This window comes from Pteropus medius, unplaced genomic scaffold (genome assembly GCF_902729225.1).
Source record: "Pteropus medius unplaced genomic scaffold, Ma_sr-lr_union100, whole genome shotgun sequence".
Taxonomy (NCBI): domain Eukaryota; kingdom Metazoa; phylum Chordata; class Mammalia; order Chiroptera; family Pteropodidae; genus Pteropus; species Pteropus medius.
In genome coordinates this window covers 8257638-8329726 of record NW_024349225.1, presented here as the reverse complement: position 1 = coordinate 8329726, position 72089 = coordinate 8257638, and the positions used below count along the sequence as shown (strand labels likewise).

General features: G+C 37.0%; 1 protein-coding gene and 1 pseudogene across 1 annotated transcript; one reads left to right on the top strand and one right to left on the bottom strand.

Moving 5' to 3' along the window:
• The first annotated feature begins 12792 nt into the window (after positions 1 to 12792).
• SOAT1 (sterol O-acyltransferase 1) lies at positions 12793 to 69828 on the top strand. The gene is made up of 16 exons (XM_039881369.1): positions 12793 to 12974; positions 23735 to 23857; positions 42070 to 42128; positions 55695 to 55843; positions 56941 to 57000; positions 58779 to 58886; positions 59786 to 60068; positions 60804 to 60882; positions 61424 to 61505; positions 61803 to 61848; positions 62539 to 62668; positions 64335 to 64432; positions 65656 to 65754; positions 66873 to 67008; positions 67604 to 67749; positions 68759 to 69828. The coding sequence occupies exons 2-16, from the start codon at positions 23743 to 23745 to the stop codon at positions 68813 to 68815; spliced, it is 1647 nt and encodes a 548-aa protein (XP_039737303.1). The 5' UTR covers positions 12793 to 12974; positions 23735 to 23742; the 3' UTR covers positions 68816 to 69828.
• LOC120617802 (uncharacterized) lies at positions 35683 to 35798 on the bottom strand (annotated as a pseudogene).
• Positions 69829 to 72089: the final 2261 nt, after the last annotated feature.

The window sequence follows — 72089 nt, the reverse complement described above, 5'->3', positions numbered from 1 at the left end:
CAATGAGGTTTGTTATAGGTGCCTCTGACTCCTCTTACTTCACCTCCTCCTACTTCCTAATATTGCATTTGACCTGACCCCAGGTGACCCACTTTCATAATACTCTGAAGCTGTTCCATGCCCACCTGTCTTCCTAACCATCTCATACCATCCCTTTAAGTTCACATGTGACACAGTGCCTCATTATTAGAACTTTTTCTTAGCCATAAAAATCATTGCCCATTTTTAAAGCTCTCGATTTAGCACCTACGATGAGGTTAACGATCTGATTGAAAGAGTTCACATTAAGTTGTGAATCAATCTGCAACTTGTTCCAGTAAAGTGTAATTGGCAGAATTTCAGACTCAGCAGCAAAGTCAAAGAATTTTTGAGATTAGAGGTAAGTTTGGGACAGTACAAGGGGCAGAAAGAGCCTTTCTGCTTTCCAGGCTTGTTACTCAAAAGTATGGTCCTCGGACCAGCAGCAATGGATTCACATGGGAGCTTGTTAGAAATGCAGAATCTCGGGCCTTCCCAGTCCTAGCAGTCCAAATCTGTATTCTTAATGAGACATGGGAAGGTGGTGGTACTTTGTACGCACATTAAAGTTTGAGAAGCACTGGTTTCCAGTATTCCACTTAGGTGAATACCTTCCCCGCTTCCTAGTTTAATATTTGCTAAATTATTACAATGTCAGGAACTGTTGCTTATGAGATTCTGTATTCAAATGAAGGTGCGTTTTATATTTCTAAGCGGCCTTCCTTCTAATTGTTGACCCAAGGATGTAATAAAGACTCCATAATTTAATATATTTAGAGAAGAGGAAGCATTAAGAAAAATTTTGATTTAACACAGCATCGAAGGGAAGTGCGGCAACTGGGAATTAGAAAACTATGTAGGATATGCAGCTCTATTAGTGAAGGCAGAAGCCAGTGGTTGAATAAAAGATACTAATCCACGACAATAGAAAAGAAGTACTCACAAGAATGGAATCACTACAAAATTGCCAGGATTGCTACTGGTCGGAGTGGGGCAGGAGGTTAAATTGTATATATGTTATAGGTATTAATTAATGAAGGTAGCTAATCCAATCCAGCTAACGCTACGAGGTCCTTCTCAACTCCCATCTCCTATCTTCCATGAGGCCTTTTCCGATTCTTCCTATACCCTTGCCTTTATCAAAGTGACCAACTGTCCTGTGTCCTGTTGGCCCAGGACTATCCCGGTTTTCTCACTGAGGATTCTGCGTCCCAGGAAGTTCCTCAGTCCCTGGCAAAGGACAGGTGGTCACTCTGCCCCTATACCATGCGGGAAGTACTACTTCCTCTTTTGAGCTTCCTTAGCTCTCTGAACTCTAACCCTTTATTTGGCGCTTGCCATGTTTTTGCTTTACATGGTAATTTTTCGTATACTGGAAATGTTTCTCAGATTTGCTTGTGAATTACTTGAGGGTAGAATTTGTCTTTCATGATTTCTTCTACGCCACACAACATGAAAGCAGTGTCAGGCACATATGAACCACTTAATAGTTTGAATGAAAGAACCTTATTTAAAAAAAATAACAATTGTCAATTGGAAGTATGTCTACCATGGAATTTTAATCTTTTGAATCACAAAAGTGACGATTTTGAAATCTAAATAATCCTATTGTTGCATTTAAGACTATTTAAATGTGACCTCAACTTAACTTTTCAATTTCATCTTTATTCTTTCACTGTGTTCTTTAAAACGTGATCAATGTAAAAATGTCCAGAGGGGTAAAAGAAGTCACGGAATGAACACAGTACGTTTTCCCAGAGACTAGTGTTTATTTAAAGATTTATTTTTTTTAAGTGGGGGTGGGTTTGGGAGTGTGAACTTCTGCACAAATGTGCTCTGTCAGATTTTTCATTTCAGGCATTATGGCAGATTAGATATCCAAAGAAGTCCTCCTGGTATAGAGCACCCCAAAATGCACACACACACACAAATGTATGTGTACATATCCTTAAAATGTATGGCTGAATTAGTAGGAAAACTTGACATCTACAATGCAATCTGATGGTGGTGTTTGCTCTGGGGGCATTTGTCTATATGTGGATGGTCTAAAGCTTGAGTTTCAGTGGGCTCCTATGTGGACCTGGGAATCCCTCAAAAGATACTTTACTTCAGCATATAAACTAAGAAAAGAAAAATACCACACAAAAGTATTTGTCAGTGAATCCTGTCTGTCTCAACCACCTAAACTTTGGAGGAAAAATATGACTTTTTAAAAATTTCCCAACAAAAAAGAAAATAAGCAAAAGACTCTAGCTAAAAATGTAGTTTAAAGTGGTCTTGGATTGGTACTGCTTCACTCGACAGAAGCACCTGGCAGAACAAATACTCCCTAGAAGAATGAACTTAAAACCTGGGCCTCAGAGACTTTTCAAGGAGTATAAGCATACAGATGGTAACTCTAAATTTGGGTTATTGAGTAACTGCCAAACTGTTTTCCAGAGGGGCTACACCATTTTACATTCCTAGCAACGATGTAGGAGAGTTCCAGTTTCTCTACATTCTCACCAACAGTTGTTATGTCTTTTTTATTATAGATATCATAGTGGGTGCGAAATAGTATATCATTGTGATTTAGATTTGCATTTCTATAATGACTAGTGATGTTGAGCATCTTTTCATGGGCTATTTTGCCTTTGGAGAAATGTGTATTCGATGTCAAATCCTTTGCCCATTTTTAAATTGAGTTATGTGTCTTTTTATTTTTGAATGAAGAGTTCTTTATATATTCTGAATACTATTACCTTTTGATAAAGTATTACTTATCTATTTATTCTATTGTCGCTTGTGCTCTTAGTGTCGTATCTAAGAAACTATTGCCTGATGTAAGGTCACAGAGATTTAGGTCTAGGTTTTTTTCTAAGAGTTTTATAGATTTAGCTTTTTATTTAGATTATGAACCATTATGAGTTGTTTTTTATACATGATGTGAAGTAGATAGATGTTCAACTTCATTCTTTTGCATGTAGTTGTCTAGTCGTCTCCACATCATTTGTTGAAAAAAGCTATTCTTTCCCCATTTAAGTGACTTGACACCTTTTTTGAAACCAATTGACCATAAATGTAGAGTTTACTTCTGGACTCTTAATTCTCTTCTATTGATCTACATGTCTAAACTTATGTTAGAATATCTTTTATGACCTGATCAAATGACATGTCATCACTTCTGTCATGTTCTGTTGATTACACAGATCATCTCTGGTATAATATGGGAGGAACTACATAGGGTATGAATACCAGGCAGTGAGAACCATTTGGAGCCATCCTGGTGGCTAGGATACCACATAACAACAACCGAAAAAAATATGCTCTTAGTAATTTAGTAATACAAGAGGACTTCTAAATCTGATAAAGGCTAGTTTCAAAATACTTACCCTAAATGTCATGTTTAATGGTGAAACATTAAAAGTATTCCTTTTAAAACTAGAAACAAGACAGAAATATTCACTTTCCGTAGTCTTACCATTGTATTATAAGCGTTAGCCAGTGTAATAAGGCAAGGCGAGGAATGAAATACATAAGAATTTGAAAGCAAAATATGACTCTGCAATTCTTTGGAGATAACATAATTTTCTATGTGAAAAACTGAAAAATAATCTGTGAACTAGTTAATAAGAATAATTAGCAAGATTTCTAAATATAAGATTATACCAGCTACAAATAAAAAAATTATTTTAAAACGATAGCCTATTGTAGTAACAAAATGTGCAAAATTTTTAGGCTACATCTGGCAAAAATGTACAAGGTCTCGGTGGAGAAATTTATAAAAGTTTATTGAAAGACATTAAGGAAGCTAAATTAGTAGGGAGATACAGCCTATACATGAATAGGAAAAATCAGGTAAGACAGTCAGTCCCTCCTAGATAAAGAAAATCTTATCATTCAATTGCAATAATTGAAACAATGTGGCATTGACAGTGAGACTGACAAACCAGTGGAAATGACAAGGAAGTACAGAAACAGATCCTGCTATGGCAACTCGATATACCACAGAGCTTCCAGTTGAGAAAGATGCGCGATTAGACCTATTTTAAAAAATTTACCTCATATCAAATAAAAATAAATTCCAAGCGGATGATTAAAGACTAAAAAGTGAAAAATAAAACTTATGAAACTTCTAAAATAAATTGCAGAATAATATAGGATATTATTATAATATAGAATAATATACATTTTACATATATTATGGGATATAATATATAATAAATATATAACATATAATATATAATATAAAATATAAAATAAATAGGAGACCTTATCCTCTGTGATTTCATGGTGAAAGAATTTAAGATAGAAGAAGCTCAAACCATAAAGGAAAATATCGCCACTCTCCATTCATCAAAATAAACTATAAAAAAAGTGAAAAGGGCAAGAAACAACTTAGAAGAGATACTCGTAATGCACATAGCTGACAAGGTATTAGTATTTATAACATTTTAAAATCCTATAAAGAAAATGGAAGCCTCGATGTTGTGAAAGAAAAAACACAAACGGTCACTAAATATCTGAAAATGCTCCAAAGTCTCTGCTAATCAGAGAAATTCAACATAAAGCCATAATCATATTTCATATTACATGTACCAGACAGGGAAAAACTAAAGGGGTGGCAGGGGGAAGATGTGGAACAACAGGCACTCCCGTTCACTACCTGGCACAACCACTTCAGGAGAGAATTTTAATATTTTTCTGGTATTTGTTGCATACAAACCATCCCAAGCTTAGAGACTTCAAAGAACATTCTGCGGTTTCTACGGGTCAGCAAATTGGAAAGGTCTTGGCTGGGCAGTTCTGACATCAATCCTTCGGTTACAGCTGGACATCTGGGGGCTGGGTCCTGGGAACTGACTGGGATGTCTCTTCTTGTTGTCTCATGGCTGTCCCCATAATCTTGCCAGGTGGGTGGCTAGATTGAGCTCACAGCTCGGTGGCCTCAGGCCTAAAAGGTGGTCAGAATACTTATAAGGAAGCTAAAGTCTTTTATGAGCAAATTTTTGAGCTAACAAAGTAGAAGATTCACATGGGAAACAAGCATGGCTTTTCATGAACCAGCCTTGAAAGTCACATAGAGTAACTTCTGCCGTATTTTATTTGCTGAAACAGTTACAAAAGCCCACCCACTAACAAAGAAAGGGGACATGGACTCTACCTCTCAATGAGAGGTGTGTCAAAGTCACATTGTAAAAAGAGCATGTGGATGGAAGATGGTTTTGTGGTCATCTTTAGAAATTACTATCTGCCACAGGCAGTATTTATTAAAGTTGAAGATGCATTTGCCTTATGACTCACAATTTCTCTCCTGGATATTTACCCTAGGGAAATTGTTTCCCATGTGAATCTAGAGACACAACACTTCGTAATTACAAAAAAGCTGAAAGCAATCAAATGCCCAGCGACACTGGAATGGATAAAAATAAAAATTTATTCTCTGTTAGTGAATAATGGACTTCGGCCACACACGTTGATATGGATGAATCACAAAAACAATGTGGAACTGAAAAAGCGAAGTGTAGAATTCATATATTATTTATATCAAGGTCTGAAAAAGCAAAGTGATTTACGCTACTTTATGTTATTTAGGAATATTTACATTTGTGGTAAACTAGTAAATTATAGAGAAAAACAAAGAAATGATTAATATAAAATTAGGATAGTGGTTTTGAGAAGGGAGAACCAGCAGAAGGAGAGCAATCTGGGAGGGGTACACTGGGGGCTTTAAGGTTCCGAGATGTTTCTTAAGTTGAATGATAGTTACTTAGTGTTCAGTTTAGTACTGATCTTCAAAATATATGCATATATTGCAAGTACTTATAATTCTCACAAAATTTGAAAAATATGCATTTATTTAAAAAGTTTTGTCATATGTATGATGGAGTAAAACCAGCAGGAATCTATTTTTCCGAGAAAGTCCATTAGCCAAGGATAGAAACAGGAAACTTGTTTTCTCCTCTGATAGTAGATCTTTAAAACAATATCTTTACATGATACCATTGATAGGATAGACTGGTATGCAAATTTTGCATTCATTTTAAAGAGAACGTGAGATTTCAAAGACATCGGATGGGGATATGGGACAAATGCCTAACTTGGCAAGTGAGACATTCAAGTTTTTTATTTCCTGTAAGGAGACACTTTGGCAGAAAGGTTTGAGAAGCACTGGGTCTTCTAGCCAACTTGATTACTCATTACTTTCTGAACATGACCTGTGTCTTCTGACTTCCATGTTTTTGCTGCTGCCATTGTCTCCAATACAAATCTTTCCAGTCACAAAATTTATTCGGTAAGATGGAAGAGATGACAAGCCAACTTGTTCTTGCCCAGAACCAGCATGTTTTCATCTACATTCTGTCTGTGTTCCCACAGAAGGGAGACAATCCTCTAATGTTTGTGCAAGTCTGTCTTATTACCTGAAATTTGAAGACCAGGGTTCATTGTTTCATATTAACCATGCAACAGTATGAACTTAGCCAGTAAAGATGGCTTTCTAGTTTGATAGCTGTTGGGTGCAATTACTTGTTGCGTAATGTTATTTTGTTATGTAAAATTTATTCATCCCTGAAAATCTATTAGAGAATCTTAGTCAAACTCCTAATAGATGGCTATTCATTATATTGCTAAAACCACCACAATTATTTAAATTTTTACTAGTAATTTCTACATGTTAGAGTATAGTCAAAATAAAAGGTAGACTGTTAGAATATTGCATAGAGGACACTGTACAGTTCTAGAAAGTGGCTTTTTATCCTGAGTATGAAGTTTAGTCTCTTCCTACCTCACCTTCTAAAACAATATACCAAGAAGACATATGTTTCATTACCCCGCATTGGCCCACCCAACTCTGAGTCAATGAACCTCTCACTTACATAAACTATTTGTGCCAAAGGATGCACATTAGTGAGGCAGATTGGGTAAGCGTGTTCTCTATTGCTTATGCTTTGTATGTCCCAAAGGCAAAAGATTTGACTCTTCATACCCGTCATACTTGCCTGTTATGAGATTTCTTAAATTCACCACATCTAGAGAAATCTCTTCAGGTGTACCTCCCACTTCCTATATCTGTGATCCAATTAAATTTAAAACCTAGTTTTTGGTGCCTGCAATCAGTGTGATAGACACTACACAGGGAATCAAGGGTGGGTAAGACCATCTCTTTTCTACTGAAGCGATACAGAATTTCATGTATGATATGTGTGTGTGTTTGCGTGTGTGTGCGCATGGGAATAGGTGATCAAATAGTATATAGATAACTGTAAACAAGGCAGCACACATATGCTGTGTCTAGGCACACCAGCAATATTTATGTGATTGAGGACAAAAAAAGTTTGAGGCCACATTCCTTATGTTTAAGTCTTTAAAAGTTATGTCAACACAGGCTATCAAATCAAGTATCTCCTCCTACCTCAACAGATAAACCTTTGTCACGACCAAATGGGGAAATATATGTAAAGTTATAGTTTTTATATGACCGAAAGAGAACCGAAATGTCAAAAATGACAATTTAAACATTATTGCATGTATCTAGGTTTTTGGCTGATGAGCAAATGATGTTGGATGAAGAATAAAATTAAAACACGTAATTCATATATCATCATATATTTATACATAACTTTCATCTTGCCAACATTTCAACAAAATCATTATATTTTCATGAAGATTTTCATTTATTTGTATTCTATCTATAGTAGTGATCTAAAGTATTAGTACACAAAAATGGAGAATTTAAATTGTATGAAAATCATGTTGAATATATTTTCATTAAGAAAGTAAATGTAAAAAACATAAAATAAAAATTATTTTAATGTTTTTAAAAAGTTACTTTACTTATAAATATTATCTATTAGTATTAAATGGAAAAGTTAAAACATAATTAGTGACTATCAACATTTTAAGTCAAAATTATTTAAATAGAGCTGGCATTTAAAAATGTTTTTCTTTTTATCTGAGGTATGACACATAGTAAAGTACACAAATCTTAAATTTATAGTTTAAAGAACTTTTACATTTGTTTCCACTCATTTATTCACCAGATCAAGACAGCGAGAGCAGGCTCCCTCATCCTTCTCTCAATTGATAACTTGGCAAGAGATGACCACCATTCAGACTTTATATTAGTTTTGCCTGTCTTTCGAAGTAACTTTTTTGAGATATAATTCACATACCATACAATTCACCCACTTAAATGTACAATTCAGTGATTTTTAGTATATTCACAGAGTTGTGCAACCATCACCACCATTAATTTTATGACACTTCCATCGTTCTCAAAAAGAAACTCTGTAACTATCAGCAATCACTCCCAATTTTACTCCGATTCTTACAGCTCTAGGCAAACCACTAATCATATGAATGAAATTGTATAACGTGGTCTTTTGTGACAGCCTTTTTTCTCCCTTATCAGAATGTTTTCAAACTTCATATATGTTGTAGCATTCAGCGGTACTTCATTTCTTTTTACGGCTGAACAATATTCCATTATATGGATATACCACACTTTATTCATCAACTCATTAGTTGATGAGCATTTAGGTTGTTTCCCCTTTTTGGCTATTATAAATAATGCTGCTATGAATACGCTCATGAAAGTTTTTGTGTAGATATGTTTTCATTTATGTTGAGTAGATACCTAGCAGTAGAATTGCCAGGTCATGTGGCAACTCTACGTTTAATGGCCAAACTGTTTTGCAAAGTGGTTTGCAAACATATTTAAACATTTTTGACTTAAAGTCTATTTTGTCTGATATGAATATCACATTCCAGCTTTCTTATGGTTGCGTTTTGTATATCTTTTACCATTCTTTTAATTTCAACCTATGTGTATCTTAGAATCTAAAGTGTGTCTCCTGTAGACAGCACATAGCTGGATCTTAATGTAGTCTGACAATCTCTATCTTTTAATTGGATTGTTTAGTTTTCATACTTAATATTATTATTGATATAGTTGGATTTATGTCTGCCATTAAAATTGTTTTTCGATGTCTCATGTCTTTTTTGTTCTTCTGTTCCTCCTCTACTGCCTTTTTTCCCCCATTAAGTGAATATTTTCTAGTGTAAATTTAAATTTCTTTAAAGATTTTTTTTTTACTATACATTTTTGAGTTATTAGTGGTTTTCTAAGACATACCATATCATCTTAACTGATAAGACTCTTCTTTGGATTTATGACAACTTAATTCCAGTGAGATTTTTTAAAAAATCTATGGTGATTCAAGAACTCTAGAGGGTGCTTCTTCACGTCTGTATACCCCTTAAACTGTTACTACATCTATGGCAGTGCCTAAAGTGTACTTTGCTACTTAGAGCTAGAATCTATGGAACCAATTGGGCAGCCTACTTAACTGGGATAGATTGCTTTCTTCCTCATATGTAAAGAATTCTGTTTGTCAAAAAACAAGTGATGACATAGCTTGTGAGATAACTGAATCAATAAAACAAGGAATGAGGTCTTGATTTCTATTTTGTTTGGAATCCACCCTCAAATATACCTTCAGTTGGTTTCATCAACTCGTTCAGTACATTTATCAGGTGGCTCATAATAGTGTGCTGGGTGCTGCCAAAATACATACACAAGACAGGCTTCCAGCGCTCCAAGAGTTTTCAGGGACATGCCAATTAAGGTTGTCCTGATTTACAACTCTTGTTTCATTGTCTTAGTCCCAAAACCTTAACTGATTTACAACTCTTGTTTCATTATCTTAGTCCCAAAACCTTAACTCCAGATGAGTCTATGTTTTCACTAAGCCTGAGTGCCAATGAAGAAATTGCCCATACTTGGGATAAAATAAAGATTTATTGCTTGTTTAGTATCATTAATGGAGATGTGACCCTTTCAAAAACGGAGGTGTTTGCATTTTAAAACCTGGCTCCCTGTAGAATCCTGTCTTTTCCTGGAAAAGTCATGGGGCTCAGGCCACTGTTCTTCTCCTTTCCCGCACCAAAATTTAGCTGCATCTCTGGGTGGTAGGACATTAGATGGCTTTTATCTTTGCGCTTTGCTGTATTTCATTTTCTTTTCTGCAATAAGTACATGTTATCGGCATAATCAGAAAAAAAAAACCCAACATTAAAGCTATTTTATTGTAAAGCCAAAACAAAACTTTATTGCTTCTTCAGTTCCTTTAGGTCTCAGGAGGAAGTAGACTAGTTCAGCTTAAATATTAACTCAAGTGAAGCTTTTTCTTGCTCCTTACCTCTTTTTCTTACCTCAAATGCATGTCCTTACCTCAGTTTCTATTAATCCATCCACTTGGCCTGCTAAGCCAGAAATCCTGGATATATCCTTAACCCTGACGTCCAAACATCTCATCCTATCAACTGTCTCTAACTATCTCTCCAATATGCCCTCTTCTTTCCATCCCACTTGCTACTCCTGCCTTAGTTGAGTCTTTTATCATCTCTCACCTATATTACTGTAATGTCTTTCTATGTGTCTCCTCCCTTGGCTATCAACTAAACTCCTCCTCCTACTGGTTCAGAAAGCTAGAGTCAATTAGCCTTTCAACCTTTCAGCCTTTCCTCTCCTAGAGTACTAGGCTGTGATAATCATTCCTTCTGGTCTCACTGTATCCAGAAGAGAATAACATCAACAGTAATGATAAACTTCAATGTAGAAAAGCATAAAATAACTTAATATTTATTAAGCACTTCTATATGCCAATGTCTGTATTAGGTATTATTAGCAATGACCCTGGTAGGTATCTCTTTTTTTATTATAACATTTATTGTCTCAAAATGGCTTAGTTATTATTTATCTCCCCAGTAGACAGTTGTAATTAATTTTTGTATCCCTACAACTCGTACAAGTTCTGTACGTGTATTTTTTGGAATATGATGAAGCCAACGTTCAAATTTAACAAAACCTTGATTCCAAGGATGTGAGATTTCGAGGCCAGTGGCGGGAGAGGCTTGGAGTTTGGGCTGAGGCTTTCAGGATTCCTCCAGTCACATTAAATGGTCTTCCACCTTGAAGGAAATGGCATTGCCATCCTCCTATTCACTTAAGAAAACAACCTGGGAGTCATCTTGTTTTCTACTTTTCTTCATACTTACACCTCAGGAAATGTCCTAAAATCCTTCAACTTTTATTCCCATAGCAACCACCCCAATCCAGCACCATCATCTAGCCCACGGACTTACCCTGTAGCTTCCTCCCATTGACTTCTCCCTGTTCCATTGCTGCTCCCCTCTAAGTCATTCTCCACAAAATAGGTTGACTTAAAAAGTAAGACAAAACAATAAAAGCATCCAAATGACATGATTCAGCTCCTGCCGTCCAACCTCGATCTTCTACCCTCCCCATGGTGCTGAAGCCTCCTGGCACGTTCCTCAAGCCAAACATTCGCCATCAGCACCTTCACATCCATCGTCCTGTGTCTAGAATGCTCTTCTTCCCGTAGTTATCATAGCTGGTTCCTTCTCCTCATTTAAGTCTTAGCCTGGATCACCTCCTCGAAAAGTCCTTTCCCAACCACGCTTTTTTGTTTTCTTCTCAATACTTAATCACTACCTGTAATTATCTTATTGTTTCATTATTCGTCTTCTCCACTAGAAACATAAGCTTCTCTAAGTGCAGGGGCTGCTTCTTCTGTTGTATCCACTGCTGTATCTCTGGCACCAAGAACAAAATACAATCGATATTTTTTTAATGAATAAATAAAATGAAGGAAAAGACAACAGTCTTCTTGGTGTATATGTAAGGTGGCCAGCAGAGTCGCAACGAAAATGAGTCCCTTGTTCACATTGCTCTTAACTACTGGAAGGGGAGAGGTAAAGCACAGAAGCCATTGGGATCTACCAGGTCCTACTGTGATCCAGTTGGCAAAAGCGGCAATCACAGTTCTAAGAACAGGTGGACTGGGTGGGCTGCCAGTGACCGCCAGTGCTGAATTCCAGTGACTTCGCGGGGGTGGCCAGGACACTTGTTCATCCTCTTTGTTAAAAGGTCCACAGGGAGTAGTCAGTTCAGGTAAACCTGATTTATTTGTTCAGGGCAGCCAAGAGGGTGATGGGTGGCCTTCTCAGCCTGCCATCCTCCGTCTGGAGTGGGGTCCTGGTGGTTAGGCTGGGTCAGCTTGTACGGGTTTGCAGGCTGTGAACGTGAACCTTCAGTCTCTGTTGCCCTCATTTCTTTTTCACCTATCTGTGCTCTAAATCCACCTACACCGTGGCCTTCGTAAAACCCAAGTGATTAACTGTTCTAGCTTATCTATGTCCGAAATCTCTCTGCATCATTTTCTTTGATCATGAAGTTCTCTTTTTAATTAATTCCTCCATTATTTGCCGTATCTTACTGTGTCTCCTTATCTAGTTCTCACGTGCTGAGACACAGTCAAGTGCAGTTGCAAAGCTCTGAAGTATCCCACGACAAACGCTTCTGACTAGTGCTTCTACTTGTTCCCAAAGGGTCAGTTCAAACTGCAATCATCCTCGGTTTTAGAAGCGGCTTTTGCAAGTCTCTAGAAAAGGCCCCAGACTCGCCAGTCCCGTGCTACCCGCAGGGCGCCGTTTCGGACTTGCAGGAAGTTGTCCCGGTCCCATTTCTGCCCACAACGGACCGCTGGGGCAGAAATGGAAAGGAAGCTGCTGTCAGTGGTGTCACGATCTGCTGCTGCGAAGCGTCCCTCGTCCGGCCGCGCCGCCAGGTGGGGGCTCGGGTACAGCGCACCCGCCCGCCCGGGGAGGCGCGGGGCGGGGCGGGGCGGGGCGGCCGTGGGCTGTGGGCGGAGCCCGGTGGCCTCCAGGGCCACCAATGAAAGCGGAGCCGGCGCGGGGCGTGCGCGTGACGCTGCGTAGCGGGCCGCGAGGCTGGGGGCGGAGGGGCCGGGCAGTCCGGCGCTTTATCTTCGTCTGCCGGCCGTGGGCCCCTGCGGTGCCTTCGGGAGCTGACCTTCCTGCCGGCCTCACGGCGACGCCTTCCCAGCTGTGCCCTCCCTGCCGAGGTCCCCGCTGCCGGGCTCGGGCCCCAGGTAATACCCATGCTGCCGATCCCCTCCTCACTTCCCATCTGGTCCAGCCGCCTCAGCCGGAGAGAAGGGGATAGAGGTGGCGGTTGCGACTCCGGCCTGGCGGGTCTGGCCTTGTCCTGAGCTGGGGGACGGAGGCAGCAATACCCAGGGAGCAGAAGAGGAGGCTCTGCGGGTCCCGGGGAGTTTGGGGGCTGGAGAGGGCGGGAAAGTTACCATCGGGCGCCGGGATGGATGGCAACCTTTTAAACCTCGGTTGGAGGTTGGTTTGGTGTCCCTCAAATCCTGTGGCATCAGGTAGTGAAGAAAGTTATGAATTAGAAGACTTTTATTCCTTAAAAAGCAAAACCAAAAACTCACTCAGGAAGTCAGCTTCTAATTAATTTGGGGAAAAACGTGTGCGAAGGGAAGGATGGCGCTTCAAGACGTTGAAATCTGCGTGCCTGGGCACCAGAGCCTTTAATCAAGCTCCTATTTTATTTTCAAATATTAGGATGGAATTAAGTTTCTGTTGTTCCGAAGTGTCAATAGCCATGCAGTTTAAATGACATGTATATTTAGAAGTTATTTGTAAGGGAGGAACAACTATAAACTCTAGTCTCCATACTTATATATAGATTAAATTCATTGGTCACGTCTTAATATTTAAGTGGTTGCCAACTGTTTAAACTTTTTTTTTCAGAGTACTTGCCTTTTTCTTGACGTAGAAGTGTTTTTTAAGTTGAACGGTATGGATGTAGCACTTGTTTGTGTGTTGTGTAGGCGTGGGAATGGATTTTGGAAGGCTCTCTGATGCATTCAAGGGTAATCATTTGAAAACGTCCGTATCTCAAAGGATCATGGGCTTAAAACTCTCAAAGATTCACCTTCTGGTAGGATAAAGACCAAAGTACTGCAGCCACTCTTCCTTTCTCCAGTTCATTTTGGGCCACTTTCCTCCTGGCTTTCTGGGCTCAAGCCACACTGGTTTTATTTTTGTTTTAGGAAAGCCTTTTTTGTTGTTGTTGTCGTTGTTTGTTTTTTACTATCTCTTGGTCTTTAGGGGTCTCCTCCACCTCTTAGGCGCTAGTCTCTCCCTGCAACTCCTACGCATTCCTCAGTCTTCAGCCCACATGTCACTTCTTCAGGAAGCCCATCCTATCCGAGTTAAACCCTCCTAGAACTCTTTTCCTCAGCAGTAATCATCCATTGGAAGGAGTTGTTCTAATTCCTTCTGTTTTAATTGTTTCCTCTATTGGCATGTAGATTTCATGAAGGCTGAGCTAGTCCATTTTAATTTGTCTTAATTCTCAAGAGTCTGGCCCAGTGCCTGGCACAACGAAAGAATGAATGAAAGGACAGAAGAAGGGACTTTCGACTGGGAAATATTAACTAGAGAAGAGTACTGATTTCCTTTGGGAAGGAAATGGAAAAGTTTTAAGTTTATTTTTAGAATTTATCACATAGGATAAATGAGTAGAGTGGCCCCACAGATGTAAACTGAGAATGTTTATTTTTGCTAATTGACTCAATGACCTAATTCTTTGGTATGTAAATATTGTAGGTTGTATTAGGGCACCCCTTTAGAAGGAAGAGGGACTAATTTTGTTTTGGATTGTAAATTTATTTGCAGTTGTTAATTTCTCCCCTGCTGAACCTGTGAATGATATAGCAAAGTTCACTGAGAGTAGGCACTCAGTATTTATTTGTTTTATAGATTTGTAGTTTTTTTTGGGGGAAAAAAAATTTATTATAGGTGGGCTAAAGTTGACACTTCTTTCAACTTGGTCCATTTATTTCTCAAACCAATTCTTATTGTTTTGGTTTTGTTAAACACAAAACCACAGGCCCCAAATGGCACAACCACAGGCCCAAAATGGCACGGTTTGTGGTGAAAGCCCAAACCTATACTTAATGCTTGATCTAATTGCAGTTTCAACCTCTCTCAGATACATAATTTTAATCAATCTGCCTGATAAGATCCCCCCTGGCTTCCCCTAAGGGAAGGTGACCTTGCCTGAAATAATCTACTCTTTTAACTTCTTAGTCCCACCCTCTTTCTGCCTATAAAAACCTTCTATGGAGGCGCCCTTCTACTTGCTAAGGTGAGATGCTGCCTGATTCATGAAATCACTTAATAAAAGCCAATTAGATCTTCAGATTGACTTGGTTGGATTTTGTCTTTTAACACTTTCTTAAGGCAAGTTAGATACTATTACACTGAACATTACAAAACCAATGCATAGCTTAGACTCTTAAGAAAGAATTGTTTAATCAGCGTGTTGGATTTTAAAAGTTACCTAGTCAGCTTTATGTCACATTGGGTGTAAATGTTTCCACTGCCACTTACTGGCTGTGACTTTGAACGAGTTTCATAGCATTTCTGAATCTTTTTCATCTTTTAAAACAGGAACATCAAATGAAATATGTGATGCGCCTCCCTTGGCACCCAGCCCCGACTTAGTAGACGGCGCTGCCTGCTCTCTTTGTGGCTGGGCTAGTCTTATGATAAGTGCTTTTGCTTCTTCAACTCATTTTGCAACCCAATCCAGTATATTTCTTTGCCCTTCTTCCCAAAGCTAACTATAGAAGTAAATCGTAGCTATTAATGTCTCCAAATTGTGAGATATGCCATGTCCCACCCTTCCTTTTCCTTTCCCTTATTTTTTTGTCCTACAAATTCTCTGTGATATTGACCATACATTACCTCTTGAATTCTCTAACTTGATTTCATATATTTCTTACTCCCGGTTCTCTTCTAATCTCTCCTAGGCCTTGCTTTTTATTGTTCTTTAATTGTCTTATAATGTTATAATCATTCTTTAATTGTCTTATAATGTTTTAACCACCTATAAAATGGGATAATAAGACTTATGTACTGCATAGGTGGTTGTGGGGATTAAATGAGCCATAGTAAGTGCTGGGTAAATGTTAGCTTTATTTCCTAGGTAACCACTCTTCTTGATTTGTGGTCTCTCCTTGGGAGAGAGTTCCTTCCTGTGCTTTGGCCTTAGCTGCTGCCTGGACGCTGATGAATTCCAGATCTCCATCTAAAGTCCAGACTTGTGTATCCATCTGCCTGTGGTCACCATCACTGGGCTGACCCACAAGCACATCGCATTGAGCTTATCTACTTTCTCTTTTCCTTTAGTTACTTAGCTTAATGGTACACTCATAACCTTAGCTGAGTTAGAAAACTCACCTGGGATCTATTTACAGTTGCCTTCTGGATGTAGCCAAGGTTTAAAACCTCTGTCAGCTTCTCCTTTGTGAGTTAAGTTCTAGAGTCCTTAGAACAGCCCCTAAGGGCCCTTGACCTTTTGTTCTTCCCTTTTCTTATACTGTGTGCTCAGCCTTATTCCTTCTCTTTAAAATCTAACTTAAGATTTCACCTTCTTCAGGAAACCCTTTCTGATTGCCCCTAAACTCAATTCGCCACCAGGCTTGTATTCCCTTCATACTCCATGACATCTCAACTACTGTTCTGCAATACCATTAGGTGTTATAATTAATGCTTTTATGTCTTTCACTCTCTAGATTTTTGCTTCCTGAGGGCACACTGTTGCAGTCACCTGTGCATCCCAGGGCCTGGCACACAGTAGACCTCAGTAAACTGTCTGCAGTAATGAATCCATCCACCATGGTCTGTCCGTGTGTGTGGCAAGCTCTTCCTCCCATCCTGTCTTGATGCCTAGAAGCTCCTACACCTTCTCTGAACTCTGTCTCCGATGTCGCCTCCTCCACAAGGACTTGTTTTACCTTTCTGAATTGTTAGTTATCCCTTCTCTTGACACACGGTGTGTGTGTGTGTGTGTGTGTGTGTGTGTGTGTAAAATGTAATGAAGTAGACCTCTGTGTTACTACACAATATTTATCTGACATTGTAGAAAAAAGTGCTTAATATCCATTTAATTGGCACATACCTTTTAAGTGTCAGAACTTAAAAAAAGGTTTTGCAGTTAGTGTTGCCTTGCCTTCTGTGTTTAAAGGACCATGGCCTTATTTAGAAGTGCCAAGGCCATCAAAGCATGAACTTGAGCTGAGGTCCGCTTTGATACAATGATGTATTGGGGAAACTCAAAAGAAACAACTCCTTTGATCTGACACTAAAATACTCATGCTCGCTCTTTTCTTAATGTCGAGTCCTACTTTTAAAGTTTTCTTTCTTTACTGTCATTTACAGTTATGCTTCCAGCAGTCACTACTTTTTTCTTTTTTAAAAGTGGGGGCCGGGTTACCCTGACATAAGGTTATTGTTAGCAGAGCATTAAAGGAGGTACCGTACACAAAGGTCTTATCAGAGAGTGTGGAAAATAGTATGTACCTACTAAGGGGACTTACTAACCATTCTAATAACGTTTGTTCTGATTATTTGAATTGTTTCCGGAGAACAGTCTCAAGCTTGAGAGGTTTGCCAGTGGAGTAAAGGTCATGGCGTTGGTCAGCAAATTGTTTTTCAGTCTCTCAGACAACCTGAGTTTAGAATTGGGTCCCAAATACCAGATGTTGATGAGAAGTCTTAGGCTCCAGAACAGATCGTTTTTATGTTATATACATACAGCTTAAATCCCAAGTTAGGTAAATGTCCTCATTAACTTTCAGGTTTATCTTTTAATGTTGCTGGGTAAGGTTAGAAAGAAAAGCACACATCAGCTCCAACTCTCACTCTAGCCCGTTAACGATTATGTTCACGAACATGTGAAGGACAGTTGTTTTATTTCCTTAATGTATGTGAAAATGCTCGGTGACTATTAATCCATTCAAAGCACGTATATTAAGCACAGACTGTATTCCAGGCACGGTTCTAGACACTCGGAGAAAATGGCGAACAAGACGAAATTCTACTTTTCATGGGGCTTACAGTCTCATCAGGTAGATAAACAATAAACATTATAATGAGTTAGGCAATAAGTGCTTTGAAGAAAAATAAAGCAGGGCAGGGAATAAGAATAAAAGGCGTGAGAGTGTTCATTTCAGTTTGGGTGGACGGGGGACGTTTGAGCAGAGAACTTGAACGAAGTGAAGGGAATCTGGGACGATGTTCCAGACGGAAGAACTAGCAAAGAACTTTAAGTGGGAATGAGTCGGCTTGTTCTAGAGCTAGCAAAAGGCCAAAGTAACTAGAGTACAAGCGAGAGGATTGTGGTCGGAAGTTGAAGGTGCCAGGGGGAGGGACGCTGCGCGTCCCTGTGTTTTGCCTGCATTTTCTGCAGTAACAGCCGTATACTTTTAGTTGACATGATGGTAAGAGGAGCTCGATTCAGACATCACCTTGTAATCTTAGGGTTTACATAGTCTGAGGATTTGGTCAAAATGGAGAGGAGCCATTTTAAGTAATAGTTATTCTTCCAGACATCTGCGTGTATGACAATAATAAAATCTGTCAACATTGGGACAGGGAGGGGAGCAGCAGATCTTAGAGGAGTTACTAGACAATGGTGAGGACTTAGAACAAAATCCAGTATTTGAAGGCTTTCGAGCAGGGGAGTGACTTACTCTGACTTACCTTTTAAAGAGATTACTGAGTTCCGTGTTAAAAAATAGACCTGAAGGGAGAAAACGAAGAGTCCAGTTAAAAGGCGAGTCCAGTCAGGGGACAGTGGCTTGCACTGCGGTAAAGGTGGAGGACGTGGCGAGAAGAGGTTAGAATGGGACATCTGTTTTGAAGGCGGATTACAGTGGACTTGCTGTTGAATCAGGTAAAGGAAAGTAAGGAATCAAGGATGACTCCTAGTTATTTTGAAAATCTGGGCAAAGAGTGACTGTCAGTCCCATTCACTGAAATGGGGAAGACAATGAGAGGAACGGAGCTGGAGAGGACATCGGTAGTTCGGTTTTGGTCATGTTAGGTTTGAGATGCACATAGACATCTACATAAAGGTGTCAAGTGGGCCCGTGGACGTGAGCCTGGAGCTCTGGGAAGTGTGGGCCTGGTGGGGAGAGGAGGGCATCAAAGGATTGGTGTGGCGCTATCAGAGCAAGTGAACTGGTAGTGTTCAGAGGGCTCGGTGCTAGAAATCAGAATTCTGGGCATGGCGCAGTTTTTGGTGATAGTGAATTCTAGGGAAAGGTGTAACTGGGACATACGGACAGCTTGCTGGAGACGGGAGAAGTCAAGGAGATCGGAGGCCAGTGAATCTTTTTACATAGACGTTGAAGCGAAAGGTGTTCACTCCCCAGCACAAAGGAGAGTGACCAGGAAGACAGTACTACTTGCAACGCATCAGTTGTGATAATCTGGCTTAGTGACCAGTGAGTAATAGGAAACAAATCCCCTTCCAGGTCCTGTTTAACCAGAAGGCTAGGAAATGCTGGCACACCTCACACATAAGGGCTGAGGTCCACGATAGCTCTTAGAGACACTTAGCATCAATCACAGTTTGAGTTTTTGACTTTGCAACAGCTAACGAAGTTTGCCTAGCTAGTGTCTAGATTGGTAAGGGGATAGATTCAATCGCTGGACGATTGTGGCCGGCCACTGACTGCTCCCTTGCCTGGACTCTTGCCCTCGTGGCGGTCTGCTCGCCACGCAGAGGCCAGAACGATCCACCTGTCTGGAGAAAGCAGTGGAGCTGCGTGTCTCTGTGTTTTGCTGCATTTTCTGCAGTAACAGCCGTATACTTTTAGTTGACATGATGGTAGGAGGAGCTCGATTCAGACATCACCTTGTAATCTTAGGGTTTACATAGTCTGAGGATTTGGTCAAAATTGAGGTGAGCCATTTTAAGTAATAGTTATTCTTCCAGACATCTGTGTGTATGACAATAATAAAATCTGTCAACATTGTCTTAGAAACCGCATGGTGTTTGAACTGTATTTGAGGAAGTATGGCACTTTATTTACCCTCATCTAGTACATAAAAGCCAACACAAATAGAGTTTGAGGGATGATGTGGCTTAATGTTTGACTATCATTTAGCATACAGTTATGTAGGTATTAGATCACTTAATTTTTAAAACTTGGTTGTTAATAAAATGCTGGCACTTTAGTGTATATTATCTCACTGTTTTTCTGACGATTAACTGCAGTTTTATTTATCTTCATTTTCTAGACGAAGAAACAGATTCAGAGAGATTGGAGGATTTATCCAAGGACATAGTGATATGACGGAGCCAGACGTGATACTAAATCCTGTGTTGATACTAAATCCTATGCTTATTTCCCATTGTAACCATTCTTACTTCCTGCTAATAGAGGAAATTGAGGCCAACGATAGTAGTATAGACTATGATATAAAAATTTAGTTATGAAGTTAGTGTTGTCTTCTTCGGCTTACTTCTGAAATAAGTAGATTAAATTACGGCAGTGTAATTATGCAAACTCAGTACCTGTGTTTTAGCTCTGAAAGTAAGGCTTTGTTGTCTAGACTAGCTTGATGGTCCCTAATCTCATCACCAGGGTCTCCTTTAATTTTTTCATTTCTCTGCAGAGTACCCAGGCTTAACATTTTTATTTTTTTGCTTATTAAACATTTTTACTCATCAAACTTGGTTTATTAAGTATTTTTTTACCTCTTAATTTAGCACTTTTAATCAAGAGGAGATCACTCATTTCTCACCGGGTTGATACAGTGTCGGCCAAAAGCAAAGTAACACCGTTTTTGTTAGCTTGTATTGTTTGCTTTATGTGATTAATATATAATTGTTTCTTTCAATTACTGAAATATTTGAAGTAGTTTTTGTAGGAACCTTAGGAGTCTCGGAGACAGATGATTGTTGCAGTTGTTGCAGATCTCGTCGTTGAGTAGGATGTATAAAGCTGTTAATAGCAAAGATGATGCTCATTGGCTTCCTCCCAGCATGTATTTTCTTGGTTCTCTAAGTTTAGAGCATTGTATCCTGTTACTTAGAATAATTGTTTGTGGTATTAACTGATACATCCACCGTCTCTACTAATGCATGCCTATCATGCTCCAGAGACATTACCCCTCCGCCCGCCCCCCGCCCCCACACTAGCTTTTGGGAATTCAAAGAGAAAAAACCATGTAGGCCCTGTCTTTGAGAAGATATGTGAGAGGCAGATAGTATTGCTCTCTGAGTATAGTAAGTATTGCTCTCTGAGTATAGTAGTAAGTGTGAAAGGATGCATCGGCTGCAGCGGGACTGCAGAGGAATGTGGGATGAGAGATGGGGGTCAAAGAAACCCTAGCAGAGGTCAGCGAGTCAGGCAGTCCGGGTAGTCAGGGTAGGCGGTGGAATCTGGTAGTTCTGGTTTTGAATCCCAGTTCAGCTGTTGGAGGATCATATGACTGGGGGCAAGTTAAATCACCTCCCTAAACTATATTTTTCTCATTTGTAAAATGAGGATAATACCTACCTCTTAAGTTTGTAAAGATTTAATAAGAAAATGTAAAGGATTTAGCAGCATAGTGCCTTGTATAATTACTTAATAGCTGCTCATTAAATCAAAGCTGCTGCTCTGACTCTGACTCTGAAGGGCGAGCAGGGTTACTAGATGAAGAAAGGGCTGGAGAGAACTGACTTTCTAGAGATAGGAAAGAGTCAATGGGAAGGAGTGGTGAGCAAAGACGATATTTGGGGAATAAACTAATAGTACTTACTTTAAAGATTATATTGAAATTAAAATACATAATACATAAAGCACACAAGCACTCAAAAGTAGAGTCCCTATTTTTAATCCACATTATCTCCTGTATAATTCCTTCTTTTTGAAACACGTTTTTTGTTTGTTTTTGCGTTTTTTGCATTTTTGTATCTTTCTTATTGTCTTCCTTGATTTCACTTCTCGACCTCTTCCTGTAAGGGCAGCCCTCAGAGTTCAGTTGTCAGGTTTCACTTCTCTAATAGTTTCTTTTGGAGAATTAGATGCTTTTCTGGCTTCCTCTGTCACTGTTACACAAATGACTTTAAATCTATCAGTTGCCCTAAGAAGAATCTTTTTTAGATTCTTCTTAATTGGATCTTATTGGTCTCCTAAAATTTCTACTTGATATATTTATCTACTCCTCGTAATTGTTTTATTTGTACAGTTTTGAAAAAAATTAGAAGGGAACGGATCTGTATTTTTGTCAGATTTTTACTTTGCCAACTAGTGATATTTAAGAAGACAATCAAACTCACCATGTACTATAGGAATTTTAACCTAAAAGTTTAGAAAGACCTTAATCTTAGAACTTAATAGTACGTAGCTTTAAAAATAATGTAGAGATTACTTCATTATTTTTCTTTTTGCTTCAGACTAATGAAAACGTCACACATAGTTAAACACTGCTTGGGAGTAAACCTTCGGAGTTCTGTCTTGACATTGATCTGCCCCAAATTTGACTTTGATCATATTTCTCAGTGCTTAAAACGGCTTGCTACTGCCTATCTGAAAAAAAAAAATACAAACAAACTAATTTCTTAGGACTTTTCAGTTTGACTCTAGCTCTCTTTTCTAGTTTTTTTCCCCCATCACATTTCTGTTACCAACTTAAAAAAAATTCAGATAGTTAGTAGCGTTTGTACTTTGGATCAGACCCAGGTCCGGATCTGTCCCTGTCATTAGCTGTGTGGTCTTGGGTGAGTTACTGTAACGGGAAGGCATCCTCCAGCTGAGCTGGTGTTCTTGGCAAGGCCCCGTGTTGTGTGAGCTAGCCTGACTTTTAGCAAACAACTAGGTCTTCTTAGCGTTCTTCTATTGAACACCGTTTGTTTCACCGGTCACCAGCACAAGACAAGGCCATTGTTTGGGCAGGATGGCCCAAGACAAAAACAAGACCCCGCCATAATCTGAACACAGACAAAACATGAACATTGTCCAAGCCACAGAGTTTCCAGCATCGCTCTCCCCAGGCTAATGAGAATGATGGTTGCTGTTTTACCAGTTCCAGCTCTAGCCTCCCCTCTCGTCAGCCTCCCTGTAGAGATTTGTTGATATACTGACCCAGTCATGGGCTTGTCCCTGCTTACTGATACCCCCTACACCAGAGGGAACCTCTACTGCTTTGGACTCTCCCCCAAAATCACCTAGCCAAGTCCCAAACCCCATGTAAGTCATTTCTAATTCTCTCTCACTGAGATACCCCGCAGTGTCTGTCATGTGTGTTCCAGATAAACCCAGTTTGTTCAGCTACCGGTCAGCTCCTGGAGTGTGGGTGGAGGGCACGGACAGCGACTACTCTGAGCCTTATTTTTTCTCATATGTGAACCAGGAGTAATAACACCTTTTTTGCACAGTTGTTATGAAGATTAGATACGAAAAACTGGAAGCACAGTCCTTGCACTTAATAGATGTTCAACAAAAGCTTGTTTCTTGTCCTCTCGTAAAGTAGTCTGATCAGTTATGGTCCCCTGACCAGGGCTTTTGAGGACCTTGTTTTAACCCTTTCTCACTCATGGGCTCTGTTCTCGTCCTTCAAGACTCTATCCAAATACTGTCTTTTTTTGTAAAACCTTTACATCTCTTAAGGCTCTCTTCATATATTTATTGTTTTTATCATTGACTTGATATTCATCACACCCTACCTTGTGGCATCTTTGTACATACCTTTTGTTATTGAATTCTTAATTTTTCATATACTTATGCCTTGTTTGTTCAACTAAATTGTCCTTTAAGAATGGGGCCTATGTTTAAATAAGGGTTTCGGAAACTAGCCGGTTACTTTATAGGGACCCATTTCTTCAAATTTGTTGTATCTTGTACTCAGAAAATGCTCGAACATGATTAAAGTAAAACAAAAGGAAGCGAATGTATCATCATTTTTCACCTCCCTTAAATATGGCGATGTTGTGAAACTTGCCTAAACCAGATTCTTAGGTCAAAACTTTTTACGTCTTTCCTAGATAACACAATGGTGGGTAAAGAGATATCTCTAAGAAATCGGCTGTCAAAGTCCAGCGAAAATCCTGGAGAGGAGGAAGATGAGGGAAGCCCTGCGAAGGAACCCCTGGAGACGCCTAGTGATGGTGAGGCTTTCCATTTTTGTGTGGTGAATTAATGAAATAGAGAGCAGATTCAGTATTGTGGAAGAGGGATTGCCATCTCTTTAGCTCGATTTTAATTGGATATGCTGGTAGGCATTGTAAAGACACAGAAGAGAAAACTATATCGATAAAGAGACTAGAAAAGAACACTTTGGTTTAAGGGTCAGCCACAGCCACCTTAGATACTACTGGTGACACTGGTGCTCATTTCATAGAGGTAAGCTATATGTGTAAGCAAAGTTTGCAATGTATATTTCAATTTAGGATTTTTATTACATAGTTTTACATATCTGGTAATGAAGAAATCAGAAAATAAGCCTTTTCTTGTTAATTCAGTGAACATTTGTTAGGTATCTACTATGTTTTAGACACCATTCATCCATGTAACCATTCCTTCAACCAGCTAACCTACCAATAATTATTGGCGCCCTGATAGGTCCCGAGGCTTCCAGCAGTGATCAGTACAGATGTGTTTGTCCCCATGGAGCGCCAGGCTAAGTGAATGAGAAATGCTCTCTCCTTAATTAAAATAATTAGATTACAAATCAGTGCTACTAATTACTCTCTTAGTAGATGTAATGAGCATAATAAGAGTAATAAGGAGTGTACCTAACCTAGTTCAGTACCAGGCTGTAAATCTTGGGGGAGAGAGAGGTTAGGGAGTTTTATACTTAAGCAAAGTCTTTACTGTGCAACTACAAAGGAGAGTATGACAGTACTGGTTATTAAGGTCAAGGTTTATGCTGAAAATTGATAGACCTGTAAACACTACTCTAGCTGATGTCATCTCTTGCATAAGGGTATTTATTTTTGCAGTGACATTTGTGTATGTTTCATTTCAATGAGGATTTGGTATTTGAGGCTCGTTTGGTTAACAAATAGGGGTGGAACTTTCCGAGTTGTCTGGCATCCGGAGACTTCTTAAAGAAACATTCTTCTGCTTTGCCTACTTAAATTGAATTGTAAATATCAGTAGCCGGATCCCACAAGGAATGTAAATGTTTCTATATAAGTTTATAGGATAGCTATTTATGAAACATTTATATCGCATATGGGCTAGTTTTAGTGTGATATAAAATGTGAAATTTGAGCCAACATTGGGTAGAAACATTTGCCTTCCATGATTTAGGGACTGTATGATAATCCATTTTGTTGGTCTTGGAGGCAGAAAAATTACTTTTTATTGAAACTTTTTGTCACCACATATGATTTTCTCTTTATGTCCCAGTTTTAAAAAAAGCATTTAAACTACTCTAATTTCTCTATATTTTCAGTATTCCATATTGTCTTGGTTCATTAAGTTTTAATCATTTCAGGATTTAGTGCAGCTATTTAAATTTGAATTTTTAAGCTTAAGTCAAGAAGTATGACCTCCTCCTTGATTTAAAGTTAGTAATGCTGAACTGAAAAGAGAATGTGTTTCTCCACTTACTTAAATATTTCTTCATTTTGGGGAATAAGCAGATGGGTAAAATGTGGCCTTTGAGCCATGACAGTTTGTGTGGCCCACCAGTGAGAACCAAGGACATTTGCACCTTGTGGTACTTTATTAGAAATGTTCCACCTTAAGTTTATTGAGTAAATGTCATTTTAATGACATTCCCAGGTGATTCATATGCAGATTAAAGTTTGAGACGCACATCTTAGTGGCAGTTTTCATTTGGGGTGTGTATTAGTCAGAGAAACAGAACCAGTAGGATACATGTAAATATATAGAAAGATTTATTATGAAGGCTTGGCCCAGATGGAGGCCGAGAAGCCCCACAATCTGCAAACTTGAGGCCTCGGGGGGCGGCCAGTGGCGTAGTTCCAGTCTAACCCTCAAGACCGAAATCCGGAGAATCAGGGCTGATGGTAAATCCCAGTCTGAAGGCCCGAGAAAAGAGAGCGTTGGTATCCCAGGGCAGTTCAAACAAGAGAGCTCATTTGCCCTTCCTCCGCTTTTGTTTTATTCTGGTCCTCCGGTATTGGAGAGAGTGGTCTTCACTCATTCTGCTGATTCAAATGCTTATCTCTCTAGAAACACTCTCACAGACGTGCCCAGAAATAATGTACCAGCTGTCTAGGCTTCCCCTAGCCCCGTCAAGTTGACACACAAAGTTAACCATCAAAGAGTATGCCTGAGAATCATGAAAAGAAAGAATCCAACAAACAAAAACAGCTCCTTGGACCCCATTATAGATCTATGAATCAGAATCTCAGGGGAAGGGTCCAGGATTGTTAAAAGTTTGGAAGAGCTTGCTGGACAATGTTGATTGGCATTGCCGGCTGGGAACCACTGCTACCAAGAACTCTGAGACTCAGCTGGAACTACCTTGCGATTTGTCACTTTGATACAGCGCCAGGGGCTTTTTCATTAAACTCTGTGTAATTCTTGAATTCTTATTCTGTGGTTGATAATTCCAGTAACCTATGGGTAGGATGAGTTTATGTCCTAATTTGCTCAGGTTAGTCTCAGTTTTTTCACCAGTATCCAGTGTAATTCTTTATAGTGTATTCCTGCGTTCTCACAAGTGTCCCAGTTTGTTTGATAAATTATGTGGTCACCTAACCTTTAGGTTATTGAATTAATTGTGACTATTATAGTGACTGTATAGTATTTAAACAAAAATATCTTTATTTTACCCAGTGCCTATTCAGTGAAATATGATTATTTAGCTTTATTATATTTTATGGCATGTGTTTGAAATAATATGAGTTCTGAAGATAACTTTTTGTCTAAATTGAAAATAATTTTTAAAAGTAGTATGAGCTAATAAAAGAAGTTTTTATTGTATGATATACATGCAGTAAAGTGTTCAATTAATTAAAAATATACAGAAGAGGATAAAAAAGCAGAAATGACTCAAAGTTCCGTCATTATGGAATAAGTATATGTCAGAGATATTTCAATCCAATGAATAAGTAACATTTTATATAAATAGAATATTTTACATGCTGTTTAGTAACTGGGGTCTTCAGCTTGTGTAGATATCATCCCATTGTCCAGTAACATGAGTGGCTACAAAGTATTGTATTTTATGTAAGTCACATAATTTATTTATTTTTCTGATAAATATTTAAGTTGTCTCTTTTTTTTCTGCTATAAAAAAAATGGGAATGAATATCTTTGCATAGTTGTCAGATGCCTAAAGGGGAATTACAGGATCAAAAGATGTTATTTTAGAATAATTATTTTGGTACATAGTACTTGATTGCAACATTTAACTTTACACTTTATAAACTTATCCTTTTGTGTTTTTGTTACTATGCCTGTTTAAATTTTGAAAATCTTATTTCTTCCTTACTACCTCTTTTTCAGGACAGTGTACCTTGTCATTTCTGCTTCTTCCTGATTTGCATCTTTTGTAATACGCACTGGCATGGTTCATTCTAGGAGTAAATAGAAATGAGGACCTTGCATAACTTACCAGGAAAAGCTAAGACCTAAGTCTTAGCTAGACCCGGTATTAGTTCTGCCATTGGCCAGTTCCGTCTTTACCCTAATGTAGAAATGTGATTTAAGTAGAGATTGATCTAAGTTCTTTTTCTATTTTTTTTCTCTCTTCTTGCTCCTTTTTTTCCTCTTCCCTTCTCCCCATTTGGCCTCTTCTCCCCTTTTCCTCATTTCTTTCTATTCCTCTTATTTTTTTGTTGATATTATTTACAAACCATAAGATTCACCATTTTAAGGCGTACAATTCAGTGGTTGTCAGTATTTTTACAATGTTTTGTAACCGCGTTAGGAAGATTTCCCGAGGTGTCCTAGAATCCTATTGCCTTGAGCCGGAAGAAAGAGGCCAACAACTCCAGAGCTAAACAAAGAGTTTATTAAGGGAAGCAGATCAGAAGCAGAGTCTTAGGCACCGATGGATCCCCATCCACTGCACCCAAAGGGGATAAGGGCTTCATATGTACGTAGCCTCCAGGAACACAGGTGGCTTGTAGCCAGGTGGCTGTGAAGAACTGTACATTCCAAGGCAGTAAACAACTTACTGGACCTACTTCGTGAGAACATTCCTTTCAGGTGACATAGGCTCACCCCTCCCTGTGTGAACTGGTGGTCACTGAGAGCAACTTGCTTAAGATGGTGCTGATCACTCCAAGAACCAGAAACCATTGTGCCTAACAAATTATCATTGTTGTTTAATTATGAGCATTATTAGTAGTTGCTCTGGCAACTACTAATCTTTACTCATTCATCCACTGATGGACTTTTAAGTTGCTTGCACTTCTTGGCTGTTGTGAATAATGCTGCTGCTATGAACATAGATTACAAATATCTCTTTGAGAGTCTGCTTTCTGTTCTTTTGGATAGTGTGATTGCTAGATTGTGTGATAGTTCTATTTTTAATTTTTTGAGGAACCAATTACTGTTTTCCACAGTGGCTGCACCATTTTACAGTCCCACCAATGGTGCATAAGGGTTCCAGTTTCACCATATCCTTACCAACACTTGTTATTTATTTACTTTTTTTAAACAATAGTAGCCATCCTAATGGGTGTGGGGTGATACTTCTTTGTGGTTTTGATTTGCATTTCTCCAATGATTAGTGTTATTGAACACCTTTTCATATACCTGTTGGCTATTCATATATCTTCTTTGGGGAAATGTCTTTTTTATGTTCTTTGGACATTTTTTAGTTGAGTTAATTGCTTGTTGTTGAGTTGTAGGAGCTTTTGAGTTGAGTTGTAGGGGTTATATTCTGGAAATTAACTCTTTATCAGATATATGATTTAAAAATATAATCTCCTGTTCTGTAGGTTGCTTTTTCACCTCATTGATTGTGTCCTTTGATACACAGGTGTTTTTAAGTTTGAAATGATCTCATTTGTCTATTTTTGTGTTTGTTGCCTGTGCTTTTGGTGTCCTATTCAGGAAATCAATGCCAAGCCCAATGTCATAAAGGTTTTCTCCTATTCTATTCTTCTTTTCTTCTAGGAGTTTTATAGTTTTGGCTCTTACATTTAGGTCAATAATCCATTTTGAGTTAATTTTTATATCTAGTCTAAGTTAAGGAAGGTTTCAACTCCAGTCTTTTGCATGTGGCTATCCACATCAGTGCCAGGAGTACTGCTGTCCATGGTAGGCTGGAAAATGCCCATTCCCTCAAAAGGTCCTAAAATTTAGAACCTGCAAATGCTTCTTTATATGGCAAGAGAAGGGGGTAGAGGAGGCTCTTTGCAGATATAATTAAGTAGGGTATCTTGAAATGAAAGTATCTTGAATATCCACGTGGGTCCTGAATGCAGTCACATATATAATGTCATAAGTAGGAGGCAGAGGGAGATTTGACCACACACAGATAAGAAGATGATGTGAAGATGGAGCAGAGAGAGATTTGTAGATATTGATCCTGAGGACTGGTGTGCTATGGCCACAAGTCAAGCAGTGCTGGCAGAGACCAGAAGCTGAAGAGCAAGGACCAGATCTACTTAGAACTTCCAGAGGGAGTATGGCCTTGCTGTGACACTTTGATTTCATCTCAGCCCCTAGAACTGTAAGAATAAATTTCTGTCTTAAGTCACCAAGTTTGTGGTGATTTATAGCCATGCGGTTATAGTAGCCATAAGACACTAATACACCATTTTAGCAATATCAAATCTATCAATCCATGAAAATGAGATGTCTTTCTATTTACTTAAGTCATCTTTAATTTTTTCAACAGCATTTTATAGTTTTCAGAATGTAAGTTTTACATTTTCTTTTTATGGATACCTGCAACCTTGCTAAACTTACTATTTAGCTCTAATAATTTTTAATGTGGGTTTTGTAGTGTTTTCTATGCACACAATCATGCCACCTGCAAATAACAGTTATGTTAGTTGTGGAGTTTTTGTAGATGCCCTTTTTTCAGGTTGAAGAAGTTTCTACCTTTCTACTGATTTACAGGTTATTCTTATACTTGACTGCATTTTATTTTGCTGCTTTGTTCATTTGGTAGCTAATTAATTAGGATAATAATAATACCAACCACTAACATACGTTTATCATGTGCCCAGCACTGTTTTACAAATATTAACTCAGTTAATCCACTGTAGTTCTATTCAATTGCAGTGTTGAGATATATACATAAATATCTGAACATGGAGAACAACATGCCTTCTGTAACAAATTTTGAAAGTCCCCTGGAAAAAATATGAAAAAAATTAATATCATTGTTATTCTGTAATCTTGCTCCTTCATCCGGTATATGCATATATAAAATCATAAAACTGGCTAGTCCACATAGAGCTTTGTTAACTGAATAGGTAGAGAGTACATTTTTTCCCCCCATAAGATGAAAGCAAAACATGTTTGTTTTAGAAACTGCAGATAAGCAAAAGTTCAAGTGTTTGTGATTTTTCCATGGATACATTCCCAGAAATTGTTTTTAGGTCAAAGGGAATGCATATTTGGATAGGTGTTGCCATATTGCCCTCTGGAAATATTGCATTGCCAGTAGCAATATGACAGTGCCTGTTACTTCAAACTTTTTTCAGTCATGGATGATATGATGTTTTTAGTAAACTATTTGGCATTTTGAGAGATGAAAAATTCCACTTGAAAAATGCTTTGTACAACGAGATATAACATAATTGCCAGCAGAAATAAAGTTATTGAATATTAATTAGTACTTTTTATAGCTTTTAAGGTCAAAAGAATGAGTTTGAGTGTCTTTGTTCATTACAGGATGATTAATCAAAAGAAATGAAAGATATTAGCTAATACTTCCTTTGACAGATTTTTAAACTTTTTTTTTTTTTTAAAAGAACCGTGCTAAAAAATTAGCCTTGAAAAAGTTATAGGTTCTAAGAGGGCCAACAAAATATTTTTTCTGGATGTAATGTATTCAAGGCAAATTTGTGTTTTAGGAGAATTGCTAAAAATCAATGAGTAGTTTTGCCCAGGCATAATGGTACATTCCTTTTTAAATAATGAGACATGAGGCATAACTTGACTATTCTGAAAGGAAAGGAAGTCGATTATATGTTTTGCTTCTAATGAGAGATATTCTTCCTGGTTTTATCTTTATATGTTGCTAAGCCCTTGTGCAGGAATATAATCATAGATTGTAATAATGTTCTAATGGGGAAAATATTATATAGTGTACTTTGTGACAATTTTTTAAAGGTGTAGTAAGAAATTGGTAGGGATAAAATGTTTGAGGAAAGAGTTTATGTTTCTAAATCTTTGTTTTATCAAGAACATTCTGAAATTTAAATCATTTTAATAACTTTATCAAAAGTTAAAGTTTGGAAGTCTAGGCCCTTAGAATAAGAACTGGTCTTAGTGGTTTCATCTACTAGTTCAGATGAATAAGATGCTAAAACAGAAAACAGTCCTATGTTATAAATAGGAGTTAAGTAAATTATAGTGACTAACCGGTATAGGAGAGCAATAAGGTAAGGGGTACCATGCTTTAGAATGGAAGGAGGTATCTCACAGAAGTAGAATTTGAGTTTGGTCTTTGACAAGGAAACCGGGAGAGGGCTTTCAAGTCAGAGGGAAGGTATGTTAGTTTGCAAAGGAATGGAGTTTAAGACAGTATAGTGTTCTGTGTATGGTGTTTTGTTTGCTTTTAGAGAGGATTGTTGGGGGAAGCAGTACAGATGCATTTGTGATTTGTTTTCACACATAGGAAGACCAGGAGGAAGTCAAAAGAAAGAACTTGAAGCCTTTATTGCAGATGTGTCATTCATTGACTGGCTGTTTACCTGTGTGGGTGACTTATAGCCTGTCAGTGCTTAGATTTCCTCTTGCAAAACCAAGGAGAGCAAATGTAAAAGCACTGTTTACAAGTCTATAGCACTAGATTCATTAAGGTATTTTATCTTCTCATTGATGGTGCTGGCAACTCTTCTGCCCCAGATCCTAAGGTAGCTTTACAGTTCCTTGCTATATAATGCATCAACTAAGAATTATAATCTCCATAAAATCTTCTGACATTTCTACCAGAAATTATCTCTTGATTTTAAAATAAGATCATACGATGTTGTAAAAGTTTAATGGTAATAAGGCTAATTCTCTTATTGCACATATGGGCAACCCACACAGTTGATACAAGTGTGGTGATAAAAGAAAAATAAACCAGAGTTAACTCTGGTTGTGCAATTAAGTTCTTGAAATTATTTTGATTATAGAATAGAAATCTATTTGTAGCTTTAAAAAGGTTATAGACCAATTGCTATTGGTATTTCCATTTATTGCTTTTGTAGATTACCCACAATACGCCTTTACAATCTCAATCTTTTGTCCTCATGCTAACTAATAGGGCTATTTCCTCTTCTACTAGTCCTTGTTCAAGAAATACAAGATAATTTTGGTTTCATAAAAATGTTGCCCCACACCTATATAGTCAATTAATCTGTGACAAAGGAGGCAAGAATATGCAGTGAAGTGAAGACGGTCTATTCAATAAATGGTGTTGGGGAAACTGGACAGATATATGCAAAAAAAAAAAAAAAGAAAGAAAGAAAAGAAACTAAATCACCTTCTTATACCATATTACAAAAATAAACTTGAAATGGATTAAAGACTTAAGCGTAAGACCTGAAACCATAAAACTCCTAGAAGAAAACATAGGCAGCAAACTCTGACATTGTTCTTAGTAACATATATGTATACATATTACTACATATAATTTATATATATACATATATATGTGCTATATCTTCTTGGGGGAAGGGAAACAAAAGAAAAATAGGACTATATCAAACTAAAAAGGTTTTGCATAGCAAAGGAAACCATCAGCAAAATGAAAAGACAGCCCACTGAATGGGAGAAGATATTTGCCAGTGATACATCCAATAAGGGGTTAATACCCAAAGTTTATAAAGAACTCATCCAAATTAACACCAAAAAAAATTTTAAAAAGACAACAAATAATCCCATTAAAAAATGAATGGAGGGCCTGAATAGCCATATTTCCAAAGAGGACATACAGATGGCTAATAGACATAGGAAAAGGTGCTCAAAGTCATAAACCATCAGAGGAATGCAAATTAAAACCACAATGAGCTGTATCACCTCACACCTGTCAGAATGGCTGTCATCAGTAAATCAAAGAACAAGTGTTGGCAAGGATGTGGAGAAAAGGGAATTCCCTCTTGGCGGGATTGCCAATTGGTGCAGCCAGTATGGAAAACAGTATGGAGGTTCCTCAAAAAATTAAAACTGCCTGATGACCCAGCAACTCCACTTCTGGGTATTTATCTGAGAAAATTCAAAACACTAGTTCAAAAAGATATATGCAACCCTATGTTCATTGCAGCATTATTTACAATAGCCAAGATATGGAAGCAACCTGAGTGCCCATGAATAGACGATTGAATAAACAAGAAGTGGTACATACTCACAATGGAATATTCCTCAGCCGTAAAAAAGAATAAAATCTTACCATTTGTGACAACACGAATGAACCTAGAGGATATTATGCTAAGTGAAATAAGTCAGAGAAGGATGAATACCACATGATCTCACATATGAGGAATTTAAGGAACAAAATAAACAACAACAAAAGAACCAGAAGTAGACCCACAGATACAGAGAACAAACTGATGGTTGCCAGATAGGAAGGGGATTGGGGATTGGGATGAAAAAGGTGAAGGAATTAAGAAATACAAATTGGTAGTTAAAAATAGTCACGGGGATGTAAAGTACAGCATAGGGAATATAATCAATAATATTGTCATACTGTATAGTGCCAGGTGTGTACTGAGACTAATTGGGGTTATCTTTTAGTAAATTCATTAATGTCTAACCACTGTGCTGTATACCTGAAACTAATACAAAATAATATTGACTGTCAACTGTAATTGAAAAAATTTTAAAATTGATGAAATATGCTTATAAATTTTTAAATATAATATATACTCACATAAAAAGTGCGAACACTGTAGAAAGTCAAAGTAATAATTCTCCTCTTAAGTAGTCATGTTTTTTTTCCATACATGTGGGATCGTGTTTGGAATATCTTCTGCAATTTGTTTTTTCTAAACTTAGTAAACCTTAGACATCTTTTTGTTCAGTATATGTAAGTGTAATTCTTTTAAAAGTACCTGTGTACTATTTCTGTTACACAAATGCTCAGTAATTTATGTAACTCATCCCTTATTGCGGGGCATTTAGGTTGTTTCCAGGGTTTCAGAGTATTTATTCTAAACAGTGTTGCAGAGAACATCCTTGAAACAGTATCATTGCTTACTTGTGTTAGTGTACTTACTTGTAGGATACATTCTTAAAAGTGAAATTGCTGGATCAAAGAGTTTTTGCATTTAAAATTTAGATATTACTAAATTTATTTTTTAAAATGTCATACCAGTTTACACTCCCATCTATATTATTTCCCCATACTCTTGCCAATATGTCTTACCAGTCGTTTTTAAACTTGCCATTTGATGGATGAAAAACAGCATAGTACATAGCATAACTGTGTTCTCATAAATTATAAGTGAGGTAGAGACCTTTTTTCATTTATTTATCGACTGTGTATTTTTTCTTTAAAAGCTCTATTCATATCCTTGGTCCATTTTTGTTGCCTATCTGGTGGCTATTATTTTTATTTTATCTTTTTTAAAGAGCCCTTTTTATAATAAGGAAATTAATCTTTTGACTATCATGTACTATGAATATCTTTAAACTAGTTATTTGCCTTTTGACTTAGCTTATGATATGCTTTGCCACATTTAGTTTTTATGTAGTCAAATATTCTTTTATTGCTTTTAGATTTCTTGTTATGCTTAGAAACAATCCAAGATTATGAAAAAGGAAAACAGATCATTTTTTTCCTTTTACAGTTTTTTAGATTAAATATTCGCTCCATCTGAAATTCATATTGAATAATAAGTGAGTTAGGGATCTAATCTTAATAGTTTTCTAAAATGGCTAGCCAGTTGTTTCAGCATTATCTATTAAGTCTCCTTTTCTGTATGAATATTTGTATATTGACTTGGTTTTTAGTTCAGATTCCATTTCTCTACAGTCATGCAGACAATGTGATTAGTTGAGAATTTTGGGAGGTTTTTGAGGTCAGTGGAGCAATAAAGGGTAATAGATGGATTCTTACTGCTTTACCTCTCTTTTGCTTTGAAGATGGATAAATATTGATTCTTTCAAGGAATACTTTTAAACCCGACCATCCTATGGACAGAAAAGTGACTTTCACGTGACTTTTAGATTACTTATATCTCTGGAGGACAAGGTGAGGCTGGGATGATGGTCTTCTAGGCATAGTCAATGAGAGTATTTTAAAAAATGATCAGGATTTTAAAATGAACTTGAGTTTGAACTTCTAGACAATAAAAACCTGTTAGTCAGTGCCTACGCATTAGCTAATTCTGTACTTGCTTCAAGGAGACAAAGAACATGTTTGTTAGAAGAACTGAAACTTGAAAAATGGTTATTAGTCACTGCTTAGTACTCCTTAGTCATCTTTAGAAATTTCGTCAACTCTAAGTAGGCCATGGTTTTTATTTTTTAGTTTTTTATGATGCATGTTGCATGACTAGAGGCTAGAAGACCTCTAGTTTCAGTTCAGGCCTCAGTTACTTACTGAAGAGTTGCAGAAACAGGGTGACAGTGAATTCCCAGTGAGAAAGTTGAAGACAGATAGTGTAAATCGCTTTTCTAGGACGTTTTATGTTAAAGGGGAAAGAATAGCATGGTTGAGTTACGAGGTTCATTGTAAAGTCCTGTTTGTTTTACAGCATTTCAAAATATTGATTATTTGTAATTTTAACATTAACATTTGTACCATATTTTTATTATGTAACTTAAAGAAAATCTCTTTAAAAACCTTCATCCTAAGCAATAAATTTTTTAAAAAATTATTTATTATTATTATTTATGCCTACAGCACCTGGTCTTCCTAGCTGGTCTCCCATTCAAGTACTACCCAGGCCCGACTCTGCTTAGCTTCCAAGATCAGACATCGGGCTTGTTTAGGGTGGCATGGCCGTAGACCATGGACTGTGGCTCCACTGGGGTGTGAACCCAGGACCTTCAGACGTGCTAATGGAACCACGTCCACAATAAATTTTTTGAAATCATAGGTTTAATGTTTAATTACATACGTTTCTAAAACGTTAAGTAAATATGTAATACTTGATAAATAAATGTTGATAAAACTACAGATTTAATGCTGAGTACCGCTAACAACATCCATGTCATAATTTCAGAAACAAATTTTAGAGAATGCGTTGGCTCCGAATGTAAATGTGGACAATATAAATTGCTCAATGTGTTGCGAATGATTTGAACAGTTTCTTAAGGTAGGAAGGATCAAGACAATAGTTTAAAGGGTCGACCTTGAAAAGGAGATGGGCTACCCTTTCCTCTGACACAGCAACAGTGGAAAAGAGGGTTAAAGATAGTGAACATTAAGCAAGAAGACATTTAAGAAGTTGGTACTCAAAGCCATCAACTGAAGTTTACTTGGTAGGGCTGGAACTTTAAGAAGAAGGTGGAAAATATTTAGAATTATGTTTGTGAGGAATATTACAGAAATTCATCAGGAGGCAACAGCAAAGATTTCATTTTTTACCACAGGCCTGGTTAACACCGCCTGACAGCATCAGTTTACATTGGGCCCATTTTCTTAATTATTTCTCTGCAGTGCATGGCAGTTAGAAATCAGAGAAAGCAGATAGCAGGCAGTGTCCGTGGTTGGGACGTGGCATGATGGGCCCAGAAAGTTGGTGGGGGTGACGAGGAAAGGATAGAAGTAATAGCAGGGTTAGTAACTCTAGGCTGGATAAGAAAACTGGTAAAGCGAAAGAACAGTTTCTATCAGAAGAGAAACTATTTCCCTGTTACTCTTTAGAGCAGCGACACCTTTCCTGCACGTTCCCCCAGCAACGTCTCCTGTCTCATTGTCCAGAATTAGATTTCAAATTATGCTAGCAATCTTCCTGTTGCCTCTCTATTCTTTCCTACCCTATTTGTGCCCCGGGAGGCTGACCTTATGGACTGTATCAACAGGTTCCCGTGCCCTGTGGGTTCTAGAAGGGTTTGGTCAGGGGACGGGGGCACTGGCAGGAGATACAAGGGTGGATCTCCCGAGAGTAAGGTGAGTGTGCTTATCACTTGGGTTCCCCCTGTGCTGGGTCACCATCACTCTTGTCTAATGGTTCTCTCCCAGGAGTTCTCTTTGGGCTTCCTTAACCATTTCCCTCCCTTGTTTTTTCAGGCTTTGCTGATGTTTGTGATTAGCCCTAGAATTCCATGCCATCCTTTGTTGCTTTTCTTAAACTCCGCCCACACCTTCTTTATAAGAAGGTCCTCTTTCAACTCTTCTCCGTGAACTAGGTTGAGCGGGTCATCTTCATGCTGCCCATACTCTTATTAATGTTAATGTCCATTCTTAAGTCAGTCTCTGACAAGGAGAAGCAACCACGAGTGTTCACCATAGTTATGTTGGATTATAAAAAATAATGTATACATGTCAGTTTTATTTGTCTGCCAGATTTACAGTAAATTCAGTCATCTAGAATAGGGGGTGGCAAACACAGCCACATTCATTCCTTTGTATTTATAGTGCCCTTAGGCCATATTGGACTGCAAAGCCTAAAATACTTACCGTTTGGCCCATTACAGAGAAAGTAGCTAAGCCCCGATTTTGAACTATACTGTTCATTATGGTGGTCCCTAGAACTGTACTAGTTAATATGGTCCAATTGAGCACTTGAAATGTGGCCGGTCTGAACTGAGATAACACTGTAATTGTGAAATGCCTATCACATTTCAGAGACTCATTTTCACCTGTTTCTTTTTACCTTTTAGTATGACTCCTAGAAAATTTTAAATGACGTGTGGTTCACATTATATTTCTATTAAACAGCACTGCTCTAGAAAGTAACTGGTAACTTAGAAAGTAAGCAGATAAAAGCTGTCCTTAGGCAAAAGCCTATTAAGTACGGCGTTAAGAAGCAAAGAGAGCTTGGCACCTAGAAGCATTTGACCCAAGTTCAAGTCCCAGAAAACCCAAGTCCTTACCAAGTCCTCATGCTGTTTCCTCTGCCTGAAATAATCTTAACAGTAATCGCTCACTGTGAGTTCTCTTTATCATTTGAGATTCAGCTCAAATACTAAGTTCCTCTGCAAAAGCTCCCTTTACTCCAAAGACCCTCCTGCTCCCACAGCCCTTTTGTGTACTATAATTATCTGTTTGCGTATTTCTCCTGAGACCCTAAAGACAGGGTTTGGAATATATACCTAGCACCCTGCATATATTGGGTCCTCAGTGGTTTTTATTTAATGAATGAATATAAAATTGAGTAAATAAATGAGTTACCAATTTAACGAGCTGGGGTATTCGTCTTATCCTTCTGAGTAAATAACATTGGTTGTAGGCTTGATATAGTAGTAAAGCTTAGAATGGTTACAGGAAGCAGATTTGGTGAGAAGCCACAAGGAGGCGGCCCACGTGGACAGGCACAGCTCCCTGGGGCTGCTTACTGTGAGCCCGCTCGATCTCTTTTCCCTTTTCCTAAAGGTGTCACTGTAATGGCACAGGGATATAAATGATCACTTTTATTTGACATAAAGATTATGTATGATACAGTACCTAATCTTTTTTTTTATGTGGGAAAGCTTGTAATTTTTGAAAGATCTTCATCAAAACTGGTTAAAATAAGATTTTTGAGACTTCAAGGAGTAACATTTAAATATTTCAGTTAAATGTAGTAGACTTTACAAGTGCTGGGTCGTGTTCATAAAGATAAATGTTACAAGCCCGATTTCTTGGAGATCAGAGGGTTAGGGGAAAGAAATCTAGAGTAGCTGTCCTTAAGGATTTGTCTTTGGGTCTACTAAGTAGATATTATCAGTTAATGATCAATTATCAGTTAATGATATTAATGGTTTCAGTTAGTGAAATAGTAGACCTTGGCAGACATTTCAGAATTTGCATGACCCTCAGTCCTGGCTTATCACTGTTTCAGGGTCAGTGATGTAGAGATTTAGAAGCCTTGAGTTGAGTTATGTGGTTGATTGTCGGGACATAGTTCTTTAAATCTTAATGTTTTTAGGATATTATTCTTTTGATGAAGAATAAAGATGAGATTTTTTTTTTTAATTTTTAGGTAGCAAGAAAGTAGATTTTCTTTTGAATAGTGTATGAAGTAAATTTTAAGGTGAAAGAAATGAGCGTTTTAATATATTTTTCTTCCATTTACATTTCCACTCATCATGGTCAGTTATTTATAGGTAGGTGATTCCTTGTGGAAGTTATGCACAAACAGAATGTTTTAGTGTCTCTTTTCCCATTCTCCCCCATGGTTAATTATTGAAGGGAAAAAGCTTTGTATTCATTTATTTATGAAATGAATAGCTTATTTATGAAACCATGGTCATCAGAGACATCAAAGGTAGTAGAGAACTAAATAAAAAAATGTATTCTTATAATTTATAAAAAAATCATTTCTTTTATGAATATTCGTCTTACCCTCATATTTCTTAATCAGTTACCAATTTGTGAGTATATTCAAAATTTATCCTCTCCTATTTGTTCTCATTGCCATTGTTTTGGTTTACAACATCATCATTTCTTGTCTGGATTTATTGCATTTCTCTTTTGTGGGGTCCTTCTCATCCTCTCTTGCCAGATCAGTTACTCTCCTGCTTAAAATTCTTAGTTTCCTCAAAGCCCTTGTATGATATACACAGGCTCCTTGTGATATGACCTCTTGCCTCCTTCCCAGTCATAAACTCCACTGCTATCAATAATTGAAGATATAATTCCACTATCTGCTGGCTTCTGTTGTTGGTGTTAAGTCAGGTACCCAGCATAATTTCAGTTCTTTTGCAGGTGATTTTTTTTTTTTTAAATAAACCTATATGTTACACACAGTTTCATTATGATATAGTTAAGTATAGATTTTTATTTACCCTCTTGGGATTCTTTGGCTTTATTTGAGGATTGGCATCTTTTAATAATTCTGAAAAGTTCTCAGCCATTTATCATTTCAAATTTGTCTTTCCTTATAGCTCTTTGATTTGATGCATTTTGGACCTTCTCATTCTCCATGCCTTTTTTCCCAATTGAAGTATTATGAAAAGATACAGTCTAAATGTCCAATAGAAGATTGAATAAATAATATTTCAGCCATAAAAACAGAATAATAGGCCAATAAAATGACGTAGAAGAATATGTAATGACATGGAATGATGTTAAGTGAAAAAAGCATATTAAGTGAAAAAAGCATATTATAAAAAAGTATGCATAATGAGTCCATTATAATATGTATATTTGCCAAAGTAAAGGGACAAATGACATTTACCAAAATATCTTTGAACATCATAGGATAATGGGTGATTTTTGTTAGGCTTTTTTGGGAATAGGGAGTTTGGGTTTTAAATTTTCTATAATGAAGATTACTTTTAGAATAAGTAATTTTAGAGGGGTTTATTAAATTTATATTAGCTCAAATATGCCCTCAGAGTTCATTCTGGCAAAGTAAATATTTCTGGGAAATAACTTATATCTTATAAATTTGAGTGCCCATCGATCTTATTTTTAGGCAAAATATACAATAGCAATTATTAATACTGAAATAAAAATACTCAAGTAAATTATTACTGAGGAGAACAGTTGAGAAAATATAAATGCTCATTAAAAAGTATACTACTAAAATGATAGATTACATCATCACAGTGTTTTGCAAAGACAGAGACAGCAGACTCGTCGCAGGCTTCCGTTTCCCATTTCAGCACTCATGCTGTTCACGCATTTTTCTGTGCAGACGTCTGTCCACACGTGATGTGTGATATTTATTGGTTCCCATAGTGTAATAGGTAAGTTGACCTTTCACTTGAAAAGGTAAAATAAGGACATTTACTATCAGATTATAAATTCCTTTTTCTGGAAAAAATGCTATAGTGTTTGAAAATATGCTTTGAAAAATACGTGAAAATGAAAGAGATACCATTTCAAGATGTGCGTTAAACTTAGAAGAAGTTCAATTAAGACTATCTCAAAGACCAATCTAACCTTAACAAGGAGTTGCAATAACTAAAGACTTTTAGCAAGCAAAATGGGCAAGGTAAGCAACTGTTACAGGACACCAAGTTTAATAGGGTGGACACTAACTTTTGCGTTAGCATGTAATTTTTAATTATATTGAAAATGTTGCTTAAGCTATAAATATTTTGCCAAAGAAAAACTTTTAAAAATTTTATTAAATACATCAAAAGCTAAAAATGTAAGTTATTATGCAAGATATTATGTGTGAAGACAAATTTATTTAAGAATAAAGGCAAATTGCATTCAAAATTAACTGTACCCATATTTTATTAAAAGGGAAGACATTAATTAAATCAGCTGCTTGCTTAAATTACAATAGCACCACGATTCGGTATGAAAATAAGAAATTGTCTAAAAATCCATAAAAATAATAAATCGCAATAAATAATGCACATGGGAGTCATACAGAGCAGCAAATTCTCATAAACATATTTTAAAAAGCAATTTTTTTAAGTCATGAAAAAGATTCTCATTAGTTAATGATTAACTTATACCTCAATTAGTCAACTTTATGTGTGTCTGATTATAGTCATCCTCCTGGTTGGGAAAGATATTTCATTGTGGTTTCGATTTGTATTTCCCCAATGACCAGTGATATTGAGCATTTTTTCATGTGATATTGGCCATTTGTATATCTTTCTTGGAAAAATGTCTGTTTGGATACTTTGCCTGTATTTAAATTGGATTTTTTTATTTATTTTATTTTTTTTACTGAGTCGTAAGAGTTCTTTATATACTCTCAATACAAGTTCCTGATCAGATTTGCAAATTTTTTTTCCCATTCTCTTTACTTTCTTAATCGTGTCCTATCTTTTGCAGCAGAAAAGTATTTTTTTTTATTTTTGATGAAGTCCAGTTTATCTAATTTTTACATGTTGCTTATGCATTTTAGTGGTCACAGTTGCAGAATCCATCTAGAGAATCTAATTTCTCATGCTGTCAGAATTAGATCTTATAGCATCATATGGCTAATATAGTTGTAATTACTGTGTGTTCATATAGTAGTTTTGTTTTTTCTACTTAGGATTTTTATGTATAAATTTCCTTCTATTTATATTGCCCATGCTTCATTTTTAAGAGCTCTGTTGTGTTTAGTGGTTGCACCGTAGTTTAAGTAGTCATTTTTAGCTTGTTTGTTTTTCAACTTTATGATTTAGTGCTGGTAGGTAGCTGTAGCCATCAACTTAAAAGTTACATTTTTTCCCCTCTTAGGTCGGGTTGACATAAAACAATTGATGGCAAAGAAGAGACAGTTGACAGTAGAGGCAGAGGTAAGTAACTCCTTCTAGAAACAAAAAATGTAGAGTTTTAGGATAAGAGTTTTATGTAGTAAAATTTTTAATGCCAAATTGCTTAAATAATTATTTACTTTTCTTATTAGTTGACATTGTCCTGCTGTGGAACAGGAAAATAAGGTGTGCCGCGTGTCATCCTACATAAGAACCAGTTTACCCCTTTCTCTTCTATCCTACCTCACTGTTGTTTTCTGCCTTTGACCAGCAAAACCTGGTTTTAGTGAGCCATGATCCAGTTGAACATCCATATGAGTGTGTGTGATAGTGCTTTGCGAAAGTATCTGTCAAGGTTCATGGTAAATAATAGGCCTCCAGTAAATGCGGAGTCTGCATCTAGAAGTAGATTCCCTGTAAGGGATGTAGAAGAAAGATCGACTGAGAAATAATGACATGGAGCCATTTCGAGCTGGATAAACAGTTCTACAAGTCAGAATTCACCGGTGCCCTCAGGAAATTCTGGAGGACAAAGAGCGGTTTTTTTAAAAATTATAATCTAATACTGTGTGTGCCTAAATGGAAGTTGACTTCAGATCCAAGGCAGTCTCCCTTTTTCGTAATAAGTTTACTTCCAAAATTTATTGACCAGCATTAATGTATAAATATCCAATAATGCAGATGAAAAAGCCCTGTTTTTATTTAGTTATTTATGTGTGCATGCATGCACATATGCATTTATACAGAATAACAGATTTTCATATTGTCGTAATCATATTTGAATGGGGTCCCTGGACCTAATTCTAACTTGGGGACATGGGTTCTCCCAACACTCACAAGCAATTCCAGGAAACTCTAGAATGCTGGCAAAGGTGTCCAAGAATTCAGCTCAATTCTGATACTACTTACCTGGAGATAAAGTCATATTCCACAGGTAAGGGCCCAGTCTCACAAGACTGCCCTCCTCATTAGATGCCAGAAGCAAGCCCAGTTTACCTGTGCTTCTGACCATCTGGCTACAGGTTGGAGGTTCGAGCGACCCCGTCCAACTCAGAATGCCAATTCCAAGTTCATTTAATCTGTCATCTGTACTGACTCACTGGCGATAAATCAGAGGTTCCCACAAACCCCTTCTTTGGTCTGATTAATTTGCCAGAATGCCTTACAGAACTTAGGAAAACCTGTTTTCACACTAGGTTACTGATTTATTACAAAGGATAAGAATCAACAGCCAGATGAAATACATAGGGTGAGGTCCCAAACAAAGGAGGCTCTGTCCTTAGGAAGCTTGAGGCCTGCCAGGTAGAAACACTCTGGTTCCCCAACAAGGAAGACCAACTCTGACCTCCTAGGTTTCTAAGGAGGTGGGGGTCAGGTCGGGCTGGGACAGAAAGTTCCAAACCTCTAATCACATGATTGGTTTTCCTGGCAACCAGCCCCCACTTTTGAGTGGAGTCTAAAAGTCACCTAATTAACAGAACAAAAAGACACCTTTATCACTCCACATATAGGAAGTTCCAAGGGTTTTGGTAGCTGTGAGTTCAGGAACCATGGATGACGGCCAAATATCTTATAATTCACATCATAATATTTCATAAAACAGTATATGCAAGATTTTTACATTCACTTCAGTATTCATGTCTTTGTAATTATCAGAGCTAGTTTTTTAGTTTATCTTCCAGTCCTGGGGCTTATCATTTTTACTTTCATCTCATTCGTTGGAGATGACAGCATTTTTTGAGTCCAAGGATGATGCTGTTGCTAGAAATTTTAGTAAAAATACCTATCTATTTAACATTAAGGATTCCTCCCCAGTTAATTCTATAGATAGTTTAGTGATTTCTGTAATGTAGCCATTTATCATATTGCTTTATACACTAATATTCAAAAGGTGTATTTACTATGCTTGAAACTCTGAGTCTAGATTCCTAGTTAATAGTGTAACTCAGCAGGAAGAGAATTTGTATGTGCCCCGCTCCCCACACACAGAACCAAACACTGAACACAGTTTTACAGTGGAGAAATTAGAGTCACTTTATTTGTATTACGCTAATAAGCAAGGAGAACGGGAAGCTGTATCACTTAAAGCCTGACCTCCCTGACGGCTTACCATCAGAGGGTTGTAGGGAGTCAGGGGGAATAGGCATGTGGAAGTGCTGGTGGGAACGTTTAAATTGGATGATGTTGGAACTTGGCTATTACGGTAAGGGACTTCAGCACTGGATCTTCCTGGACAGCGGACCCTTGACTTCTGAAAGTGTCCCCTTGTTCAGGTTCCAGTCATGTCCCAGTCCTTTGGTTCTTCCAGGAGGGGTGAGACTTTGGTTCCTGGTGCAGCTGGAAGACACAGGTGGCACATGTACAGTGCTGTCTCTATAGAATAATTCAAGGGTTGTATTAATATCACTGATCTGCTGTGACAGGGCAGAATGTTTTAAGCTGGTCATGTGATTTATGTGCTGTTTCAATAGTTTGTTACATTTTACTTACTTTTTTTGATTCCCTTAGGGATCAAAATATAAATAAGCCTTTAAAACTACAATGATCGAGATCATTTCTGGTGAATGTCATTTCTAATTAATGATTTATTGCTCCGTTGTGTTTAAAGACTTGATTATTAGGTAACTTCCACTTATCTATGAGGTAATTTATAACTTGGCCAAGAAAAGAAAAATATTTAATATACAGGTACATGTGCTATTTTTAAGGGCCTATTCTTACAGATTTAATGATTAAAATAAAGAAATTTGGGTTTTATGGCTTATTATATTGTTTCCAACCCTTGTTCCTCCCTAGACAGGCCAGACACCTGATTTTATTATCCATTCCTTTTCAAATTCCCCTTCTATTCCTCGTTTGCTCCGTCTCCCCTTCCTAGCAAGAACACAAAGCCCTTGTGCTCATTCGTGCAGGAAAGTCTCAAACAGGTGAAAGGACAGGCCATCCCTGCCATCACTTCTATTTATTTTTAAAATCCAGAGTGGGAGGGGAACTTTTTAAATGTAGAATCAGAAACTCAGAGAGGAAAAGAGAGTGTGGAGTGGGAAGTAAAGGTCGGGGGAAAGAGAGGAGAAAGGGAATGGAGGGAATGTTTCACAGATCTAAGTGGAAACTTTGTTTTTAAAGAGAATCTTCTACTTACCTGCGTTATACGTTAGGCAGTGAATAGAAATTATATTATTCAGTTTGCTCAGGAAGATTCGAAGGGGAGAGAAGGGAATGAAGTAAGGAAGGGAAAAGGAGCAGAGGGAAAGGTGGACGTTGGTTAAGCTGGCATCGTTTCTTACTCTGTGTTGTGCAGGTGACGTGAAGGTGGCAGAGTCGTGGCGGTCTCGGACAACAGGAGGGCATGTCCGGAACAGAGCTTAAGAGCTAGGAATCTTGCACTGTATTTTGAAAATGATGTTTGATTGGCATCTGTGCCCCCGTAGAGGCGTGACAGGAAGAAAAATAGAGTTGGAAAATTGGGGCTAGATTGTTATGGATTTTTTCTCTGCCTTCATGCCTTGTTCACGAAGCTCTTTCTATTTGAAGTTTTCTTAACTTCTTACCTTCACCAATCACAATACTGTATATCTTTCAAATTCTAGCGCAAACGCTGCTTGCTGCTTCTACAGTTTTTTAAACACCCCCCCTTGAAGTGATGCCTTCCATACTTCACACTTCTGAGTTCTTAGTTTATTTATACCCTTTGTACATACTCTGTATTTATTACACAGTGCTTTGTTCTGAATGAATCACAAATTTTTTTGGTGAACTGATAGATGATTTGATTTAGGAATGTTTTAATTGGCATTTTTATATCTAATGAGAGTGAACATCTTGCAGTGTGTATTAATTGGAATGTTTTGGATATATATTAGGAATGCTTAGTATTTGACAACCTTCACACCTGTCCTTAATTTGAGCTCTTCTATTTCTGTATCTAAATTTTGATATCAAAGTTGAGGATAATTTATAGAGTTTGAGAGACAATGAGACCAGAAAGGAAGTGAGTGTAATGTTTTAGTGTTTTAGATGGAGTAAACAAGGGCAGGGAAGAAGAGGGAGCTACATTTAGAAGTCCTGTTATAGGCTAGGCTCTGCACTAGGTGGCTTACATATATAATCTTATTTACTTAAATTATCCCATTTACAAGAATGATCTCTAACTGGTTACATTTTGTTGTTTTGCTTTATTGGTTCCTGTTTACTAATGTGAAATGACTATGTAGGTGACAGGTATGTGAATATTGTTTGGAGCCATGAAATTTCCTTGTTCTTTTCTCTTGTGGCTTTTTAGAAATTCTTTTTAAAACAAATGAAAATCAGGAATCCTTCATCATTTGTAATTTGATGTCATGCACCAACCCACCCGCCGCTCACCTTCATTAGACGGTCTGCCCCTTATCATCAAAGTGAAAACATCGGATTAGCCTTTTCTAAGGTCTCCTTCAGCTCTAACCGTCTGTCATAATTTTGTAGCCATTGTGGACTTTTGCTCCTAATTTACTATTTCCTGTTGTAAAAGGAAATGATAGTCTATGATCCTATTGAGTAACTCTTCAGCGCCACAGAATTAGTTGTCATATAAGATACAGTATGCCTAGTTACTTTCGAATTTTAGATAACAAAATTTTTTAGTCATCATGCAATATTCAAGACATCCTTAGACTAAAAAAATTTTGTTTATTGAATTCAAATTTAACTGGCTGTCCTATATATTTTTTACTAAATCTAGCAACCTACACAGAACTATGTGAAATTTTAGATAAACAGAACTCGTAGTAAGGAAAGCTGTGAGAAATGAGAGATTATGACATCAGTGAGTTTAACTTAGTGGGTTGAACTGATTGAATCTCTTAAAGTCACTTATCGATCTAAATGCTTTCTTGAAAAGTTTTAAGTACTTAATTAAAAAAAACAAACAAACTAGTGCTAGTGGGATCACGCAACATTGTGTAACCCTGAGCCATGACCTTGTGAAATCCTTAGAAATGTGTTGTAATAAGACTTAAAAGACCTTGGAGCAGTTCAAGGGAGATTCAAATGATTAAATCCCAACCAACTTAATAGAGAAATTAGCTTTGTTTTTAACATTGTGTTAGTTCAGTTTTTTCTTTTGGTTGTAAATAGCAGAAACCTACTCTAGTTTATTTAAACATAAAAGGAAATATATTTGAAAGATATTAATTTTCTCATAGAATCCTGGGAGGGGTAGAATATTCAAGCTTTGGAAAGGGGAAGGATTTTAGTAGCAAGAGTTCAGATATTTCTGAATTTTTTAGTTAACGAGGTCTCTAAGCTCAGTGTTTCAGATTTATGAGAGAATTGAGTTTCAGTGAGGAGGGCAGAACTGTATAGTGCAGCCCTGGCCTGGACATTGGATGACTGTTGCCTTTGAGGACAGTTTCCAGAGAAAAGTAAATATGTTGAGAAAAGAGTTTCTTTACTTTCAATATTTGTGCAGTTATTAACATACACAATTTTATAGAGGAAATGTTAGGTATATGTGAAAATTTAATGGACGAAAAATTACTTTCTATTTCTACTTAAAAATACATATTTGTTGCAACATATTTTGTTTGCTTCTTATATGGCACTCATGCATTGTTTTTCACATCAGTACCTTATGTCCAACCATTAAATGAACAAATTGTAATGAGTAAGGTGCAGATGGCATGTCTGCAGATGAGTACTTCTCTTTGTGGTTTGTCACTCATTCACGTAACCTCTTCTAAAAAAGTTTGTTTGACAATGCCAATCTACCTGATGTATTGACACACTGCTGGAGAGATAAGTCTAAGTATTTTTTAGCCCAGAATTTCTTTTATTATTTAAGTTGAGGTTAGGTTGTGCTGTAATAGTAACACAAGATAAACACAAATAATTGTGGCTTAAACAAGGTAGAAGTGTGTCTCCCTCTCACGTAAATCATCTAGAGGTGAGAAGCCCGGAGCCCGTGTGGTGACTTCGTGGTCCTCGGGGACCCTGGTCCCTTTTATTTCCCTGCCTCACCATCCGTAGGCTGCGATTCCCACTTCTTGTCCAAATGGCTTCCGCCATTTCATGAATTTGAGGAGCAGAACTGATGTAGAAAAAGAAGGCAAGGAACAGGTACCAGCTATCTTTTTAGGAGGTTTCCTGGAGGTTTTGTCAAACCAATTCCGCTTGATTCTCATTGGCAAGAACTCAGTCACATGGTCACACCTAGGTGTAAGGGGAGACTGGGAAATTTATTTATTCTGGGCAATCATGTGCCCAGGTAAAAACCAGGGATTCTAATACTAGGGAAGGGGCTAAGAGAGGGGGCTCAACCTCGACAACCAATAGTCTCTACTACAACTGTTCATTTTACTTTTCTGCTTCTCATCTGCTCAAATCTTATCTTCTTTTTGCTACGTAATTGTGATATTTCCCTTTCTGCTTTTTTCATTTTACCTAAATATGTATATCTTTCATATCTAGTCTACTTCGATGAACCTTGGTAAAGTCAGTTTATTGTTCTTTATGATTTTTTCACTTATGAAATGTCGAGAGGAGCCTGCTGTGTTGCCTTCTTAGGATTGCTCTGTAATTTAGTTCCCATGAACACCTACTTGGTTCCTTTGTCAGGTGCGACGTTAGGTGCTAGGATTCTGAAGAAGTTGTGTCATTGAAAGCTGTACAATAATGTCAATGTAGGTTGGAATTTGTGATAAGAAATTACATTATTTTAGAGCTCTGTTGACCTCACAGGTGATAGTTACTCTCTATTTTACAGTTAATGAGAATCTAAAACATCAAAACTAGTCAAATGGTAATATTCTGCATGTCCTTGATTGACGGAAACTTTTGTTTTCTAATATTTTAGTATCTTTGAAAATAAAAAAGCACTGTGCTTTATTTGGCAGCTTTTTTTTTTTCTTTCTTAGTGCCAAACAAAAATTAATGGCATCTTAGATTGAATAAACTAAATTCTTTTAAAAAATACGCCCAAGGTTTAAGATTTTATTTTAATGTGCTGCCATATAGGATTACTTTAAGAACAGGAGGAATATATTTTCTTATCTAAAGTAGTTATTTATCTGATTATAGAAGTAGTACAGGCTCACTGCAGAAAATTTATAAGAGACAAAGTATAAAAAGGAAACAGTCACCACCCATACATGCCTCCCACTCAGGGGTAACATTTTGGTTTATTTTCTCCCAATAATTTTTCTTCTGTTACTCACAGATGTGTGTAGACACATATAGGCATGTTTGTCAGAGATATGTCATCAAAATCAACATCAATTTATGTGTTCAGTTTGTATATTTTTCTCAATATTATTATGTGGGTTTTTTGGTGATAAAATATTCTTTGAAATATGACTTAAACATGATTTTGTGGTAGTCATTTGTATACATATGTGTACATATCCATCTATATGTGTCATTTACATACATTGCATACATATGTATCTATATATAATTTATTAACTATTAGCAATAACTACTTTCTGGTTTCTAGTATTTAACAATGGCTAATAAGTGAAGGAGGCAGGTAAAGATGACGAGAAACAGAATAATATACCATTTGGTTAGTTAAGATGAGGAAGCTGCCCAAGTAGATTAAGATAAATCAATGTGTTTCAGTTCATGAGACGAATAGAAATGTGATGTGAAGAATATTGTAGTCTAATTTAAATTGGGAGACAGTCCAGAGTGAATTTTATTTTAAATAAAAAGGGATTCTAATTCAGAACTCTAATTTTTATTAGTTGCTAGTTTACCTTGAACCTTTGGCTTCCCATATAAAGGATTGTAGAATAGTTATGCCCAAGACTTAACTATCAAACAAGGTTCCTTTTTCTTTTAAATATGGAGTTCATTACAATGCATATTTAATAGGACTATAAGCCTCTTCTACATCGATCCTTTCAAATGAAATGTTTGCAGTAGAACTAAGCAAAATAACACCTTTTAATTAGTAATGTACCATTTTCAAGCTACATGTATGTCATTGGCTTTGGGGGGTTTTGCCTTTTTGGCTTATGGTGCTAATTGTATAGAAAATATTTCAGATAAAGTATAGCAGAAAGCAATGTAATATAATATAAACCCCTGTGATGTCATAGTAGACCAGGGTTCCGATCCTGGTTGTATAGTTTACAAGTCCCATGACCTTGGGCAGGTTACATTACTTGACTTGTTCCAGCCTAGATATACTATGTAAATAGGAATTATACCACCTACTTCAAGGCTGTTTTAAGACTAGAAATAATATGTAAAAGCCCCTAAGAGAGTATCTAGCATACAGCAGCCATCCAATAAGTACTAGCCATTACCAGCGACGACAATGCTGGTTTTTAGCCCCTTTCCTTTCGTAGCTTCTAGGCAGAAATTGGGCTAGGGAGTGTTTTGATAACTACTTTCTGCATTGTAATAGACACTGAGTAAAGCCAGCACTGGGACGAGTAGGCGTTTCGGTGCCAGGGGTTGGTTTCCAAAGCTGTTCAGAAATATATTTAACAGCCGTAGCCTTTCCAGTTGCTTTGCAGAGAGCCGGCCATACAGTGACTAACAAACAGACATGGAGTTTCAAGTCAAGTGGGGAGGCAGACATTAAGACACCAAAAGATAGAAATATAGAGAATTTAAAATTGTTTAAGGGATAATGAAGGAAAAGAATAAGAAGCAGTAACTTCAGAGTGATTTGTTAGGGGGAGACCTCTGTTGAGGAGTCAGTTTAGTTTAAGACTCAAACACTGTGTTACCTCTTCTGTTGTGTTAGCTGTTTTGCCCCAAAAGATCAGGTTTCTGGCTCCATGCCACTGTGAGGTGAAGAGGTTTTCTGTGCAAAGCCAGGCGGTGAATCAGAGAAACAAGTGATTCATAGACTAGCAATATGACCTTGTGGAGCCAGAGTATACTTTGTTATACTCTGTATTCAGAATATACATTTTTACTGTATGTTTCTTTCTGTCAACCTAGTTTTAATTTTTTCATGCCTCTGTGCCTTTGAAAGCCTTATTTTATCTGTCCATGAATGACCCTGCTCTTTTCTCATTTGAAGACTCAGTGCAAAGTAACCTCTGCTTGAAGCCCCTTTTATAAGATTTATCTTTCTAAAATGCATATCAGAACATGTTTGCAAACCTTGTGCTTAAAATATCACTGGTTTCCAGTTACCCTTAGGATAAAATGAAATGAAAAACTCTTAAAAGGGCTTAAAGGTCCTTCTTATCTAGTCCCTAGTCCCTGCTTGCTTCTCTAGCTTCATGTCTGATCACTGGCGTGTGCCTTCACTATGTGTTCCAACCAGAGCTCTTTGCTTCTTAGAGGTTGTCCCCCATTCTTAGAATCTTAGAGGCTGTCTACTTTGGCTGCTTATTTTAAAAATAAGGTTTCTTTGAACTCTAAAACATAGTGATTCTGTTTAATGGAGCATCTAAGCGCCTCCTTTTCTAGTTTATAGTAACTACCTGCTTGCTTTCTTCCACTGTTCTGTCCATCTGTTGTGCTGGGACAGCCATTGTCCATGGGGCTGGGTGAAACCAATGCTAATAGAGATCAGATGGGAAAGATAAGCAAATCAGAAAGCCTGTAACCTTCAACCTCCTTTTCAGGTCACTGCCATTAGACATTACTCAGTTTACTGTCACCCATTTTGAAGTTCTAATTGAGGCCGGTTTCATGTTACAGGTGAACTCAGAAGAAGACAGAAGTCGAGCACTTCTTGTATTTTTCTATAGTCTCTCTTATAAAGGGCGTGACAGTAACAAGCAGCCACTCTTTACTTTCATCATTATCTGGATACGGCCCACAGTAGAGTTCTTTCTTGTCTCCCAGTGCAGCAGCTTCTATCAACTTGAATTTTTCAGAGAAAGAGGCAAGGACATTAAGAAATGAACATTAAGCACCTAGTTAGTGTAATGCTATGTATAAGAATGTGGTGGATTCTTAAATAGTTACCTTTTTAATAGTAATAGCACTGAATGGTAGAATTGGCTTATATTGCCGTTTTTATTGTACGCTGTTTTACTTTTTTCCTTATAGGTTAGCTCTGACTGAGTGTGGAGGGGTTGGAGCTACAAATATATGTGGAGTGATAACTATGTCAAGTCCCGTGCTGTGCGTTATTACAGGATTTTGTTTCTGTGTTGAACTTTAAAACAAATTAAGGTCACACAACAGTTTAGCAAGTTTGATGTTCTCCATCTCAATTTTGGAGGTAACTGCTCAGAAAAGTGAAATAACCTGCCTGAGGCTATGTACAAGTGATGGAGGTAGAATCTGAACCCAGATCCGCCTGAATGAAAGCTCACGTTTCTCTACCACTTTGTTATTAGCGCTAAAGACATCTTTTTCCTTAGTACTGTACTAGCTCGAGTATCGATTCCCGTACTGCTCACATAAATTTTATTGCAGGAAAAAAGACATGAATTAATCACATTAAAACAGGACCTCTTTTAGCTCTGCACACCCAGGAAGCGTTCTGCATTGTCTGAGTTTGGAGTCATAGGTAGGAGAGGTGGGTCTTGAAAGAAAGTTACAAGATGTTACACAGAAAGTCAACATCTTAACACCTGTCACCACCATATAGCGACCCTCACACTGAGATGCCTGTGGTTTTTATTCTTTTACTTCTTTCTTCATTCTCCTGGCACGCTGAACTGTTCTTTCTTTGTGTCAATCACTGTACCATTAATAATTTATGTCTTCCCTCACTGACGGACAGTCAGCTCAGTAAGAGCAGGGCTGCATGTATCTTGTTCACCACTGTAGGTGCCGGATGATAGAAGTACTCCTTGTTCTCCAAATCTTTTTGGTCCCTGAGATCACATAGCGGATTGGGATAACAAGGGATACCCTTACTTGTGGGCTGACTAGAGAAGAAGAAAAGGTAGTAGGAGTTCTCTGGGTATGGGAAGAAAGGAAGAGAGTAGGAGGAAGAAGAAAAAGATACAATTGACAAGGAGGGTCAGAGTAAGGAGGTTGCTGTAAGTTTTCTTACTACACGGCTAGAAGTTTCAAGTTCTTCAGAATGTATGGCAAAGGCTCATCTGTGGGTAGATGGCGGGTAAGGCACAAGCTCCGGTGCCACGAGAAGCTGACTACTCTATTCACCTTGAGTTGAGTGAATTAGGACCTGATCTCAGCAGCTTTTACTGGTATTTGTAAAACATACACCATGAACCCAGTGCTTAATTGGGAAGGAGACTGGTTCCAGAGTGTGAGGAATCTTAGCTACAAGAAATGGTTAGACTCCCTTTGGCACATCTCACAATTCCAGACCTTTTTTTTCTTTTTTCTTTTCACTGCTGAGTACAATTTCAGTGGACTGATTGATATGAGTGTTAAGACCTTATATGGTTTAGCCCCTCCCTGCCACACACACACCCTTTTTTCATAACCTCAATTCTTATCACACTTTGGTTTCAGCTATGAAGTCTTGCTTCTTGCCGTTTCTCAAACTTGCCAGGGGTGTTCCTGCTCAGTGCTTTCCACTCATGCTTCTTTCTTCCTGGGACTGTCCCCACCGATGTCCACTAACCTCTGCCGTCTTCACCTTCTTCACATCTTCTCAACTGGTATCTTATCTTTGAAACTTTCCCTGACCTCTCTATGAAAGATAACTCCTCCCCTATCCCTCTGCTTCCTTTCTTTACATAACGCCATCTGGCATACTTGATGTCCTGTTTACTCCCACTGGAATTGTAAATTTCATGAGCACAGGGACTCGGTTCTGTCCATTGTTATATCTTCAGCATCTAGAACAGGACCCAGAACTGGACTTAGCACTTCGTGGAATGAGCAAATCGTTTCCCTTCTAATCTTTTAGTACATTTCTACATGGGACAACATTTTTGTAGCTGGAAAAAAAAAAAAAAGCCTTTATTTATTAATCAGTCCAATTCTAGAGATTAAATGAGGAAAGGACCCTTTTTTCCATGTCACTTTTTTTGGAGATTTGTTTTCCTTTTGGTCGGAGAGTATCCTATTGAAAAACTTCAAAATGAAGATGGCGTATAATGGAAATGGAATAAGCAGAAGGAACTAGAAATACTGTTAGATAACCTTAGCGTGAAAAAATAATTTTATAAAAACTGTTCTTTCTTCCAGAGAACAAAGTCTTCTATATTTTGTCCTAAAAATTTACCTATGTCATTCATATTTTCTGTTTTGACTGATATTTTCTCTCCTCTCTCTTTTTTAATCACATTGTCTCCTTCTGCCACTTTTCACTAAAATTGAGTCCTAATGGTTCTTTGAGGTTTCAGCTCAATTACCAGCTCGAAAAAAGACATTTCTCATCATCTCAGCTTTGTTCCTTTGTTTACTAAACTATTGTGTGTTCTTTGAGTCTTCGTTGATAGTTACGTTGCTCAGGTGATACTCTTCTGTGTCGTGTTTCTATGTGTTTATCTTGTATTTTCCATCTCCATCAGCCTCCATCAGCTGTCTTGTGAAAGACGGGACCTTAGTGTAGTCTCACTGCCCAGTGCCCAAAAGACGTTTGGAAAGTGTGGGAGACAGCGGTTTTAAAAGCCTTCATGTAGTTTCAGTAGGTACATTGGTATTTCTTGGCTTTACTTTTAAAGGACATAGTCAAACTCTTAGTATAAAAGAACCTAGAAAAATACTACTTCAGATATTTTAGATTTTACCTAAATTATTTAAAGCAGTTGTCCCCAACCTTTTTGGCACCAGGAACCGGGGCTCCTATGAGAATCTAATGCCCGATGATCTGAGGTGGGGCTGAGGCGGTGATGCTAGCGCTGGGGAGCGGCTGCAGATACAGATGAAGCTTGGATGCCTTGCGAGCCACTCACCTCCTGCTGTGCAGCCTGGTTCCTAACAGGCACAGACCAGACCGGTACTGGTCTGCTGCCTGGGGATTGGGGACCCCGATTTAAAAGAAAGAACTTTTTTTTTTTCATTAAAGAATTAGTAACTAACTCTTTGTTTTCTTTTATGTAGATGAGTCCTGCCAATTTAAAAATACCTAAATTTACAGTTTGAGCATCCACAGTAGGTGGCTATTATAGTCTAAAGAAGTATTTTTTTTTTTTTTGCTTCCTACTTTTCAAAAACCGGATATTAAATATAGTCTGGGACCAAAATGTATAATAATTTTATGTTACGAAAATGTGTTAGTGTTAGAGAAATGTATAGCTGTGGAGTTAGGAATAAACTTACAGTCTAAAAGTTGGTGATGTGTAGAAATGACATGATCTAAAATATAAACAGTAGGCACTTGGGAGAAAGCGTTGCTTGAGAAGAAAAGGCTTAAAATTATTTAATACTGATTTTTACTTTCTATTTTACAGATAAAAATTTAAAGAGAAAAATAGACTCATTTTTTATCATTTCTATTATTTTGGTTTTATATATTTGTAGGAGTTCATTTAGTAGGTGATTACTGTAGGTGATATCTTGACGTATGGTTAAAATTTTTAAAAGACATAAATCATTATGTTGCTTTTTAATAGTCATTTCTGAAACTACAGGTCAACTATAGAAATCCTTTTCTGTTTTTACTCCTGTGAGCTCACTGAACCTGGATTTCTTTGATTCAGCTCTGCTTAAGCGAACCCTTGAGAAAAGTTACTAATCCATAAGCATGCATTAGTTCCTAATGCTTTATATATTTTAAAATCCTAGGAGTTGAAGCCATTTTTTATGAAGGAAGTCGGTACTCACTTTGACGATTTCGTGACCAATCTCATTGAAAAATCAGCATCATTAGACAATGGTGGTTGTGCTCTCACGACCTTTTCTGTTCTCGAAGGAGAGAAAAACCATAGAGCTAAGTAAGTATGAGTATTAGTTTCTTTTAATGCAAACAGTAAAAATGCTTGGATTTACACCCTAGCAGCACTTTTCATTTGCTGTGTGTTACCTTGGGCAAATTATTCAACCACTGGAGGGAGGGATTCTTCATCTTAATACATGGATGTGACAAATATGCATCCCTCATTTAAGACTATGCTGACACTTGAGGGCCTACATCTAAACCAACAGTGACCCTATGAGGTAGATGCTCTAGCTGTCTGCGTATTACAGATTAGGACTCTGAAGCACATAGCGGTTATATGTTGTCCAGGACCATGCAGTGGGCTTGGAGCCCCGGATCTGGCTCCAGAGTCCCTGCTTTTTACCACGTCATTATACTGCCTCTCTGTTATACTCTATGTAATACTTGTGAGAAAGTACAGCACAGTTAGTGCCTATTTTTGTAATTGGTCAATCATCTAGAGCAGTGGAGGGCTGTCACAGGCCAGTGTGTGCTGATTTGTCATTTTGTGCTGTCCTTGCTTTTATGCCTCTGTGGTCTCCCCCAGTCTCTCCTGTTCTGGGGGACAGTTTTAACTGGTAATAGTCAATAGAAGTGCTGCAAAAAGACCTAGAGAAGATCATGCTAGATATAAAATATGAGATTTTAGTAACTGGAGGCAACCTTTAAGGTAAGGAGGATGTTGGGAGTGGTTGGAGGCCCTTCGACGTTGTGGAGGGTGTCATAAATATCAGTGCAGTTCTTGGGGAACAGACCAGTAGCAGTGTGTGAACTGGAGTAAGTATGGCTGGAGGCCCGTCTGTGACCTTAGGCGTGTTTAGGAGAAGGAAGAGTGGTTGTCACTGTGTGATGTCAGGAACTAGTGATGCTTTAGTCTGGTGTGCAGAACATTTCTTCCTGCCTAACCAGATGGGCATGTGCATGCCTCATAGCATTATGCAGAAGGAGTAAATGAGATAACACGTATAAAATCCTCATCACAGTACCTGGATCATACTGAGAAGGCAGTTAATGTTTTATGCTGTACTTGGTAATATTCTTTCTCTCATCCATAGGTTCAAATTTCTTATAATACAAGTATTTATATTTTGTTTCAATATTTGCTCTTCCTAGAGATCTGAGAGCACCTCCAGAACACGGAAAGATTTTTGTCATCAGGCAGTCTCTCTTAGAGTGAGTATTTTTTAGTTGTTTTTTGTTAGCTATTATTTCGAATTTAAGAAAAGCTATTCTGATTGTTAAAATCACTGCTTAATCTATGAATGCTTGATGAGTTTGATCTGTAGTCATATAAATCATTAATCTGATACTTCTTTTTGTACATTTGCTGTCTCTCGCTTCTTCTTTCTGGTCTCTGGTTCTGTATCTAGTTTCAAAGGTGATATTAGAAATAAGAACAGTTATTTGTCCTCTGATAAATTCCTTGAAGTCGTGTTGCAGAGAACTGGTTTCCCAAAGAACTAGAACAAAAGTTTGTATTTCTGTAAACTACTTCAAGAGAGTTTTGGTGTTGCTGCCTTTATGATATATAAATTTTTTATCTCTTCTTTGGCTAGCCAGCATAGAGACTTGATAATTTTCTCAGATTTACTTATTTTAGAACTCTGATTTTGTGGATTTTGTGGGGGAAAAAATCAGGCAATGGAAATTAATTATGGTGACATTATTTGTGAACTGAAAAATTAAAGGTACATTTTGTGTAGGCAGTGAATATTTTGCGTGCTCTCCAAGATCATTTATTTACTCATTCATTTATTCATTAGCATACTGCTGTAGTTTAAACTGCACTAGTATAGGTTACTTAAAATAGTTGGGCTGGTGAAAAATTATCTTAAGTGATTAACATGCTTTTCTTTAAAAATGCATCTTATGCTTATCAAAATTCACTTTCTATAAGCCAAATTGATCTGTATTATTTAACTTTGATGAGAAGGCCAAAGATTTCTGAACATCTAATGTAGAATCCCATTTCAGTTTGTTTGAAGAGATTATCTTTTAAAATCTATATCTGAGGGGAAATGTAGGCTTTCCACATAAAAGGGAATCAAAATAATTCTTTGAACATTATAATTAAGATTTTAATGATAGAATTATACTATATGAATAAGAAAATTAAAATGTACATTTCATTAAAAAAATATTTTTAACCAAGGAAATAAAACATTCTATGGCTCGGGTGAGTTTTAGAATTTGAAGATTTTAATCCAAAGGTTTAATAGTATTTTAGGTTCCTCAAAAAGTTATTTAGAAGATTAGCATACACCTTTCCAAAAACAAAGCTAAAACGCTTGTTTTGATCAAATAGAAAAAAACCCACATTTATTTAGAAAAAGTCATCTAGAAGGTCATTGCTATGTTTTAAAAGAAAAGTAGCCCAGTCTAAGTCAAATAAAAAGATCAGTGAGGCTAGAAGTGAAAAGCATATGTAAACGGTTAAATTTATAGACTTGTGGGGTCGTAGTAGTTGTTTATCATCAACATTACAGAAATGCATAAGTGTGAATCTTATCATCTTGGAAATAGATAGTACTTAATATGTGTATTAGTTAAGTGTCGAGTAGAATGTAAGAATAGGATTTTTAAAAACCTTTTTAACATTTGAAAAGTTTCTGTGTTCTGTTTGCAGTGAATGGCCTTTTGCCTCCCTTAGAAAACCATAGGTTCTGGTAGTTTGCAAGAATGCACACCATTTAAGTGTTGCCTGTCCATGCTGTTTTCTGGGAGGCAGTACCATTTTATCCGGAAGAGCCTTGTCCGAAGCTCTTCCGTTAAGTTTTTACCTTGGTCATATCATTTACCTTCTCTGCTTCAGGTTTAATGTTCTGTGATAACCGAGGTGTTCATACTGTGAATTAAGCATCTTCCGAACTGCTTTTACGTCTTATTTAATGTATGGGGTTTTGCCATCGAATACAGATTATCGATTTCATTTGTTTAAACTACATTTACAGTGAGCTGTTCGAGGTGGACCACATCAGGACAATATATCACATGTTTATTGCGCTCCTCATCATCTTTATTCTCAGCACACTTGTAGTAGATTACATTGATGAAGGAAGGTAAGACGAGAAAAGAGACGTTTGGCTAGTTGATGCATGGGATGTTGGAAATTTTCACTATATTTAAATTTTGGGTTAAAAAGAGTGATTTGGTTAAATGTGCTACAGAAAATCCCACAGCAGCTGAGATTTCTCTATCCTGAAAAGTACAACTAAAAAGAAGATTAGAAGTTTCACTACTTTTGTTTTTAAAATGGCCTATTTTAATAGACTTAAAATTAGTAGCTTCTAGGTAATTTTCTTACATGGGACAATTTGGTACGTATGGTTTATCATTTTTTTCTACTATGGTATGCACTTCAGGTTAACTACAAATAAGTAGCTTCTTGGAAATTAACATTTGAAAAATGTTGTATTTTTTCTAATAAAAATCAAATTGTAACTTTTAAAATAGCAGTGTGGTAATTATACATTGAATTACGTGCTTTATTCAAAAGTTAAATTTTGAGATAATGGTATAATAGCATATTAATAGATTTTTGAATTGTTCCTATTTCCTTCTGAAAAACCATCTTTTGTACACAACAATGATTAATATTTGAATACTTTAACTATTAACTTTGCCATAGAATGTTTTAGAGCTAAAAATGTATTAATGTGAGAATCTAATCTTTAAGAAATTCAGAGTCTTATTGTTTTAGGTTATCTAGGGTATCTCATGTTCAAAGACCATGCTGTCTTTGGGCTTTTAGAAAATTTGTTGTTGAAATACATTTGGAGGCAGAGGCTTAGAGGCCGTTCTTTATCTAGCACAACTATGACATCTGTGACTGGATGTATTAGTGTTCTTGTATTTCCTAAAAGTGAGAGTCTTGGAGTCCGAAAGTTTTGAATTTTTGTAAATCAGTACATATTAAAAATTTACCTCTGTGTCCTTTCTCTGTGCTTTTCCTCCCCAGGCTGGTGCTTGAGTTCAGCATGATATCTTATGCTTTTGGCAAATTTTACATTGTCATATGGACATGGTGGGCCATGTTCTTGAGTACACTTGTATTTCCCTATTTCCTCTTTCAACAATGGGCCAGAAGCTACAGCAAGAGTTCTTACCCAGCGATGTATTCTTTCTTCTATTGCTTACTTTTCATGGTCTTCCAGATTGGAGTTCTAGGTTTTGGACCAGCATATGCTATTTTAGCGTATACATTGCCACCAGCTTCCCGGAGCGTTATTATATTAGAACAGGTAAAGTTTTGAGTGTTGCCCAATGCCACGCGATACTTAGTTAAAATGACAACAATAACAACAACAATAATTATATAACACTGATGTTTTGTTATTATTAGTTGTATTAGTTGAGTAAATTTTCACTTCTGTTCCTTTGGGCTATTATCTTTAAAACTAAAGTGTTAAGCTAGACCATCTCATCTCTTAAAACTTGTTCTAACTTCAGTGTTCTCTGATTAAGTCATATTGACCTGTTCTGGATTCATTCAGATTTTGTTCTTGAAAACTTTTTGTAATAGTCATCTATACTGTAAAATATTTTTGTAATTAAAAACCCCACTTTCGAAATGTCGGATTCATTGTTTTGTCATATAACTGTTCCCATCTAAAGAACGGATTTATTTTATTTGTTCAGCCTTTAGAATTTTCTGACTTATATCGGCCGTCTGTATTGCTCTGTTTGACTAATGGAAAGGAACATTTCTGGAGACTTTCTCTGTAGAGGCTTTTAATTGATTAATTTGTAATATACTTATAATAGTGCTGTTAGATGCAAAATAATTTGAGTAATAACAGGTCCTTCTTTAGAGTTTGTTTTTCATGGGCTTCATTCCATAAAAGTGAACTTGAGTTGGTATGTGTAAAATGAAAACATTCTTTATGTGACTATAATCTAATGGTGTTCTGGTGTTTCTGATATGAGACAAGTCAATGATAGAAAATTCATCTTTTTCTTTCCCCCTCCTTTTGTAGATCCGTTTAATAATGAAGGCCCATTCATTTGTCAGAGAGAATGTGCCTCGGGTACTAAATTCAGCTAAGGAGAAATCACGTATGTAATTCCATTATGTCAAAGGATTATTTATAGGGTATTTCAATCTTTGGTGTTTACTAGGGTGGCAAGTTACTTTCTGCAGACATTATATTTGATTTTAAATATATAGGATCCGTATTGATTTAGGAGACTGTGTCACTATTTCCTGATTGTTCCTCTTTTGCCTACAATTTAAAAACACTGATCATTAGACTCTCGTAACTTTGTGTAATTTTTATAGAATGAATAGACTCAGTACACCCAGGTGTGCTTATTTTTTGACTTGCTGCTTAAAACTCTAGCAGTTATCTCTAAGTCGTAGGAATAACATATATTAATATATAACTTATATTAATATAAAAATAATATAAAATATACATATTAATATATAACATAATATAAAAATAAGAAGACATCATTTGGGGAGATCAGGAGGAAGCAACACGAGCTCAGCGAGGTCATTTATTCTTCTCTAGTCTGTGCTCCCTCACTTCCCCTTGTTAGTTTTGCTGAGAGAAATTGAAGAGCTGCTGCTCTAAGCACAGTTTTCCTTTTCCAGGCACTGTCCCAGTACCTACAGTCAACCAGTACTTGTACTTCTTGTTTGCCCCCACCCTCATCTACCGCGACAGCTATCCCAGGTAAGGCGCTGCGAAGTAGAGACGTGGGCGCCGGCAGTGTGGCCGGAGTCGGGTGGGCGGGGGCCACTTCATGTACAGCTACAGAGAATATAGAATGAGTTTTAATTATCTCACTGGCGTGGGGAGCCCCAAATCATGATTCTAGCAATCTGATTTGCTTACAGTAATTCTTGACAGAATTATACAAGTATTTCATATGCCAAATATGATGTTCTGTGTGGGAAAATATTGTGAAGATCTTTATTAAAGTTCAATTGTTTACTTTATGTAGAAAACTTATTTTGTTGCTTTTTTTAGGACTCCCACTGTACGATGGGGTTATGTTGCTATGCAGTTTGCACAGGTAAATCTTTTTTAACTGTCGATAAAGTTTGTTGATTGCTGGGAGATAAGGCTTTGAATTTATTCTAGTAATTTAATCTATTTAAATCATAGATATATTTATGTCTATTGGGAGCTCTAGAACTCTTTCTGAAGTCTTTAAATTATTCTCAGTACAGTAAACGGTGTTTGTTTTGCCAACATCAGAAGTCATTTTCTTTAATAAAAGAATTTATTTTAATTAAAGTAATTTCATTTGGTTACTTCAGTAAATATCTACATTAATTTTCCCCTCCCCTTCTTGGTTGTTTTTGGGGGGCTATATATATATATGTGTGGGTGTGATCTGACCCTCCCCCCACTCCTCCCTAACCCCTTATCAGAATCATAAATTCCAAAAGATCCCCTTTTAAATTCTTGTCTCAGTCAAATACCCATTTATGGAATAAGTTGTTTTGTTGTGAGTTTTATGTAGCAGGAGAAGCAGGTTCCAAGAGGTCTGATTTTTAAAAAATGCCATTTGGTAAACATGTTGGGAAAAGGCATGGTAGAAACTAGGCACCAGTAATATCTGAAAGGTTACGGTTTGGCAATTTAATGTGGAATATGTATGTAAACATTAGTTTAAGGGTCGCGTACATATCTCTTTGGAAGGCAAAATCACCATCTTTCCTTATCGAGCCATCACTATCGTGTCTTTGCTATGTTCCAGGTTTTCGGGTGCTTATTTTATGTGTACTACATCTTTGAAAGGCTCTGCGTCCCCCTGTTTCGGAATATCAAACAGGAACCCTTCAGCGCACGAGTTCTGGTCCTGTGTGTTTTTAACTCCATCTTGCCAGGTAATACAGGTGCTGGTTAATTTGGCCATTCTTAAAGTTGCAAGGAAAATAAAGCTATTCATATGAGCACCTTTGATTTACCTGCTTTTAACTGTGAACTCATCTACATGTCTTAACCATCTTGACCTCTTTCTACCTGTCTCGTAAATGAAGTATGTTTTAGTTTCAGGCAAGTCTTTCCATTGGTCTTCTGAGTTTCACTCAAGTTTTGCTTTCTCTGACTGTGTAGATAGTGCTTATTTGTGCTTATTTTCCCATAATCTTGTTCCTAATCTAACTAGGCCACTGAAGTGGCCTTTGTTAAAATCCTGATGCTAAATCCAGTAGGTGCTCTAGCCCTTATTACCCTGTTTGATCTCCATGAAGCACCGGGTGCTGTGGACCACATTTTGAAATCTCCATCGCCACTTTTTCTTCTTCTTCTGTCTTTCTAGCCATACTTCAGTCTTCTAATTCCTTCATTCCACTTATTTTTTAGAGATAGATGAGTACCTATTATATGTGCCAGGTGCTGTGGACATAGCAGTGTGTAAGACATACATACTGTACTCTCTAGAAGCTTGTATTTACAGTTTCTTTTCTTTTTTCTTTTTTTTCTTTATCCATCAAATGTTGATGTTTTCCATCATCACTTCTCTCTTCCTTTCTCTCTCTCCCAGACGTCTAGTACCCTTCCCTGATTTCCCCCCATGATTTACTCCAGTAGACTCTTTTATCTGTCCCTCTACTAGGATATGTGTTAGATGCTGTGCATCTTTCTCAGTAGGGTACAAATTCCTTGAGATCGAGGATCGTGTCTTATAGCAAGTCAGCCAGTCATAATCTCTCCCATATTATCTAACACATAGTAGATACTCTTGCAAATATTTTTTGAATAAAGAAAGTGAACGAAAGAGATGGGCATGTAAATGGATCTTTTACATTATAGTGTAACATATTATACATAAGTAGAATAAGTGCTGATGAACTTTGTATCATATTGGTGATGAAATTTAACATTGGGTATTGCAAACAGATAGGTATTTGCCTGGGTAGAAAGGTACTTTCAGGTAGTGGAATGGATACAAAGGTACGGAGTTCTCTTAGAATGGCCAGAGTCCAGTCATGGATGATGTTTGCAACATCAGGAGTAGAGTCGGAGATAAGTTAATCTTATCACTATTGACATTGGGAACTGGATAATTCTTTGTTTTGAGGAACTATCTTGTGCATTGACATTACCCTGGTTTCTAACAACTAGATACCAGTAGCACAACCCCCAACCCTTGAGTCGTGACAACCAAAAATGTCTCCAGAATTGCCAAATGTCTCCTGGGGTGGGGGTTGGCGGGGGGAATCTCCCTCAGTTTTAAACAACCGGTTTAGGGGAATGCTTGAGGGCCAGATTTTAAAGGGCCTTGGGTACCAAGTTAAGCCGTACATCTAGGCATTTCTATTAAAAACAGGTTGGATCATTAGTCATTTGTGAAACCCATTTGGAAGGAAGTTATTACTTTATAAAATTAAAATAACTTTCAAAAGAACACTGTATCATCTCTGGAATGGGTAAGCTGGAATAATAACTTATTTTACAAAATAATTCTAGCTAAGCAGATAATGACATAATTAACTAGTTGGTATGTGAGCTATTTAGAAAGACTCTTAATAGTGTTAATTTTATTTTTAGGTGTGCTGATTCTGTTCCTTGTCTTTTTTGCCCTTTTGCACTGTTGGCTCAATGCATTTGCTGAGATGTTACGCTTTGGTGACAGGATGTTTTATAAGGTAATATACACTTGGACTCATCTTTGTTTTCACATTTTGTTTACATCTCCATTGTCAAGTATTTGAGCATCATTGGCTACTAACTTTTTAATGTAGACATTGTGAAATAATTTTCCCCACAAGGTTTACCAAGGTTAAGTCTGAAATTCTGATATCAGTATAATAGGCCTTATCTTCTACCTCTAATATACCCTCCTGTCATATAGCACATGGTTTTTACTGGGTCCTGTATCCGTGATTGCAGAAGGAAAGCACGTGTCCAGAGGGCATTATGAGACTGTGCTGACCATTCATTCATTTGAAATCGGCTGTCTGGTGCTGTGGGAGTGATGATTCCATTTAAAATTGTTGAATAGTTCATGAAGGAAATAACGTCTCCTTCCTATATTTTTGAAAAGCATCAGTTCTGCTTAAAATAGTACGCTTACACTTCCAAAGTTGGAATTAAGTTCAAGGCTAGAACCAGAGTCTAGAAATTTGTTTGTTTGTTGTGGTTTTGGTAACACTGCAACCCTACCACTTGTTTCTCAAAGAAATGGTGAGTGTAGGTTGCAAATTTTAGATGTCAGATTCTATTGGTCTGATCTTAAAGTAGGGAATGATATATATACATAGAGACATATATATGTGAGCATCAGAATTGCAGGTTAGCTGCAATCTCACTCCTTGTACAACTTGTTTTTCTGTTTGATATCTGCAAACAGTTTTTAGCGTTAGCATGCTGTCTAAGTCTACGGGACCTGAGAATTCTCACTGCGCTTTACTAAACTGAGGGGGATTTACGGATTGCTATTTAGAGGAACACTAGATTTAATGACTATGTTCTGTGTCTCCCATCATAACTTGTTCAAGAATGAGACAAAATGAACCTAGGGACTTAATCATATATAGAACTAGAATTAATGTCATATTCTAGTTACACTTATAACCAAATATAGAATCATATATAGAACTAGAATCTATATATATATAGAATCTATATAATCATATATAGAACTAGAATTAATGTCATATTCTATTAACACTTATAACCAAAATGCCTTATATAACCAAAAAATCTTAATTTTTCTGACATCAATGTATGGACTGGCAGTTTATCGTAACACACTCTGGGTGTTATGTTACGCACGTATGTTCTTTGGGGATATTCGGGGTTTTGCTTTGGCTCGTTGCATGTGTGCGTGTGGTTCATGTGCGTTTTATAACTTCACTTTTTCCCTCAGGATTGGTGGAACTCCACATCATACTCCAACTATTACAGGACGTGGAATGTGGTGGTTCATGACTGGCTATATTACTATGCTTACAAGGACTTTCTGTGGGTAAGCAGCAAGATTTAGGATGTTGTTTAAGAAGTGGACATTCTTTTCCAGAAAGTATTGGTATTGTGCAGCTGGAAGATGTTCTACTTAATTGTCTTCAATTCTCTGTGAGCCATTTATGTTTAAGAAACCAGCTTTGAATGGTACTGCTTAGAGACCAGTAGGAACAGTTACTAGGTCTAATACCATGTCTTTGCTCTAGATTTTATTTTATATAATTCCAAAGTAAGAATGCATGGAAGCATTTGGAGAAGTGGAAATGGTCCACCAATAATGGATCCTTTCTTATGAATCTGCTGCCAACAAATAATCTCCCTCTAGCTTTTATTGTTTTCTTTTTGTTTTTGTTTCTTTGTTAAAAGTGGAGAAACACCTGTGTTTGGATTTCTGTCTCTCCAATTGGTGATACAGGTTTTTGAGACCTTCTTTAGAGCAGAATGTATTTAGACTGTTGAAGTATAATCTTGAATCTCATGGTGGATTAATGCTAGCATCTCCAGCTCGCAGACTTTATTCATTAAATAATGGCACTGTAGATGACAGCATGTCATGGTGCAAATACACTGTATTCGAGTGTCCTTTCACATAGAAGTGTAGTTTCGCTTGTGCATGAGGCAAGTCTCTTTGTAAATCTTAGTTTTGTTGCCTATGAAAATGGAGAGGGTGCCTGCCCTGTCTACCATGCATTGTTACTCTTAAGGTTGAGATTTGATGTATCCATTTATATATGAAAACTAGGTTTTGTGAACCATAGTGACTCATAACTTTTTAATGTTTTGGAAAATATACCTAGATCTTTCAACATCAATGGGCTTTAAAAAATTTTTATAGGGGTATTTTGAGCCAAGCTGATGACATAAGCCGGGAAGCAAGATCTCAAATGTTCCTTCAACATTAATGGTTTTGAAAATGCCTCATTTTAGTAAAATAAGGATTTTTAACACATAGATGTTTTTTGAAATTATTATGGTATATTTGGATTAATCCAAGGAGTAGATCGGAAAATCACATGTAAATACAACTACATAGGTGCTTTCGCATGTGGTAATTTTAGGTCATGTGGTTCATGCTTACTTGCTTTGTTAAAACAACTTTTTAATATTTTCTTTTTACCTCAGTTTTTCACTAAGAGATTCAGACCGGCTGCCATGTTGGCTGTCTTTGCTGTGTCTGCCGTAGTGCATGAATATGCCTTGGCTCTGTCCTTGAGCTTTTTCTATCCAGTGCTCTTCGTGCTCTTCATGTTCTTTGGAAGTAAGTATCTTGGCATACAACGAGGATCGATGCTAAAAGAGAAATTTAGAAAATGGAGTATAGAATCAATGTAGAAAACCAGACAGTATTTAGTAACACCATGTCAAGAGTGTGTTGTTTATCAGATGGTGAGAACATTGAGTAATTATACACAATTCTGTTTCTAGATGCCTATACTTCGAAGTAGGGAAATGAACTAAATAACCCTTTGAAGACTATTGATAATGATGATTTGGCAGGTCATAACAACTATAAAAACAACTTCCCATTTTTCAACTCTGTCTGTGTTCACCCCCTGAAAAAAACTGAACCTGTTTTGGGTCGAGGTGGGGGACAAGTTAGAATATGAATGATTCCATGAAATATATTTTCACCTGCTCTGAATATCATCTGACTCTGAATTAATCACTGATTAATAAACTTCAACACTGAAGCTTCATTTTTATGTATAGAACCAGTGGCCAAAATAAAACATGTATACACACGATTTGTGCTCATTGTGATAATTAAATGATTGCAGCAGATATCTGAGGCTGCTCATCTCCTGATAGATTATGTTTTGATATAATTTTTTTTGTTATCTTTCTAACTTTAGTGGCTTTTAACTTCATTGTCAATGATAGTCGGAAAAGGCCAATTTGGAACGTTATGATGTGGACTTCCCTTTTCGCGGGCAATGGAGTCATCCTATGCTTTTATTCTCAAGAGTGGTATGCGCGGCAGCACTGTCCTCTGAAAAATGTGAGTCATCAGTCATGTTGGAATGGAAAAGTAACCTGTTAGTCCCCTGATTGTGAAGGATTGGAGGGTGATCGTAAGGGGAGGAGAGTAGTGGAGATAGTGATGAGTGAAGGTGAAGGGGAGAGGAGGGTGGAGTAAAAGCATTAGCTTATTATCTGACCTCACTGCACTGTCCTCGAATTTTTCTTTTCTTTAGTTTTCTTCACTTTGAACTCTCCTACTTTTTGGTTCTCTTCTTCTTTCTCTTTGACTGCTTTTTCTTTAACTCCTTCTACTTTTCTTCCTGTGTCCTAAAAATGTAGGTGTTGTCCAGAGTTTTCCCAGTGGCATGTGTATCCCCCAAACCTAAACATATGTATTTTTTACTTCTTCCTTTCCAAAGTAAAAACATCCAGCTACACTCACATGCCTAGGATCCCGTTTCTCTTGATTTTTTAGTTTTTATTTTTCATACTTATGTAAGAGTCTCATTCTTAGAGCATTAGCTTTCAGCTGCATATGGATAACTCCCAAATATTTAGGGGGTGCCTTTATCAAAATTCAGTTTGAATGCAACATCTTCTATAATGCTTTTTCAAATTCTTGTTCTAGTCTCTTTCCTATTTCTAAACTTTTGTATAAAACTTCGTATTATAGTAATTCGTGTATATATCGTATCACCCGTAGCCTACCACCATTTACAGTTTAGGCTAGTAAAAAGTAGGGCTATGCTAAAATAAAATGTAAAATACAGAAATGCCCATTTAAAATTTGGTCAGAAGTCCATGCAATTGTGAGAGTTTACTGGACTTTAAAAACTTCATATAAAGTTTCTAAATCACATTTATGCCATAGATAAAAATTATGAACATCTTTTGAGTTATTCAACTGCTTATAGCTTCGAGGTTACTGAAATGCTGGGGCGGGGCGGCGGCATTTTAGAGATGTACATTAGCACCCCCGCTTCCTCCCACACCACATACACACAGTGCTTGCAAGTAAACTACTCTTCTACTTTTTTTCCTTGAAGCCCACATTTCTGGATTATATCCGGCCACGTTCCTGGACTTGCCGTTACGTGTTTTAGAAGCTCGAACTTTGTTTCCTTCTTTGACACTGAAGATTGGGTATTCTGCTTGATGTGAGGCCAACATCTGTTTCCAGCTGTTACTGAAGTTATCTGTGCTATTTGGACCACTCCATTCTTTACAGATGACTTCCTCCATTCCGAGGCCACCTGAAGCTGAGCTTTTGGAAGTTTATTGGAGCCTTATGTACTTAAGCAGACTTTTTTTCCTTTTTGGAAGAAGTGAGTCTTATAGCTAATGTAATGACAGATTTTGCTGGGTCATACTGGCTTAAATCTCAGAAATTATATGTTTTGTTTCTTTATCTAATTGGAGACTAAACATCGTGTTTTCTTGGCCACTGAATTAGCCAAAAACACTTATGAAGAAGTAATTTAAATACCTCTGGCTTAGAAATTTTTTTCATGCACACTGTTGGAATGTATGCTAATTAACCATACAATTGGGAAAGAAAAGAAGATATTATGGAATGTTTTGCTATTTCTAGTAGAAAGAAAAAACATCTATTTTCCAAAGACAATCTTGTTATATATCCTAATTTGTATTTTTTTTTTAAAAAAAAAGTTTAGTTCTACTCAATTTTTACTTTGTTTTTACTATACAGTGTAGGTCATGATATCTGTGAAGCAAAATTATACCTTTCACCTTGAATTCTTGAGTTCGTATCCATAATGTTATATATTGAGAGAACAGAAGTAGGAAGGGAAAGAGAAAGCACAAGACAAAGAAAAATGTCTCTCCTTATAACTTCCAAAGTAATTTAAAAAAAAAAAAGACTTGCAGAGTCATTCATGTGTTTTAAATTATTTTAATCATAGAACTTGTATGGAAAATAACTTTTTAACTTTAAGGCAGTAACTTCTTTTAAGTTATTTAGAAGTATCCTTCAGTACAGTTATTTTATTGTCTAATAAATACTGACTTCAGTTATTTTGCAGACTACTAAATCTGTAACATAAGTATTAATCACCTTCATTAACATTAAAGTGATTATTAAAAAACCAGAAGCTGGCTTCTGCATTTGCTCAATTATTATACTTTTAATGGTAGTATACAAATTAACATGTGATCGTTTTCAAGAAAATGGACTCTATTATGTGATATTCTCCTGCTGTAAGATGCCCATTGCTGATAAAATGTGATATAGAGGAATTACATTGTTCATGTGTATGAGGTGTGATTAATGTTTGTGAAGACTGAGCACTGGAAGGGATTTTAGAGACCAAGTTCAACTTTCCACCCAAAGAAGTGAGACTTATGAATTACCAAAAAGATGATTGTTATTTGGAGCAGCCAAGTTGAGAGGTTATCTTGGTATGCTAACAGCCCTACTACTATCCAAAAAATTTTGGGAAATCTTTTCTGAATTGTTTTAAAGTCAATTTGAGTCTCACAAGAAGGTAAGTAGTTTCTTGATAGTCACAACTTAATTTGCACCACAAATACCCTTTTAATCACCTATTTTACTACCCATAACTTTGATCCAGATGAATTTAGTTAGTTTTCAAACATCAAATTCAACTTCAGCAGACAAAGGTGTACCTCAAAGGAAATTATTTTTGAAAAGGTCCCACATATTCCTGCACAGTAATTATCTGTACAGTCATTATCTGCACAGGGGTATTCTAATTATAATTGAACCAGAACCTCCAAACAAGACTACTTTAATATAGCTCCTACTTTCTGGCATTTTTATTAAAAATTAAAATGAGTCACGTCAACCACTTGAATTTTTAACTACATTTTAAATGTAATGAGGGAGCTGAGAAAACTATATTGGTCTAAGACATGGTTATGAGTAAGCCAGTCCATTGAAGCGAAAGAATGGAATTCTTAGGTCCATATTTCTGGTAAGTACTATAAACAAACCCTTTCATAGAGAGGGCTTTGCTTCTCTGTACTGATTCCAAATACTTTATCTGTTGGACTAATCCAAGGCTATTTTAAAAAAATCAACTCTCATCTTCCCTTTGTTTATTAGTGTTTTTTTTTTCTGCCCTGGATTTTTAGTGACAACAAATAATATGTGTATAACTGTAGCCTCTTTAGAATGATAAGACTGTACCTGAGGAAATTTCAGAAACGATTAAAGGAATAGCCAGTTTCTATGAAAGAAACGAGTGTGATAGCCATGGGCTATTTTTAACCTGTCAGTAACTACAACATTTAGGAAACAAAAGAAGTGGAGACATGTTTTTTTTCTTTTTCAGTCATTCCAAGGTAAAAAATAGATGACATTGGTAGGTTAAGAAAGTACAGTGTGTAAATATTCTATATTTGCAAACATTATGTTGTAGAAGCAATTCACTTAGTATGGGCACTTTTCATCGTAAGATTAAAATTATACTTGCCTGAGAAATTGAATTCTGAAGTCTTTATTAGAAAATATAACAGGACATTGTATGTTTAAAAGCTGGTCATTGTGGGCTGTGTAGCATAATACGATGTAATTTATAAATTGTCGAAGTCTTTTATTCAAAAAGATATCTTTGTTTTGTGCGGTCATAAGTAATTTTGAGTAAAGTTTGTTGTTCTGTGTGGGGAAAAATAATGAAGGTAAACTAATATAACTGTAGTGACCAGGTGGCCTAAACCGTCAAAAATAAATAAATCGTTACACTTAAGCCCAGCATGTAAAACATAAAATGTAGCAGCTTCCAATTGAGATAGAGATGTAGGACTGGAGCCTTCTTGTTTGCTACACCCATTTTCTCCTACCCTAAAATACCTAGTTTGAAAACCAGTGATACAGTTATAAAAGAACATGCACGGATATTTGAGTAAGATAACGCAATACTTATTAGCAGCGTGACCTTGGGCAAAGTTGCTTAATTTATCAGAGCCAGTTTTCCTCATCTGTAAAATGAGGTTAATAACTACCTCATAGGGTTGTTGCAAAGCACTAGTCTAGCCCTGGCAGAAATAAGGCCTCATTATTTTCTTATTCTCCATGAATTCTAAATTCTTATGCTCTCATTAGAATCCTTTAAAAATGTGGACGTTTCAAATGCTACAAACGCCCAAGAATGTACGCTTTTTTGAAACTCAGGATGATGTGAATTGGCCTTACACCTTGATTGATGTAATATTATGGCTCTCCCATAATGGAACCTGACATGAATTCAACAAGATTATGTTAAAGGCATTCATTCGCTGATGTTTCCGCCTCTCCAAACAGATTTTCAGATTTATCTGTTTAGCGTTAGGGTAGTGGGGTAAGCTTCTAAAAAAAAAAATACATTTTTGCTTTCACCTAAGTATCATTAAGTCAAG

Bases quoted from the DNA above. Each gene is read 5' to 3' on its own strand.
- SOAT1 (XM_039881369.1), top strand. From the start codon at position 23,743: ATGGTGGGTAAAGAGATATCTCTAAGAAATCGGCTGTCAAAGTCCAGC. The intron at 23,858-42,069 runs GTGAGGCTTTCC...TTCCCCTCTTAG, and splicing joins CCTGGAGACGCCTAGTGATG to GTCGGGTTGACATAAAACAA. The intron at 60,883-61,423 runs GTATGTAATTCC...TTCCTTTTCCAG, and splicing joins TTCAGCTAAGGAGAAATCAC to GCACTGTCCCAGTACCTACA.